General features: G+C 41.6%; 2 protein-coding genes across 2 annotated transcripts in view; one reads left to right on the top strand and one right to left on the bottom strand.

The window, feature by feature from the left end:
• Window positions 1–19367: 19367 nt before the first annotated feature.
• Window positions 19368–60711, bottom strand: RTKN2 (rhotekin 2). The gene is made up of 12 exons (XM_075257588.1): window positions 60601–60711; window positions 54084–54283; window positions 50959–51017; window positions 45895–45948; window positions 40023–40140; window positions 37174–37371; window positions 35802–35896; window positions 34554–34660; window positions 33489–33620; window positions 31882–32047; window positions 21781–21888; window positions 19368–19975 (listed from the first exon to the last, which is right to left on the bottom strand). The coding sequence occupies exons 1-12, from the start codon at window positions 60709–60711 to the stop codon at window positions 19449–19451; spliced, it is 1875 nt and encodes a 624-aa protein (XP_075113689.1). The 3' UTR covers window positions 19368–19448.
• Window positions 60712–67903: 7192 nt separating this feature from the next.
• The window catches only part of ZNF365 (zinc finger protein 365), a 13510-nt gene continuing 9324 nt past the window's right edge, over window positions 67904–72089 (top strand). Inside the window, exons 1-2 of the mRNA XM_075257547.1 lie at window positions 67904–68012; window positions 71928–72089. The exon at window positions 71928–72089 is cut by the window's right edge and continues 579 nt beyond it. Of these exons, the coding sequence (XP_075113648.1) occupies window positions 71941–72089 (149 nt within the window). The 5' untranslated portion in view covers window positions 67904–68012; window positions 71928–71940. The remainder of the gene's footprint in view (window positions 68013–71927) is intronic.

Below are 72089 nucleotides of genomic sequence, written 5' to 3'. Positions count from 1 at the left end.
ATGTAAGTTGAACACTTATTCAAAGGGAAGTGAGGAGAAAAGTGCTTTGAGCATCTGTTAGCTTTCCTGGGCTTTGGTCTCAGCACTAGATTATTATTATTATTGTTTATTTATATAGCACCATTAATTCCATGGTGCTTTACATTTGGGGGTTTAAATACAATACTTAAAATATACAGGTAGATATAATACTAACAGTGACCGACTGGCACAGTGGGGTAGAGGGCCCTGCCCGCAAGGGCTTACATATGATTCGCAAGCAACTTTATCTTCATTTCCATATGAATTAATGTCAATTTTAATGAAAACAGGGCTCCAAAGTTGAACAACAGAAGCATAGTTGGAAACCACTATAAAGAATATGGTTAAGTTCAAGGGGAAATCCATTTAACAATTTCTATGAATTCATTTTATGATAGAATGTATAAAATTCTGTCATTGCTGGAGAAAAGTAATATTTGTGGCTAGATTACCCTTACAAGCTATAGCAGCAGGACAGCTTTAAGCTAGCCATACAACTTCAATATTTGTCCACCTACATGTACATTTTATGGAGGCTTACCTTCCCTATTTTTGACAGCTTTCACTTTTTCCAAGCACAGTAATATTTTTAAAAGGTTAAAAGCATTTAAATCTAAAAATAATGGAGTGAAGAAGCAATTCACAAGGTTTCCCACTGCTTAGACTCCGAACTGATGGGTTGTAACCTATGAGCTTGTGGGTAAACATTGCAGCTACTGTTCAGTTCCCCTGCAGTGCCACCACTGGAAAAAAAGAAGTATTAATCAGTGCTTACTGAATCCAATGGCCTGTTAATGTAAACTCTGCTCCTCTGGAGTCTCTTTGGGGGTCCTAAAGGGGTTTTTCCAGCCTTAGGATAGGTCATCAATATTAAAGGGGTTATCCCATCTCAAGGATCCTATCTATACTGGTAGCTTAAGTAAATTGAAAACTTTTACTAAATACATTACTTTAGAAATTCTGCTTTGTTTGCCTGGTATGTGACCTTATTCCGCCCATAGTTCACACAGCGTTGCTACAACCATGGACCTATAGGACAAGTGACGTCACTCACTGCTCTGCCAGCAGAACAATACTTCAGCTAACTGCAGTTTGCTGATAAAGCATAGCCTGTTATCTCTCTATGTAAACACGCAGATAGCACTGAGTCCGTTCTGTACAAGCATCTGTATATTATCTGACCTGCAGAAGTGTTGTGAGACTTCTCCAGTTTGTTTAGCAAGAGGGAGGGGGATGGAGGAGAAAAACAGTAAGTGAGAAGAACAGACTTCTGAAACACTGAGATGGGAAAACCTCTTTCAGATTGTCGAGTCAAATACCCTACATCCGTAATGATCAGTTACTTAGAAGCTATCAATACTATAAAAAAAAAAAATTGTAAAAATAACATTTCAAAATCATTCTCATTTTACAAAAAAATTAAAACAATAAAGTTAAATATATTAGGTTTATCTGTATCAGAAAATGCTGGATGCTAGGTTCACACTAGCATCGCCTCTCTGTTGTTTGGGTCCATTGGGAGACATAAAGAACGAAGAAGCAGACCGCTAAAACTATGATATCACACAGAATCTGATAGACCCCATTGACTATAAGGGGTCCGACGGGTGTCCATCATTTTAAAAATGAAATTGTCGGAAGAAAAAAAGTCTCGTGTACAGGAGTTTTCTCCTCTGCTTAATTTCAGGTGTAGACTGCGATGGAGTCTGCAATGATACTCCAGCGCAGATGTAAACCTAGCCTTAATGAATATATAAGAGTATTTATCCTGTACAGTGAATGCATAGTGGGGAAAAAAACCGCTGGAATTGCCATATTCAATCACTTTCCCTTCTTCAAAATTGAACAAAAAGTGATCAAAAAGTCATTTATACCTCAAAACAGTAGTAATAAAAATGTTAGCCGTCCTACAAAAAAAAAAAAAAAAAGAGCCCCTACGCTCCGCAGCTGGAAATCTAAAAAAGTTGTTTGGGTTCGGCTGGCTTACACAGGTATCTCAGGTACACCCATACATTAGTAACAGACTAATCTTACTCCACGAAAGTGATTTTCAAAGACGGCAAAATCCCTTTAACTCAGAATTTCCAACCAGGATTTTTGAAAATTGGTTTTCTAAACCTGACGACTTCTTTAAACTCAATCTCCACAAGTGTCATAAGAGACCACAGATAAATAGAAACAGATTACTCCAGCTTATCATATACGGTATAGATAAAATACTGTAACAATACAATATATTCAAACTAAAAGCCATAATCAACTCCAAAACCAATCCAAAAAGGTGGAATCGGAAAGCACAAGATTCAATTGTTAAGAGACATTTTTAAAGCATCATCTCAAGCGCTCGAGACTGTCTTTCGGCGGCTGTGACAGCTTGAAGTATACATTTAACTGCAGTTTGCTGGGGGATACAGATGTTATTAATGATACAAAAACACATCTTTGTAGTCAGGCTTGGCAGCGATGTGCTGTGATGATGTAGCCCATTTGTAACCTTAGATGGTTTTCTCTGGGAACTGAACAATGTGGAAGCGCCATATTATTCTTACAGTTAGACAGAAATAACTCTTGTATAAATGCACACATTACACTGTATGCGGGTAATTATAAGACACTGAAGGATGTATGCATCAATTTAATGGATGTATCTCCAAGACTAATTGCATCTAAAGAAGAAAAATCTTTAATCTCGATATTTAACAGCTGCTGTTAAACAATGAAATAATAAAGAGATTGAGAGGCTGATTTATCATCACTTCTGACTATACAGAGCGGAGATGAGTAGTGCAAGTCAGACAGCGAGCTTTTGTGTAGCTTCAGATAGGAAATCTATGCATTTTTATGGAAGTAGGACACAGAAACAAAAGACCAATAACTGTAATACAGAGTTCTAAGCTACAGTCAGATCTACTGTATGATGAACTGTATGTATGTTTGGAAACATCATTTATTGTATTAAAGTAGTTTTAGGATAAGCCAGAAATATCTGATCGGTGGGGGGCCGACAGTCCGCTTCAGCATGGATCAGCTGTTTGGAACTGCATCTGATACCTGTACTATACCGTGTATACAGCCAGAAGAAGATGGCTCTGTACACTGTATAGTGGCAGGGCAGAATTACTCACACCTATTTATCGAACCTTATAGCTGTCCTAAAAAGCATGATATACGTTAAAATAAACCCAAATCTATTTTGATGTGGAGTTGCATTTTGATCCTTGTGACCTGATATAGCTGGCTGACAATGTGCATTTCAGATCTCTTGCACTTGATATGGGCCTTCCTTCCACATGACATGGGTGTGGCTGTCAGGGGTCGACTCACTCCATTCACTCAATCTTGCACTCAGACTCGCATCACAACAAAGTCCACGCATCCCAAATATACACTGCCACCACCACCGATTCATCGACTCAGAGGAAACCATGCAAACATAGAAGTGTCTCTCCAACAGTCAGACACAAACACACCTCAAAAAGATAATGGGTTCATAGAACACCACAAACTAACTTTAAATTTAACTATTTAATACCGAAAGGGTTCACTGCCAGGGGCGTAACTTAAGGGGGTGCAGAAGGTGCAGTTGCACCAGGTCCCAGAAGCCTTAGGGGGGACCCATTGGCACTAGCACCAGTACGGAGATTGCACCTTCCATCTGGCCCGTAAAACAAGGAGACCCACAGATTATTCTAACCATACAAAGGTGGATTAAACTCCTTAGCACCCGTGACCGTCACTATCAAGAATTCGCTGTAGGGATGAGGTAGGGGCTCGGGACAAAACATTGCACCGGGGCCCACAAGACTTTAGTTACGCACTGTTTAGTGCTATATATACACAAGAAACAAAGGATGCAAAATACAAAAACAAATGGGATAACAAGAATAATACTTAAAAGAGTCATAGAGACGTTACCCCACTAAGAGATACATAGTTTGGTACAGTCTAAATTATGAAAATAATAGCCAAATACTTACAAGGGTAAAGGATGTTTACTGAACATTATGGAACAAGCAAAAGAAATTAGTATTTAATCCGTCTTGGAAATGTAAATCATGGCAGTGAATATCTAGTGCACTTTTTAACTTGAACCGTAATTTTTCAGATTTATTTTAAAAGGAGGTAAATAGAGGTCATATATGTTGATTTTTCTACATGTCAACATATACATGACACGGCCTCAGTGATCTACTCTATGATGTTCAAAAATGTGAATAACGAACAGTACATTACTTAGAGACCTAGTAGATTGTTAATAGTTAAAGTTTTGGCTGATGGATGAGAGATTTTACATATTTTAGAAAAAAAAAAATATTCACACCATATTGTGCACCACGTCAGCCAGATATATAATTTAATACCCGCCCACAGGGCTTTTGCATATTCTAAAACATTTATATTAAAAGGCATCTACATGGTACAATTACTGGTTTTGTTGTCATTTTGGACCTGAAAAGCTTAATTTATCGCTAAGGAAGTCGATAGAGCATAGGAGTATAAGAAAAACTGATAAGACATCATGTATGTTGGCTTGTACAGTTATAGAACAGAATTGCCAGGAAGACCCTGTACATTTTTTCATGAAAACTCAGCTACAATTTAAGCAAAATTAGGTTGGCAGATATGTACAAATTTATAATACAAATGAATAATCACATACATAAATATTCCGATCCTTTGTTACACTCATAGCTGAGCTCAAGTGCATTTTGTTCCCAATGGTCATTCTTGACATGCTTGTTTGGAGACCAGCTGTGGTCAGCTCTATTGATCTGACATGATTTGGAAAAGGTGGACGTCAGAAGAAAAATAAAGACATGCAGTCAAAGGAAACATTTGTAGACCTCAGAGACAGGGCCGTGTTTTAACACTGATCTTGGATATGGTGCAAAATAAGATAACAAAGAACACATTGACCTTGATCACTGATTAATGGACATTAAGAACCACCATAAATCTGCCAAGATACAGCCGGCTGGCTAAACAGAGCATTTGGAAGACTGGAGACTCTTGGTGGGGACTAAAAACCTGATGGTCACTCTGCATCAGGCTTTTATGGTAGAATGGAGAGATGGAAGACACTCTTCACTAAAAAGGACAAGAGAGACTACAAGCCTGAAAGCAGCACTTTTCTCTCCACATGTTTCATGCAAAAACCGAGCAGAAACCACACAGACACCATTACAGTCTATGGAGTCTGTGTGGTTACTTAGCTAACCGCTTTTTAATGCATTTCGTATTCTGTTCAGTGGTCCCAAAGTGGACTCCCCGAACAGAATACCGAACGCAGATGTAAACCGGGCCTCATCTACTGATGTGACTAAAGTACCTTGCCTGTGATAGAAAAACTTCTATTCAGGTCCAACATCAGCCCAAGTCAGTATTTTCTTCTCTTAGCTTATAGCTAATAGAAAGAGGGATTTCTCTCCAATAAGATATATTACAAAGTTTCATAATCACCACTGAACCATTGAAATGTTCCCTTATGACAAACTACCCCCATCCAGGTCTGATATTTGCCTAGGTACGGATAGGCAAGCGTTAGTCTTGCCCAGATGTGTTTTCTGAACAGCATAGGCTTTGTATACTCTGCAGATTGCTCACAGTCCTTCAGTGAGAAATCCATCAGATGAACTGACGGCTCAGCTTGTAGCCCCTCTCTGCTCACCTTAGCAGAAAACTAACCGGACATCTTTACAACCAAACAAATAAAAAGGTTTGTCAGCTTTATCAGCATTCATGACAGCAGCCAGTGCTCATCTGATGGATTTCACACTGAATAGCCTGCAATGTACAGGGAAACATGCAGGTGGCAGAATACAAATGATCATGGCTTATCTCAGAAGGCTGGTCTCGATGGTTGGGCTATAAGAAAAGATCGTAGTTCTGAGCTACGCTGTTGATGCAACTCCCATAGAATTGAATGGAGTTAGAGGAAACCGTGTATCTCAGAACTACGCTCTTTTGAGGATAGACTTCTTAGCGAAGTTGCAGTCAAGTAACGCTTGGGTCACAAAGGCTGGAGGTGTTCATTTTAGAGATAGGTTGGATCCACATCCATCAGGCATGTATGGCATATCCTGTAGCTATTTCATGGAAAAACACCTTTAAATATTTTCAGCCTCTTGCATTTTGCTCTCAGACTGAACTTGCTGGCACAGTCTAGCCAAGTTGGCACTTGACAAGGATCTTTCAGACAGTGAAATGATTGATGTTCAGTCGTTTGGCAATCATTTGAAATCCTTTCCAGACTGTATAACCTTCTTCTTTGAAGGCCTTGCAGATTTCTTTGTGTTCAGGCATGGAGATACCACGCGGTTCAACAACAAAGCGTAAACCAAACTAATTGTCTGAGGTTTAACAAAGTTCCTCCAAGCTCTGGATCTCTGCAGGGGAACTACTCACGGATTAGCGTCACAACCTATGGGGTTAACTGGCCTGAGCCTGGCGTCATAAGTCCTGCAGCTGAATTAGTTGTGGAATCTGTGGCAAAATTGAGCGGGGAGGCAAATTCCGGATGGATGTGCAGCGGATTTTGAGGCAACATCCAGCTCTGCATTACGGTATTAAGTACTCCTTGAGAAACGAAGACATGAATCTTTTCTTAAGAACAAAAAATACTGAAATTTTGAAATTTGGCTAGTAACTAGAGATGAGCGAGTACTGTTCGGATCAGCCAATCCGAACAGCACGCACGCATTGAAATGAATGGACGTAGCCGGCACGCGGGGGGTTAAGCGGCCGGCTGGCGTCAAAGCGTAAGTACCAGGTGCTTCCATTCATTTCAGTGTGTGCGTGCTGTTCGGATCAGCTGATCCGAACAGTACTCGCTCATCTCTACTAGTAACATGTAATGGTTAGGGAACTAAAAAATAAATAAAAAGCTTTAAGTGTTTAACAGGCCACAAATAGAAGACCTCAAAAGAACATGTTTGTCTTGATGTGACAAAGCTTCTCACATGTCATGCCTCAGACTTCACATTGTCACTGTTTCAGCCTTGCTCACGTTTTCTATTTTAGTTCTGCTAGTCACATTAACAACCCGAGTGAGAGCTCAACCAAATTCTCCTAAATAAGTACAACAGGCAGCCTACTTCATATTATCCGCCTGGGTGGCGCTCACAAAACTAGTTCATTACCAGATGTTTACTTTTGTTTTGTGAAGGGAATGTATTTCCCACAGAGACTATAAAAACCTTTCCAACCTTACAGTTTACACTAGTCACTAAATATTTTGGCAAAAAAAAGGTATTGAGCACTTGAAAAGCATCTGGTAACAAAGCCTTGCACAAACACAGATTCATTGCATTGTTAATCTGGTCTCGACAAGGTTTGCCATTTTTATATTGATGGTATGACTGTTACAAAGATTTAATGTAAGATACTTCCTATCAACATTTATGCCTTAATATCCAGCACACTCCCTACTGCAGATCTACAGTTTTACCAATTACACATTATGGGTCATAGTCATGTCACATGAATGGGACTGAACAGCATATAAAGTAGAAGCAATGCTCATGGTCTGTGCATATACCACCTTACATCTACACTACTGATCAAAATAAATATTTTTTTTTTTTTATCAAGATACATAAAAATAAATTTGGTAAAAAGTCATCCGATGCAAACTGAAAAATTGCTGTAGGTAATAAAAGGCCTATTTAAGAGCCAGGGCTGGTATATACAGTTTCCTAAGTAAATGATGGATGATTGTTTGGAGGCAACTGTCATATGGTTAAACATAAAAACGGAGTCATTTGAGGAAATGTTGAAAGTATTAAAGTTCACAGACAAATTGCTAAAGAGCAGCGTCATTCTTCAATTTTACTACCTGAAAATTGTCCAAATTGTTCCATAGTTGGGAACAGAATGCATCTATTGTTCAGAGTAGTTTAATTGAAAGGTCAGTAATTTGTCAATGTCCACTTATTGGTCATTGCTATGTCCTAGAGTAAATGTTGCAGAATGAGAGTAGAGAAAAAGTGTAGAAAAAAAAAAATTGTAGTGACCATAATAGAAATCCAAACAAAAGAGTCACCTCAAGTGTTTAAAAGGAACTGAAATTAAATAAAGGCTTTATGGAGATGGTCTTAGAACAGATTTTAGAGATAGGAGCAGGACGCATTTCCTGCACAGTGTTAGGACTGTGCGGCAACTGCGGCCGAGGGGTCGGGTCGCAGCCCGTCTCTCTGCGGTAGCGTATTGCCGCCTGTCACTTCACCCTTGTGCCGGCAGTCAGGTTTATCAAGGGTTAAACCCTCTTGCAGCTGGAGGGTGTGGTCAGGCTGTGATTGACAGTTGTATCAACTAATCACCTCCGCCTTGGGCAGCTGGCTTGGCCGAAAGTGGACCGCCCTTTCCCTTTATAAGGAGGGAGGTTCCTCAGCCCGCTGCCTTAATGTCAATTCACAAATGCACTGCGTGTGCTCAGAATAGCTAGCTAGCTAGTTAGAAACTTTGTTAGGCAGTATTGCAGTTCAGGTAGAACTCTATTTCCTAAAAAAGGAAAAATACTTTAGTTGTTAGCTGCTTGATGTGCATCAGGAAGCCACTGTGTGCACACTAGCTAATTGTGGACAGTCTAGCACCAAAGTGCTGTCTAGACTGAGTCCTTGTGCGGCTGCTCGGACCTACACAGGCCGCTGTGATTGTACAGAGCGAACTGGGGTGTGTAGAGGGCTGGCAGTGACGTCTAACTGTCAGACCCAGTTCACACCAGGGCGCTTCTGTGGTCCAGAGCCCAGCGGGCTCCTTTGGGTTTCTTTTGTTAGTTTTTTTTAATAAACCCAGCAAACCATAACAGTACATTAAGGCCAGAGCCCCGCCGCATAATGGATTCCCATGCTCATTTGGCGAATCTGGTGAGCAGCCTGAATACTCGCCTAGCCACAGTTGAGCGTCTGCTGCAGCAGTCTCCACCAGCTGCCTCCACTAACATTTCCACACTGTCACAAACTTTTGTTCAGGCTATGGCTCAACTAGTGTGTAATCTGCCGACTCCTGCGGCATTACCGTGTCCTCTCTTACCGCCGGAACGGTATGCAGGTGATCCGAGCGGTTGTAGGGGATTTATTCACCAGTGCACCACATATATTGAGGCATGTCCCAGCCTCTTCCCTGAAGAGAAAGCTAAGGTGGCCTTTGTAGTTTCGCTGCTTACCGGAAGAGCTTTGACCTGGGTCACCCCCTTGAAGGAACGGGGCGCGGCAGAGTTGGCTACACTAACCTCTCTGCTTGAAGCACTTCGTTTGGTGTTTCATGGCCCTGTGCCCCAGTCCACCTATGCATCTCAGCTCTTGCGGTTGCGACAAGGGAAAAACTCGGTCGCTAATTTTGCCATCGAGTTTCGAACCTTAGCTTCCGAACTGGATTGGCCAGACAAAGTTTTATTGGCTATTTTTCGGGAAGGTTTGTCCTCACACATAAAGGACGAATTAGCAGGCAGGGAACCGTCTGCCTCTCTCGCCTCCCTTATCAACACGGCAACACGTGTTGATATACAATTATCTGATAGAAGAGTGGAACGGGAGGTTGAATATAACCTAGGGCCCAAGGGGGGGGGGGTCTCTAAGCCCGTTGTTACCCTGCCAGTTGAGGGGTTCACGGAACCCATGGACACCTCTCAAGTTTTCCCTTCTGGTGGCAGCAGAAGAAGGAAAGCTAAGGGAGTGGTCTGTTTCCGTTGTAACCAACCAGGGCACATTGCCCCTCAATGCTCTAAACCACCGGGAAACGAGTCTGTCCAGTACCCATCAAGGGGGGGTTACTGGGCACGCTAAAACCCCTTACTCGTATCCGGTTCCCAGTAGCCCTTAGGCTTGAGAATGGGTGGGTCAATACTAGGGCATTTGTTGATTCTGGGGCCATGGGGAACTTTATTTCAGAAAAATTCGCCCAGGAACATGCCATTCCTATGAGGGTACTTGAGACCCCCATTGACATAACGGTGGTCGACGGGTCACAAATCCACTCACGGATCCGTTTTGAGACTCCGCCTATTTTTCTACAAAGCGGAGCACTACATACCGAGCAGCTCTCCTTTCACGTTATAGAGGGTTTAGCTGATGCGGTATTGTTAGGTCTCCCCTGGCTTCGCTGGCATTCCCCAGTTATAGACTGGAGGCAGGGGGAGATCATTAGTTGGAGTCCGGAGTGCCAGGAGAGATGTATGATACCAGTACAGCCAGCCGTCTCTCCAGTGTTGCCTCCGGAACTGGAAGGCTTGCCCCCTCAATATGCAGGGTTTGCAGACGTTTTTTCCAAAAAAGCAGCTGAAACTCTGCCAGAACACAGATCTTACGACTGCGCCATAGATCTGTTGCCAGGGGCTATGCCACCTCGGGGCAGGGTTTACCCTCTCTCCCTTCCCGAGACTCAGGCGATGTCTGATTATATTAAGGAGAATCTTGAAAGGGGATTCATACGAAAATCCTCGTCTCCCGCAGGCGCGGGCTTCTTCTTTGTAGAGAAAAAAGATGGCTCCCTTCGCCCGTGCATAGATTACCGGGGTCTAAATGCCATCACAGTGAAAAATAGGTACCTCCTGCCCCTCATTGCTGAACTATTTGATCGGTTCAAGGGGGCCACCATTTTTACCAAATTAGACCTACGGGGGGCGTATAATTTGATACGTATACGCAAGGGAGATGAATGGAAGACTGCGTTCAACACCAGGGACGGTCATTACGAATACCTAGTCATGCCTTTCGGCCTGGCCAATGCCCCCGCAGTTTTCCAGTCATTTGTAAACGACATCTTCCGTGACCTCCTGCAGACCTCAGTGGTGGTATACTTGGATGATATTCTTATTTTTTCATCTAATATGACTGACCACCGGCGAACAGTGCGCATGGTCCTTTTGCGCCTGTGTGACAATCGGCTTTACGCAAAACTAGAAAAATGTCTGTTTGAGCAGGAGAGACTGCCATTTCTGGGGTATATTGTGTCAGGTGAAGGCCTCCAAATGGATCCTCAGAAGCATGAGGCAATCCTCAAATGGCCAAAGCCTCAAACTCTAAAGGCAGTTCAGAGGTTCTTGGGTTTTGCAAACTATTACAGACAGTTCATTCCACACTTCTCCACACTAGTAGCCCCTCTTTCGGCTCTCACCAAAAAGGGAGCTAACCCTAATAATTGGACTTCCGCAGTAGAACAGGCATTCTGCACGCTAAAGCAGCGATTTGTAGAAGCGCCCGTTTTACACCGACCAGACGTGTCTAGACCTTTCTGTCTGGAGGTGGATGCGTCTTCCGTGGGAGCGGGGGCTATGCTGTTCCAGAGGAACAGCGTTGGGAAAAAGGTCACATGTGCCTTCTTTTCCAAACTCTTTTCCTCAGCAGAGAGGAATTATTCAATTGGTGACCGTGAACTCCTAGCAATAAAATTGGCGTTAGAGGAGTGGCGCCATGTCCTGGAGGGGGCTGCACATCCTGTGCACATTTTCACGGATCACAAAAACCTTACCTATATTCAGTCTGCACAGAGACTGAATGCTCGCCAAGCGCGATGGGCACTTTTCTTTTCTCGCTTTAATTTTGTGTTACATTATGTACCTGGGGAGAAAAATTTGCGGGCAGATGCTCTGTCCCGCTCCTTTGTCAAACCTGATGAGGAGGAATCTGAGGCCAGACTAATCATTCCCTCTGAAAAACAACTGGTGGTCAACCCAGTGAATCTAACTCGGGTGCCACCTGGGAAGACTCTGGTTCCTCTCTCACAGCGACAAGAAGTGTTGTCGTGGGGACATGCGTCCCGTGTCAGAGGACACTTTGGTCTCTGGCGCACCAGGGAGTTGATCTCCCGGCACTACTATTGGCCCTCTCTTTCTAAAGATGTGCAGGCCTTTGTGTGAGCTTGTGACATTTGCGCTCGCAACAAGCCCTCACGCCAGCATCCAGCTGGCCTACTGCACCCTCTCCCTATACCAGAATCACCTTGGCAAATCGTGGGTATGGATTTTGTCACAGACCTGCCAACGTCATCGGGCAGGAAGGTAATTTGGGTGGTGACTGATCATTTTACCAAAATAACTATCTTAGTGGCGTTACCAGGGCTGCCTTCTGCCAAGGAGTTGGCACGTCTTTTTATTAGGCATGTCTTTCGGATTCACGGTATGCCAGAAAAGATAGTTTCTGATCGAGGGTCGCAGTTCACGGCACATTTTTGGAGGGCACTGTGCCAGTTGATGCGCGTGGAGTTATGCCTGTCGTCGTCCTACCATCCCCAGTCTAATGGTCTGGTGGAGAGGATGAACCAGACTATGGAGACCTACTTGCGTCACTTTGTCTCCTCCCGCCATGACGATTGGGTGGAGCTGTTGCCATGGGCAGAGTTTGCACTTAACAATGCGGTGGCTGACTCCACGGAGAAAACGCCATTCTTTATGCTGTATGGTCGTCATCCGCGCATCCCTCTGCCCATCCCAGTGATCTCTGACGTGCCGGCTGTGGCCGATTGGGCCGCGCGCGCCAGAGAGGTGTGGGATCAGGCGCAGGTCTCCATGAGTCGAGCCAAGGACAGAATGAGGGTGACAGCTAACGTTAGACGCAGGCCTGGGACGGAATTGTCCTCGGGGGATCGTGTCTGGCTCTCTTCCCGCCATCTCCGTCTCCGGGTTCCTTCACTGCGGTTTGCCCCGCGGTTTGTGGGTCCGTTTAAAGTCCTGTCCCAGGTAAATCAGGTGACATACAAACTGCAGCTACCCAGGTCTTGGCAAATCAACAACTCCTTCCATATCTCTCTCTTGAAACCTCTGGTCCTAACACAGTATTCTAGGCGCCTTCCGGAGGAGTCGGAATCGCCTCAGGATGATTTTGAGGTCAAAGAGATAATGGATGCCAAGACTATTCATGGTAGACTGTTTTACCTGATTGACTGGGCAGGTTATGGTCCAGAGGACCGCACTTGGGAACCTGCAGATCAGGTTCACGCTCCACGACTTGTGGCGCAATTTGAACGGAACCGGAGACGCATGGCGTCGATGCGCCGTGGAGGGGGGGGTAGTGTTAGGACTGTGCGGCAACTGCGGCCGAGGGGTCGGGTCGCAGCCCGTCTCTCTGCGGTAGCGTATTGCCGCCTGTCACTTCACCCTTGTGCCGGCAGTCAGGTTTATCAACTAATCACCTCCGCCTTGGGCAGCTGGCTTGGCCGAAAGTGGACCGCCCTTTCCCTTTATAAGGAGGGAGGTTCCTCAGCCCGCTGCCTTAATGTCAATTCACAAATGCACTGCGTGTGCTCAGGATAGCTAGCTAGTTAGAAACTTTGTTAGGCAGTATTGCAGTTCAGGTAGAACTCTATTTCCTAAAAAAGGAAAAATATTTTAGTTGTTAGCTGCTTGATGTGCATCAGGAAGCCACTGTGTGCACACTAGCTAATTGTGGACACTCTAGCACCAAAGTGCTGTCTAGACTGAGTCCTTGTGCGGCTGCTCGGACCTACACAGGCCGCTGTGATTGTACAGAGCGAACTAGGGTGTGTAGAGGGCTGGCAGTGACGTCTAACTGTCAGACTCAGTTCACACCAGGGCGCTTCTGTGGTCCAGAGCCCAGCGGGCTCCTTTGGGTTTCTTTTGTTAGTTTTTTTTAATAAACCCAGCAAACCATAACACACAGCCATGGCTGGAAGAGCCTTAAAGAAGACCTTTCATGTCCTCGGGCACCTGCGGTTTTATATACCGCTAGAAAGCAGACAGTGCGCTGAATTCCGGAATGACGCTGAGCGGTAAGGAATGCCCCTTTGACAGTACAACACTATGGACAGTACTGTCAGGAGGGGTGTTCCTCACAGCCCAGCTACACTGTCAGGAACGTCCTTCTGATGGTGAAGAGATATGAGTAAAGGCACCAATATCTCTTGCACCGGGGCACATAACAGTAAAGCTGACACCGCGCTAAATTCTGCACACTGTTGGCTTTCTAACAGTATATAAAACCGCAGGTGCCTGAGGACATGAAAGGTCCTCTTTAAGCAAGCAAATAGACCAGAATCTGCCTGGAGCCTGCTACAGTACAAAAGGAATATGGTTTTCTGACAATAATTCCCCAGTAGAACAGCCTAACGTCACACCAATAAATCCCTCAGGCGCACAAGGCAGAGACGAGCTCCCCAAATCTAGAGTCTGTATTGTTGAGTGCAGGGAAAAGGTCCAGACACTAAACTTATTACCCAAATGGGATTGGGGTGTCATCCTTGGCGTCTACACGATGGAGATCTTGCCCCATCATACCACTTGCCTGACACTATGATCATCTGGTGAGGAAATATGACTGTTCTTAGTTATTTGGTTTCAAGATAGAGGGCAGGAATTCCCCTCCTCAAGACATCACTCAGGGGAGGAGACCAAGGTAGTATATGGTCTCAACTGGGGGGAAAAAGCTCTCTTTGTTTCTGGCCAGCATGTAAACACATACCCTTTGAGCTCTTCTTCCTGGAAAGAAAGAAGGGTGATCACAGGCGTGCCAAGCAACTTTGGTAAGGCGATATCCTTCACAATACCTTTATTGGCTAACCAGAAAACTTACATTTGCAAGCCTTCAAAAGCACAGAGCCAAAAGTCCTGCACCCTTGGACTGGCAAAAACTGATGCTAACAGACACCAGAGAAAATCTCATTGAAATCAATAGGATTTTTAAATAGATTTTTGACAGATCAGTTTGCCTCTCAACATTTTCTAACAGATGCCAACAGATATTAAACATGGCAGTGTGAACTCCCACTAAGGTGTCACTTGCACATAACACCAAAATTTATGAAAATGGGCAATGCTAACCTAAACAAATGTTACAGCCTAAAATACAGCCCCCAGCCTAAAGCATATATAAAAACAAACAAAAAACTGAACTTTAAAAATAAAGTTTCAAACAAAATATGGCAAAATTTTGAATATTTGAGAAATACATAAAAACAGTAGGAACAAGAACAAAAGCAACTTATAAATTATATGATTTTATGTAATGTACATAATTTTATTTCCAATAAAACACACCCCTCCAAACCCAATAAATCACTCCACATTTTAGTGGGTCCCATGTTGATTCAGCACAAAAGTTCTGTAAATTTATTATACTGCTAGATTCAGTACATCGATAACTATCACGTCTATGGCAAAAAAAATGAAAAAAATAAATTCATTTTACAGTCAGTAGCACACAAATCACTGTATAACATACAAAATACAGTTACTAAATATGCACATTCCTTTACAATTGTATTGTATTCTCAAAATCATTCTTAGAAAATGTTAACTGACTGCATTACACAAGCAATAAGACTGAAGTTTTTGAAGCAGCCATATTTTTCTAATCCTGGACAACCCCCATTAATTATAAAGTAGGGGTTGTTACAGTTATGATCAGATTTATGTGTATTTTTTTAAAAAAAATTATTTTTAACAAAGCATTGTGACTTTGATTAATAAGGAGGAAGACAAGACATGAACAAAAAAGGTTATTCCCTCCGAGGGATCATTTGAAGCTATAGGAACAGGAGAATGGCAAATCATTCTCCTCTCCCTGTATAATGCTGAAGTGACAGAAGCAATAATATACAGCTCCCACTTTAACCAGTTCTTGAGTTAGAGCTTTAGGGTAAGTTCAGACAGAGTTTTTTGGTCCAGAACCTAAGGCGGAGGCCGCCTCAGGTTCCGGACCAAAAACTGGGTAGCCGCGACTGAAATCCGGTGCACTGCACCGTCATCCAGCCGCGCACTCCGCTCCGGATTAGGCCCAATGAATGGGCCTAGTCGGGAGAAAGGAGTGTCTTCAGGCCGAATCATGACGCGAAATGGCTTGAAGAATGAGCACCTTGCTTCTTTTTCCAGAAGCCGGAACAAGCCAGCTCCCAGAAAAAACAATGGGAGACGTCTTTTTGGTCAGGATTTTGAGGCGAATGCGGCCTCAAAATCCTGACCAAAAAACTCTGTGTGAACTTACCCTTAGAATAGCTTCATGTGCAGTTATTGTGATCAGGGTTAAAGGGGCATTCCAACTAAAAACAGTATAGTAATATCCAGTTCTTAATGTTAATCCTAAATTGCCATTTGTGCTGTATTAGCACTGAAAATACTACAAGTTTCATATTTACATTGCAGTAAAATAAAGTTCCTAATCTGAGATGTGAAAAGAAGCACCATATGAAGGTGAGTGCACACATATGAGCCCATAAAGTAGTGCTTTATGAACAAGTAAACAAACATTTACCACCATATGGTACAGGTTTGAGATATCTGATCTTGCAGCACTGCTAAGGAAGGTTAATTACAATGTTTCAGCACTGTCGAAATTGTAATGCGTTGCTATGCTAGAAAATATTTTAAAAAGGTACCTGGTGCTAAAAAAAAAAAAAACAGCTCACAGAAAAATAAGACACAAATCATTAGTTACAGAGCAAACTACAAAGAGAATATTGAAAATACATTCTCACGAGATATGGAAGAAACTCATTTCTTCACTAAAGTAAAACATACACAAAATGGAAAATTGTGGGAAAAAATACACCGTATTTCAAAATAGTATTTTCCATTATGACAGGAATGTGACTGAAAATTACGTTAGGTAAATCAAGTTTTTAAGTGAATCCCAGTTTTCACACAGTCTATTGGAACATCCATCATAGGTTGATATTTGCCATTTCCTGCAGCTAAAGTTGCCTTAAGCCGAGTTCACACGAGACTTTTTGATCCGGAACCTGAGACAGAAGCCTCCTCAGGTTTCGGTCCAAAATATGGGTAGCTGTGACTGATTTCAATGACAGCGTTTTTTTTGGTCAGGATTTTGAGGCGGATCCTGACCAAAATACCCTGTGTGATCTCAGCCTTAGCTTTGCCGTATAGTGTAGGACAGAGTCATCTCACCATCTTAAGACTGCAGAGGATTTATTAGATGAACACCCTATTGCTAGAAGCCTAGACAAAGCTACTATACACATAAAGGCTCTGTTATAGAGCTCTCCTTCTACTCCCTAGTTTTTTGGGAGGGGCTATACAAAATCTTTTCCTGAAGACTGTATTGGATTATAGAATCTTTACTATCAATCAACTCCCATTAATTGCAGCTGCCAATAAAAGGGCGTCTGTCACCCGGGTGAAGCATATTAAACCAGCAACACAAATAGGTCAGGCTCACCTGAATGAAACATTTTCCTCCATGAAAATGTGTGCCTCCATTGCAGATATATTTATTTCACAATATTTAAAGAAGCGGTCAAGAGAGCCAAAAGCTGCTTCATTGCTCCATACTAATACAGCCTCCTTCTCCCCCACCCTTTTTTGAGTGACTAAAAAGTTATGCTGAAATCTCACCTGGCCTTGTGTTCTCGCCAGCATAGTAGAGCAGAATGGGACACAGCTAGGGTTGAGCGATTGTGTTCGGAAAAAAAATCGGATTCCGATCGGCGATCGAGAAAATTTCACGATCGCGATCGGAATTCCGAACACGATCTGTTTATGTGGGATCGAGATCGGTGATCTTTTCCTACAATGCCTTCACACTGAGTATATAGTGTATACTCAGTGTGAAGGCTCGGCTGCGGTTCCATAGGAATGAATGGAAGCAGCCGGCACACAGCCTTAACCCCCTGCGCGCCGGCTGCCTCCATTCATTCTAATGGGAGACTAAAGCTACTTACCTCCAGAGATGGCTGGTTCGCTGCTCTTCGCTTCGCTGCCAGTCCAGCAGCCGTCTTCTGCTACTGGCTGCCCCCTCCCTGCCAGATTAGGAGAGTGTGGGCGGGTACAGGGCAGGGAGACTAACAGTGTTCCTGGTTTAAAATGCTTCACCCTGGTGCCAGACTCCTTATAAGTATATAGACAATACAGGAAGGAACCATGTGCCTTTAACATGGCAGCAACCAGAGATTTTTTTCTTTACCAACAAATAAATAACTACATTAAAATAAAAATACATTTACTTTTACATACTTTACACTCACAAAACTAAAATAAAATTTGATACTTTCCTTTACTTTTTTATCTCTTGAAAATCAGTGCCATGTATGTCAAGGGGCTGTGCCAACCAAATCCTCTTCAAATGAATGGGGCTTTTGCTGGCACAGTCCATTGACAAACATGGCATCGTTTCTGGGAAAAGACAGACTTTTTTTTCCTAATGCTGGACAATCCCTTTCAACATGTGGTTTTTGAAATATTTACAAAACAAGTATAAAAATTTTTTTTTCTGTTTATGAATTATTACAGGTATTCCATCATGTTACATTTAATAGCCCCTTCCAAAGAAAAATCTAAAAATCAATATTGTACAAGGAGATCATTCAGAATTATCAAAATAATTTGTAAGATTTCATAGCCAAGTTCTTGCGTTAATAATAATAAAAAATAATAATTAAAAAATCACCATCATCATCATGGAAAGCACAATGTGGATGTGGGGGAATAGTCCTGACTGATAAAATGGATATCCCTTTCATACTCAGGGACTCCATAGACCAAGGGATAACGCCCTGAGGTGCAATTACAGATGAATCAAGAGCCTGGTGCCAGGCAATCTAGTTGAATAGATTTCAATCCTGATACATGTGTAACGGCACCTAAAGGAATTTGCATCCAGTCCACGGAGACCCTTTTGTGGCAAAGGTGTATCCAGTTTATCCGTCAGTACCATTCACTATATATCCTTCACCTGCCAGGAATCAATTCTACTCTGTTCCTCCAAGCAGATCCTCCAATGTCCGCTATTGATAGAGTTCAACCTTTATAAAGCACAACCCCATAATGTCTCTTACTGTACATCATCAGATGTACCACATGGTCGGTGCATTACAAGCGCTTTTTTTTTTTTTTTTCATTTTGCCAATGTCAGAAAAAAAAACAATTAAAATCAATTTTCACAGTTGAAATATGCTTAAAAAAACAAGTATAAAAAAACTATTAAAATCAGTGATTTACATGGTAAGCAGTGCCTCATTATATGAATTGTATTCCGTATTTTTATATTACTGTCTTATATTTAATGACTATGAACTGTAATAGGCCCGATTAGTAAGACTAATCTTAGCAAAGCCTCGGCTCAGGACAGTAACCGGCATAGAAAGAAATAAATGTGTACAATTCAACTTAAACTGACATTTTACTTTTGTGTCCTGCGTGTAATTACGAGGCAGAACAGGCTGCGAGCCAGCGGATAATGATAAAAAAGAAAACTTTCTTTGAAGATTAAAAGCCCGGTTTTTCTTTCAGGGTATTCAAAAATTCTTATACATAATCTGAGCACATAACAAATAACACGAGGATAGGATTGTGATTAAAATAATAAGCCAATTATGCTGTGCAACAAATTGCTCAGAGGGAGAAAGAGAAAGTCTTCCCTTTCATTGAGTTCTTAGTGGCAAATTATAGTTAATTTGCATGGGAATTATTTACTTCCAGTTTACAATACTCTTTTACACATACACACAGTATGGCAAAATAAAAGTCATTCTTGAGACTGGAGCCATGACTTTGGGACCAGTCTATCTTTTATGGACTTCTGCCTCGGAGCTGGGATCGGTTTTGATAGAACCTCCTCCGTTTCCTGCTCATTCTGGTCACTGACTTCAGAGAGTATGGGTTTTCTAGGAGGAACAATTGGCCTTTGAAACTGCTGCATAATAGAAGACAACTTGGCATCAAGAGATTTGCGAGAAAAGCTTGATCGTGGCCAGATATTCTCTTTTTCTGTGGGCTCTGCAGCCTTTGGATCTGTACTATATGGAGCTTGGTTGGGAGGTGGAGGAGGAGCTCTTCTCTTTTTTCCTTTCTCTGTAAGGTTTGATTCGTTATTCTTTGTTGATGGGGAGAGGGTGTTCTTTTCGACATGGAGCTGATGATTGCCATCAAATAAGGCGGACCATGGCGGTGTGACAGAGTCTTCCTGACCAATGAGAAATTGGCCATCTGTCTCTTCAATTTTCCTGTGCAGAATATCTGTTAGACCTTCAAATTTCACAGGAGAACCAATGCCTAAAAAATAAATGTATAAAATGCTAAATGGAATCGTAAAACAGAATATTGCGGCATAAGTAGCTGATAGTTTGGGGTATTTTTTCTGTTTTGTTTTTTTTTTTTTTCTTTCTAGCTTCCCGAAATGAATAAACTGATTAGAATTTCAAAGTTACGAATTTGGTTATTTTTCTTTAAGTTTAATAAAGCAATTCTGTAGAACTACATTTAATGGTTTATCCTTAGTATAAATTGGTTCATCAATGTATGTTCATAAGGGGTCCAACCCCTACCAAATCAACATAATGTAGTTATATTAAGCACAGTGATATACAACAAACACATGTATAGACAGATGGTGCCTGGTACAGCAGGTCACCCTATGGAAATGAACACCAGGCATAGCCACATCTATGTGTATGACTAAGTGCATGAAAAAAAAACACACTCTAATGATTGGTTGGTGTACGGTCCAAGGTTAGGTCAATAATACTGTAATCCCTGAAAAGCACCTTAATCCAACAGGATCTGTACCAATAAAATCTTACTGGTGAATGGACCATTAACATTCACTCTTCTATAAAACCTTGATCTGTCAGTGTATGATTTTTTTGGATAGGGTTATGATGGAAGATCCCCTTAAAGATTACTCAGTAGGGTGATCACTACCTATAAAAATAAAAAAATAACAATGACACATGGTGATAAAAGACCACATCAATAAAACTAATCAACCTACCGTTTTAAGGTATTGCAAAAATACCATCTCATACACATGGTGTAGTGATATAATAAAGAAGAGGCGTGACTGAAAGGTCCTGAGCCACGATGCATAGATCTGTAATTGGGTCCCCACTTACTATGTGCTGTGTATAATACCTATGGCTTTTGCTGTAATGAGTCCTTTGGGCTCCCTCAACCTACAGGACCCAAAGGCCGCATTACAGGCGACTGGCACGTGGGGGGTTAAGCGACCGGCCGCCGGCAAAGTGTACGTGCCAGGTGCTTCCATTCATTTCTATGGGAGCGTGCTGTTCGGATCGGCTGATCCGAACAGTGTTCGCTCATCTCTAGTAGGGACTGATAATACTCCCTACAGCTACATCCCTGTATACATTGGAATAATTATTCTGCTTTAAAAAATAAAATAAAAAAATAATCTTAATAAGAAAATCATACTCCTTTGCACCAGCAGTCCAAATGTTCCAGTTCATTGTCTACAAGCAATAACATGTGTTACTTTAGTGGCATCACTGCTCAGCGCTGCACCATGATGCCTGCAGTACTGCACGTAAACAAAGACAGGAAGAACCACTTGAGCTTTAGGGCGTGATCCCCATGGGGAAAGAAACAGTGTGAACCATTCATTTTTTTTGGTTTTATAATATTTGCAGATGTTTTTTTTTCATTACTTTAGAAGACTGATTAAAACAAAAAGTGTAATCACCTCTACTCGCTTGAGAGCAAGGATGCAAATCAACTAAGTTTTAAAAAAATTAAATTAAATTAAACTTTAATCCATCATTACACATACATGAGATAGAAGTAGATAGATAGATAGATAGATAGATAGATAGATAGATAGATAGATAGATAGATAGTACATGAGATAGAAGTAATGGCACCTGTAATGTAAGGTAAAGTTTATACAAAAACTAAAACAATGTCTCTATAGAAATAAGAGGAGTGCAGTGCTGACCGTATACGGGGTGCATAGACATTTAAACAAACAATATTACATAAAAAGGACAGAATAAAATAGAGTTTTCTATTCATTTTTTTTTTTTTTTTTTTTTTTACCTTTTACATGCACAAATTACACTTACTCATATCATGGTACACTGATGTTGCCTCTTTTGTTAGAAACAATGGTGGTTTCCGTGGTGACATAATCTCTATTTTCATGAGTTCTTCCGCACAATGCTTCCACTGACCTGAGATGAGGAACAACTGTGTTAGCAGGGCAACAGAGAGCAATCTTCATTTACGCATGAAATACATTTTCCCTTTGATGGAGCTTCCAGATCAGGCAACATAACCATCTTACATATATTTATAGGAGATAAGAGGAGATAAACAACATTATACAATAAGCGGGATTACTGGTTTTGCATATGCACACGCATCAGATTTGCATATAGAAACTCCAACACAAATATTGCTAGAACATCCAAAGCAGAACTTACAAGTTTACACTACAATTTCTACCACAGATGTAACGTATGCATATCACCTTAGAAAACCCTAAGGAATCCTATTATTGATCTTATATTGACGTACAGCCTGTAGTACATTAGTATAGTAAATTCCACAATTGTAAAGACGTCAGGAGATACAATCTCCCGGCATTCCTTGCCCACTCAATAGAGAATTTATGTACGCACTTTCCTGGTGATGGAGTATATTGTATATGGTACATGCTGCTATTGCAAAAGAACAGAAAAATTTTTTTTTACAAAAAGTGTGCAGAGCGGCGGCGGCGGCCTTCACTGCCTAACAGTTATTAAAATATTTGCCAGAAAAAAAGCAAATTACAATTGTAACATATGTCAGCCAGGTAGCTGGGGTAGGTTTCAGCTTGTGCTACAGGGGACTGCAGGACTACTATTAGAGATGAGTGAGTACTGTTCGGATCAGCCGATCCGAACAGCACGCTCGCATAGAAATGAATGGACGTAGCCGGCACGCGGGGGGGGTTAAGCAGCCGGCCGCCGTCAAAGCGGAAGTACCAGGTGCAGCCATTCATTTCTATGGAGCGTGCTGTTCAGATCGGCTGATCCGAACAGTACTCGCTCATCTCTAATTACTATTATTAGCAGCCGTATAGCTTACTGTTGTAAGATATTTTGGATTATTAAGAACAGTATCAAAACACTAAAATAGATGCTCCAGAAACACAACCAATTTTAATCTTGTAAACTATTAATAATTAAGCATTTTTTAAAAAATTTGTATTAGAATTTTTACAGTTTTAGAGCGCTTTTCTCTCTGGATTTTTATGTCCTTTTCGGGAGGAAACCACGCAGACCCCACTAGGACCCTATGAGGACCAAAAATGCCCTTAGCAGAGACGTTGTTCAATAAGTCTGGGTTCACAACAGCGCCGAATCTCTATTCGGGGATTCCGTTACCTTCTCCGCTTGAAACAGGCAGAAACAGAGGAAACCACGCAGACTCCAGTTTATGGGGTTCTCTGGTTTCTGCAGGGTACTTGTTTTTTTTAAGCGGATTAGGTTCTGTTCGGGGGTTCCCCAAGCAGACCCTCCTGAACGGAAAACCAAATGCAGATGTGAGCCTACCTTAAGTAGTGACAGTCTTTTGTGTTGATCAGATGCCAATGGATACATCCATGAATGCAGGAGCATTGTATGGCTTGGGGCCCAGCAATGATTTGTTATTGTGGACAGATCATAAGACACACTACACGTAAGAGAAGATAACCTGGCCACAATAAGGAAATCATGCCCCAACTGGTGCAGGAATTGACCGGCATATGAAGAGACTCTGGCCTCTAGAAATAGACACGTATCCATGAGCCAGAATGGATGTCGTATTAGAGAAGTGTGGGGCGTAGCAGATTATTGCCCTCAGTGCTTCAGACTGCCCATTTCCTAATACAATGAAATAACTTGAAATCTTGGCAACAGAGGCAAAAATTATGATGAGGAAGACAGCATTACATTAAGAGGCCTGACCTATATGTGTGGTTGGTTTAACATCCGTCACACTGGTGACCGACGTCCTGTAATATCTTACCATCGGGATGCTCAAGCACATAAGTACCAATCACCTTGCCACCTGCAGAGTTTGCCCTCATCTCCATCAGGTGTAATATGTACTCCTATTATCTCAGTACACAGCATCATTAAACCCAAAGTGTTAAATCATTATAGGATTGTGAATAAATATTTGTTTGGTGAATGATCCGATCTGAGAGCAGCTGTCATGGAATGTCAGGAACGTGTTCAACATCTGTTCCAGCCCGGTTCATACAGTGCTGTCAGCTGCTGATAACAGGGCAACACCGCGGCTCATTAACACAGCACCATTATTTTCCTAACCTGAACTATCATTAGACTATAGCACTAAAAAAATACCAAGTGAGTCAATAGATACTTCCTTTAAAGGGGAAAAAAATAAAGGAAAGAAAGAGGGTTACAGTTTCTCCTTTGCATTTGGATGGATGGCTTACAGAAAGATACATAAAGTTATTAAAGGGTACAATTAACCTTGAATATAGCTGCACGTCTGGACAAGGCTCTATATACTATCAATCCCCCTGCATTTCAGTGTATTAGTAATTACCATTATGTAGCAGAACACATGAACAGAATCCTAATCACATGAACAAGATACTAAAGTTCTCAGTGACCTTGGAGGCAATTTTAGTGCTGACAAATAGGCCCGGAATATACTTGATATTCCTATCGACTCCTCTCACAATCAGTTTAGAAATTCACAAACCACATGAGAGGCAAAAGGTCTTCTGAAGCTCATGTCTCAATGATGACAATTAAAGAGGACCTGTCAGCTATTTTGGCATGTCTGTTTTAGTAAATACAGGTACCCTCCATAATAGAGATACATTTCTATGAGATATGGCACATTGCAGAGGAATGGTATCTAAATTGAGAGCTGGGGGAGGGGGGTGTCATTCTCATACAGTCCAATCAGTGCTGAGCAAAGGGTGCACTCAGTTTATGTTAATCACAAATTTGGTGCAACCTCCTGGCGTTCTTTGCTGGTATAGAGTTATGATGACTACGCCTTGGGCCTTGACCCTACCCACTTTTGGAAAAATGGCAAGGCCAGTGCAGAAGAGACTTATCCACTCTAATGGCCACATCCAGTCCCCAAGGCTGGCAATGCTTTTTTGGTGGGTATCATTACTAGTTGCACTGTTGTGCGGTTATTGGCTTTAGTCAAATCCTGTCCCCGGCCACTGGTGTTTCACTTTATGTAATATGCAGGTGGGAGAACCACAAAACCACACGAATATGTAATTCTATTCCATGTCACCATCCATATAGAGAAATGGAAGCAACAGCGGCCCAGGGACTGAATGTGGCCACCGCCAGGAGACACCAACCTAATATATACATCAGTTATCTATATCTCCTTATAAGCAGGAGAGGCATGGAATATGAACTTTTATTATAGGTTATGCCTATTTGGAAACGGTGAAGATACATTTTTCTGGGGACCACAAAGATCCTCAAGTATTTTGTGGTCCTAACAGAGGTGATTAAAGGGAGTCTAACACCCCCTAACTAGCTTCTAAGCCACTTATATGGTGTTATAGAGGTGCAATATTTCTGCAAACAAAAAAAGGATTCACAGACAGTGGAAGGGATTATCACAATATCAACTAACTCACACTTTCTGTGAGTTAGTTGCAAACAAAAAAACTTTTAATCCATATGCAAATAAGCCATTTGGTTCTCCCTCTGCATGACTAGAGCAGAAGTTTCACCACCTGGCACCACCTCAACATAAAAATTGATAAGCAGAGAAAATCTGATAAGCAGAGACCACAGGCAAAAACCAGTTGTTCCAGCAGTTGAGGCTTCACCCTGGGTGCACCAAACAGCTCTTTTATATATACATTAAAGGTACATTAAAGGTACAAAGCCATTTTGGTGATGGAAAACTCCTTTTAATGTTACAAAGATATATGACTGGAGGTATTAGTTAGAAAAACACATTATGTAAAGGGGTTTCCCCATGTTATAAAGTAATGGCATATAGCGAGGTTTGAATCTATGTTTTAGCACTGCTTTACCTTCTAGGTTTTCCTACAGAACGATCAATTGGGATCCTGGTTGCAGTGAACTGGTTGGAAGGGCACAGCTTTACAAGAATAAACACATAAAAAATACCATCTAAGGGTGCATGCACACTGAGTAACGCCGGGCGTGTATGAGAGCCGTACACGCCGGCATTACAGCAGACTGCCGAACACTTCCCATTCACTTCAATGGGAGCGCTCGTAACAGCGATGTCCCCCTAAAAAGGGACACCCTTCTAAACCAGAACTGCATCCCTTTTATCCTCAGGATTGGTGTGGGCCCCAACAGTTAGACCACCAGATTACATAGCCTAGTAATATGCCATATGTCACTTTATTGGATGAGAACACAGATAAAATCAAAGAATAAAACTAAACAATAAGAGGGAGTCACCTAAAGATTGAAGGAGCATTTGTGTGCATGTACGTATTTTCTTTCTATTAAAACACAAAACCCATTTAAGGCTGCTACACCTAGACTTTTTGTTGCCCACATTGAAAAAGAAATTGCTGTGACATCTCTGTCCATAGAAATACACTGAATAGCTTATTTCTTACAAAACTGCTCCAGGGAGACAATAGCTATTTTTCTTTTAAATCACTACATGCTAGGACTTCATCAATGCAAATCCACAAGAAGGGCTGCGGCACCGACTTAGGATTCAGAACGTATACATTAAAAATTGTCACAGTATGGAGAGTAACATGGCAATCACCATTTTGTGTGTTCTTGCGCTTCATAAAGGCCCTGACAAAACAAGAACATTTGCTAAACTCTGCATGTTCATCTACAGCCTATGATCAAAGCTTTAGGACAGAAATCCTGATGTGGTGTATCCTTGGTAAACCTCAGTATATTATCCTGGGAAGGGTGTGATAGATGGTTCTCCCACTTTCACTCTGTACATTGATGTTACGCATACTTTATGTCAGTGTATATTTGATGTACTATATGACCTTCCCTATTTTATATATATTTATTTCCTGACCTATTACATAAAGGCCAGGCTATGACATTTATCTCTTATGATGCATCACTCAACTAGTCTCTTTCTATAGCCAACCATATCCTTTACATACTGTAGTGGTCAGCCAAAAGAGGATTCAGCCAACAATCGTCCTGTCCAGCTGCTCCATACACACTCCGCTTAACCAGTCATTGCATGTGGGGAAGAATCCTGCCAGACATTTCTGGCCACATCTCATCTCTCAGAGACTAAAACGATTAGCAGATGAAATCAGAAGGCACCAAACATACAGGTCTATGGAACCTATTGAAATCAGATTATGCACATCTAATGTACACTCACTGATATTAGATTACTGCAAAACATGGTAAACAGTTATGTCTCAGATAAGTAAATAATATGCAAGATAGGTAAATAATCCCAGATGTGACACGCTGCCAAAAGACAGCATAAAGGTACTTCCCCACTGCCCTATAAAAAGGCTCTTGTAGGCTACTTTTGGGTAGTGCACCTCTTGGTGAGAGACTGCTGACTGCCAGACATGCCAACACACTCAGAGAAATTTTGCCCAGTTGACTGGCTGAGAGGAGGCACATCATTGAACAGAGAAGTTTCAATTAATTGGCCACCAATTACGCTGTTTTGACCAAGCTGAAGATGTTAGAAGGCCTAGACAGACCACCAGTACAGAGGATCATTTGATCTACCAACAAGAATGAGCAGCTTCTACAGATTCCTTGACAAGCTCCCAGTTGCTTTCTCCACCATCCTAAGTTGGTACTTTCATTAGATAAGACAACCATTATGTGTCCTGTCACTAGCAGCCAGCCAGTGTGGTCATGAACGGGAAACCTGGACTGCTTTGAACTGAAACTGTCATCTTTAGCAACAAACCCAGGTTCTGTTTGGGATCACACAATGGTCCTGTGGAGCGACATATTGCCCAAACTGAGATGGTCTGAGGGTCAATCACATATGACAGTCAGTCACCCCAAATCGTAATACAAGGGACACCAACAGCTGGGCAATATGTGCAGGACACATCTGTTGCTTTCACACACACACCAAGGTTTTGCCAGCAAAGCCTCCACCAGATTCCAAAACTTCCATGGCCTTCCCGGGTCAACAGATTTATTGACAATCAGGCATTTATGGGACCAGCTACAATGCCAGCTTATGCAACCTACAAGTGGGCAGCATTTACAGGTCCAGCTGCAACATCTATGGGCAAATGTGCAGCAAGATACCAGACAGAACCTGTATGCCTCAATGTCCAACCATATCTCATCTTATATCCAGGCTACAGTTAGCCCATCAGGGTACTAGAGTCTTCTCTCAATTGTACAGTTTGGTCCGCCCCCAGTGCTGCAAGAGAACTCATTTAAATACCAACGAAAACGGGATTTCTACCAAACGGCGGCCCGAACAAGATATCTAAAGGTAGGAGAATAGCCTTTCTTAAGGCTATTCCCACGTGTCAGCGAGAAAACAATGTGTTTTAATGGAATCCCTTTAACTGAGCATGGCCACCCTGGTTTCTTGATTTACTGATGGAAATGATGACAGTTGTATTAAATACACAAATCAACACCAAGTATATTTGCTATACCTAATAATATAGCACAATAACAGATCCTTCCTGAGTATGAATGAGTTACATTTCTTAAGGAGACAATAAAAGTATGCAATGTTCTTCTTGTTCTTCTACCTTCGCAAAAATTAATGTTGCAAGAAAATGTCAATTTTTAAAACAGCAAAAACATAGTAATTAAATATAAAAGAAAACAGACAATATTTCATTGTCTATTCCAGAAGAAAATGTTTAATTAGATGAATGCTTTAGGGAAATGGAATCTGAATGTGGCTTGTGCTAATAGCACTCACAGGAGACATTAGCACGAGGAAGAGGAGGAGGAGGAAGGATTTCATGGACGTTCAGTTTTCCTAAATTACAAATCACAAGACTGATATTCCTACACAGTCCACACAATAATAATCTGCCACATTGGCACAGATTTAGTATTGTGCTAGCTACTGAACTTAGTCATAAAATGTGTCACAATCTATTTCGGAGCATCTAGTTTTAGAACAATTTTTCCAATGTGATCAAAAAATGGGTGTGACTATATGTGACGTGTCAAGGCCTACGTGTATGAAACAGTGCCACAATTTTGAAGTAAAATTCTGGGCCAAAGCAAGCCAACTAGTAGGTAAAGTCAGTCTATAAAGTATAACTGTGTATCAAGTTTATCATCAAGCATTAGGAAATCATTGGGAATGAATGCTCGTACAAGTGCTTGTTCCTGATAGTCAGTTTGTCCAATAGCGTAGCTAGTCAGACACCCAACAAACAAACATTTGCTTATTCGTAGGGTTATTACTTTCAGAAAGACAAACATCATTGTCTGTTGGTAGTGCATCGCTCTGTGTAATAAAAGCTTTCCGACCGGGAACCGGTGACGGTCTCTTTAGTCAATCTTGACATAGTCAGCAGTGATTAAAGAGGTTTTCCAGTTTCAAATTGGATTTCTCATATGGATATATCCACAGGATAGGTCATCAGAATATGATCTGAGGGGGTCCAACACCAAGACCCCTCACAGATCAGCCTCTGGGTACTGGACGCTGCTAGAGGACAAGCAGATGCACTGCTATTTAACAACAGTAGAAATTCCGCAGAACCATTGCTATAGGATAGACGTGGCTATGTCACTCCCAGTTCTTGAATAGCAAAACCTGCAACTGCTGCCCATCCAATTGCAGCTTCTGGAAACCGGAGGCTGTTTCAAAAGCTGATCTGTGCATGGTCTGGGTGTCTGACCCCAACAGATCACATACACATTTGTAAAGAAAAAAAACAGTGTCTTGGTGACCCCTTTAAAGACAGTGCCATGGTGTGTAAAGATACATCCCCAACAGTCAACACTCACTAGACAATTGATTCCTATATTTCTAGGGGAAATAATAGAAAAACAAAGAAAACATTCAATGAAGAGATGGCACAAAATTATTATTACATGAAGAGTACATGTATTTATTACAATACTCACGTAAAGAAAGTAGACGGACGCTTTTGAAAAGGCAATGACCAGAACCAGCAGACACAGACAAAAAAAAAAAATTCTAATCCTGATAACTCCTTAAATATTAACAGGGAAAAACACAGAATCTGACCACTTAAAACTTGTTGCATTCTGCAAATTCCAAGGCGACAAGTACCTAGTAGGTGGCTCATATGAATAAATATAAGGGGTTTTATTTTGAACTGCATTGAAAGAAGTTCTTATTTCCCACTTTGTTTGGAAATAAAACAGTAAATGTTTCCCTCTGTAACTAAAGCCTCCCAGGCCTGAGCTGTAGGTACAGCACTGCTGTTACAGAATTAATGGTATCTCATTTTTCCTTGGCAGAGGTGCTATGCACAGTGTACACTAGCACTGAAGCGCCCACTCATGTTTATCAATTAAAGAGAATGTTTTTAGTGGAGAATGTATTGAAAAATGAAATAAAAATAAACTTGTCGCGCTAAGTATATTTATCCTATTGATGTTACACTTCATAGCAGTATAAATAACAGGTAATAAATACTACAGCACAAGTGTGCACAATGCTGTCCATTCAAGCCTACAACAAACCAACGTTTATGCAATGGCTTGAAGGTAGACTTTAGTCTTTGAGCCAACAGCCACCCAAATCTGTACACATGGCAAGATGCCCTTTTATATGGTACAAAATAATAAATGTTTTTACATGCAGCACACAACAAGACCACACGCAAGAGACCAATGAATGATCTGGGTATCAACAACAAGAAAAAACACCAATACCACCACCCACCATTTGTAATGTGCTCTCTCTACTGTTCAACCTAGGGGTTCTAGAGCTGCTCTAAAGTGATGCCCCAATTACCTGAAGGGGAATTTGGTAATTACAAGTTATCCCATATCCCAAGGCCATCCCCCATCAATCATGAAAATGGAGGCTGACTGTTCCCATATGTATTAAGCAGGAAGAACCTGAGCACATTTGCTCTATTCAGGAACTGCCACAGATAGAGTGCTGTACGTGGCTTCTTTTCGGCAGCCACCTAGAGAGCAGACACCAGAGTATACTGCCACTGTACTCCGGGTGTGATTCAGTCATGTTCACACATATTCTTATATAGATGGTGCAAAGTGAAGCTATCACCTAAATATTTGAAATGAAAAACAGAAGAAATTTTCAATTTTTTTTCTCACTATACAGGTTTTGTGTTTTTTATTTTATTTTTTTATTTGTTTGCACTGCAGTTCAGTTTATAACCTATTTCCTGCTGACAGACTCCATATAATGTTCTGAATAAAGTACTGGGAAGATAAAAGAAAAAAAAAATTGTGATAGAGTGAAATTAGTCAGGGCTCATTCACATCTGCGCCCGGTCTCCGTTCTGCAGGTTTCCGTTTCCTGCACAAAACAGAGGCAGGAGACGGAAACCTGCAGGAGTCTTTCTCACCCATTCATTTGAATGGGTTTGAAAGATGTGCGGCGGTGAGCGTTTTATGCTCTCCGCCGCGAAACTGGTTTTTTAAAATCGGACACAGAGTCGAACATGCAGAAGAAGGAAAACTGAGAACGGAGACCCAAACGCTATTGTGAACCTAGCATCAGTGTGTTCATGGTGATACCAAATTAATGTAGTCTTGTTATGTTTTGATATCTTTACACAAATCAAAATCTTTAAAAAAAAAAATTTTATTTGCTACATTTTTTTTTAATACTCATGGATGGAGGAGTTGTGTAAGGCAGGGCAAGCTGTAGTTTTTATTTATACCATTTGGGGAATTCTGACATGTTGATCACTTATTCAATTCTTTTTCAGACAAGAAACAGCATCTTGCTGCTTCAGGCATTTTTGGCTCTGGGTACGGCTAAAGCACTTACCGGTATGTGCATTTTTTTTTTTTTGTAATGAATTGTATTAATTGACAGTCCTATGAGCCTTCAATTACACATTAGAGATGTGGTTGATTCTAGTGAAAATACTACTGATATTAAAAGTAGCAGAAAACACTTAAAATGATAAATATTTTACGGTAATATATAAAAGTCATTTTTTTCCTTCATCAGAATGCTTACTGTGCCCGTGCAACTAGTAAACTTATTATTGAGTACTAGTAGATGTGTACACTCACTGAGGTTGTAAAAATGCTGCCAGAAGGCTTCCATCCATTTCTGAAGCTCCTCTTTGCTGTCAGCCGAAAATATTTTTGTTACAGCTTCTCCAGACACCAGGTTGATAATAGTAAAGCTGTTTGTTCTTTTCTTGGAGTCTTTCTCCACAGCACGGATTCTTGTTTCCTTAAACAAAAAAAATAAAATAAGAAGTTCTGAACAGTACAGTGAAACGGACAATAATCATGCCAGTTTATATTACATATAAGCAGGAACAGGGCAGGTTTATACAATGTGGATTGTTTTCCACTCGCTAAACCCAAAACATTCCTACTGTCTTACAATAATTATGTAAAAACCACTAATCTTTGGACAGAACAGGCCATTTATTTTACTATCTGTAGCTTGTAGCTAGTTATTATTTAGTCATTATTAACACCAGGCATTGATGATAAATCTGCTGGAGCCAATGATCCTGTCCACACCAAGCCCATTTTTCCATTACGTAACTGGAGTTGAAGTAGTCGCTTCCTATAACAAAAAAATTTAACAAAGAGACTAATAGTTCTATAACTATCAACTCGTGGACTACGTACAGACATTAAATAGGGAGCGAGAATCAGATGAATCACGTCTGAAATAGGGGTTAAATATTAAAAAAGGGAAATGTTTTATTGTGAACTGTGGGGTCACATAGAAGAGTATTTCCACCGTTAAAACCAAGGCTACTCTATGAAGTTGTTAATAACGCTACACACTCACACAGCACTAGATGCCCATTTTTGAACAAAAACATTTGTATATTACAAAAATAACAGGATTACAGTGTTAGCTTTTGAGCAACAGATCTGTTTCTTGAAGTCTGTGCTAACAAGGAGATTGACAAACTCATCCTGCACAGTTAGGCCCTATGCATGTGGGGCAATACGATCTGGAAATTGAACATCAACTGAATCTCCTGGACTATTTAGCGGCATATTTAGCGGACATCACCATGTTACAGAGCATGCTACAGTAATAAACAATATACCTTCAAAGTCTTATGTAGATGAGGCAATTAGTGCACTAAGGGTATGATGACAGTGAGTTTTTTGCAGGTGGATTTTGATGCGGAATCCGCCTGCAAAAATGGCTCCCATTGACTTCAATGGGAGCTGCTTGCTTTTTTTCCCCCGCTAGCTAGTAGCGGAAAAAAGCGGAATGCCCCATCTTGCCGCGACTGAGTCAGCCACGGCATCCGCGGCTCGAGACACCCTCCTGTTTAGGCTCATTCATTCCGCCGTGTGAACATACCCTAAGGGTTGATGAGCACTGCTCTTGCCACTCAGAACCCTACAGTCTTCTGCCTACACCACCTTGTGCAGTGGAAGGAGTTCTGTGATCTCACACATCCTACTTTAGCAGCAACAGCAGTGCTCCCAGAGTTCAAGGCCCACCACAGGGCACCGAATGCCTCATTTGTATAAAACTTCAAAGTTGTTTTTCTTCAACTCTACAAAAGTGACATATACAACATAACTTTGTTATATATCAGTGTAATGTCCTCTGCAATGTGGTGGCAGCTGTTAAATATTCTTGGGGGAGATGGAAGACTCCCTTTAAATATTTATATAAGGACACAATTTACCTTGTTAATAGGAATTGTCATAGTTGGTTCGATTTTAGCCTCTATTTCTTCTGGGGTATAATAACAATGAAGGTTTCCACCTTTCAGCACACAGTATAGTCTGATCCAACTACGAACACCACCAACCATTTCCTAGATTAAAACAGGAGATAAAAATTAGAAAATTACTTCTCATAAAACAAAACACAACATATGCACCACTGCTTGGTTGTGGAAAACCTCATAGTAATAATGACAGACAATCAGTGAAATCAACTGGCAACAGAAGACTAAGTCATGCCTGATTAACTATAGTGGACATATGGGAAACAAGATGGATTATGGATGTTCCCATTTCGATACTTAAACGGCAGGCAGGAATAATGAGCATTCAATTATTTCATAAAGAATAGAAATAAAACTTCACAAAAAAAAAAAATCACATAGTTTAAGCAGCTCAAGAAAAGAGTAAAATCAAAAGCCTAGGTAAGTTGGGTTGTAAGTCACATTTTATACCTGTAGCATTTGCAGCAGGTTTTACCCATGGATTTCAACCTTTGCAATGCAAAGAACCCTGAAGAAACTTGTAAGCGATTCGCAGAAAAATCTACCCAATTCTAGGGCTTTGTCACAGTGGGTTGCAGGAAAACACTGCAAAATTTCCCAGCAGATATTCTCGAACATATGTAAAAGGCCCTCTTTATACATGTCTGATCTGACACTGTTTTTTGGACAAACCAAATCACATCCCAATGCGTACACGTAAGGGTTTACACAACTCCCTTCATTTGCAATGGAAAATTTCATAGTGGATTTTTCACATTTGTAGAGGGGTGAAAAAAAAAATCAAAAAAAAATCTGAAATGGGTAGTATAGAAACGCCAAGGATTAATACTAAAAAATTTGATGGTACTAATACTCCTGTGGATCTGCTGCACAACCGGGAACACATCCGCAGCAAATGCTCTGATATTTGCCATGAAAATACAGGTCAGCTTTTATGTCCATAAACAAACATGCCTGATTTGCTTTTGCCCACATTTTACAATAAAAAGATAAATTATCCATTGAAGTTAAAGCTTATACCTGCTGGTTAAGAAACCCAGTGATAACTTCATCCGTCATACATGTGGGTTGTGCAATCAGATGGCAGCATAAATTCCCATACAATGGGAGCCAAAAGGAGGAATCCTCTGAAAATGACAGGAAAAAAAAACATAATTAGGACATTACTACATATCAAAAATATCACTTATTCCAAACCATACAACCATACTAATACCCAGCTTCAGAGGGAATTAGCCCTGATATTGTAGTAGTCACAATCAGAGCTGTGTTAGACGTGGTAAGACCCATCATTTACTCTGTACATGTACGTAACGCAGCACAACCAGAGATCATATAATACGATTGATACAATGGTCTAATGTGAGCATATCATGCCAAGTCTTTTAGTAGAAAGTCCTGTGGATGCTTTCAAATGGTCACTAACTTTCCAGACAACTCAAGGCTCGTTCACATCTGCGCTCTGGTCTCCGTTATGCAGATTTCCGTTTTCTGCACGAAACTGGGCAGGAAACGGAAACCTGCTGGCATTTTTCAAACCCATTCAAATGAATGGGTTTGAAAAGTGTCTGGCCGTGAGCGCCGGTGAGTGTTTTGTCCTCTCCACTGCGAAACCGTTTTTTTTTTTTGTTTGTTTTTTTTTAACCGGACACAAAGTCGGACATGCAGGACTTTGTGTCCGGTTTAAAAAAACCTATTTCTGCATGCAGAACATAAAACGCTCACGGGCGCTCACGGCCGGACACAGTCTGACAGATTTCTGTCTTCTGCATGCAGAAGACGGAAAGCTCAAAACAGATACCAAACGCTGGTGTGAACCCTGCGTCAGGTCTCCATTCAGAGCCTGCCATTTAGCAGCTATGTTTAGTGGCCATATGTTCACATAGACATCAGATTAATAGTTAATAGAGCCTGTGATTGTGGACCAGAATGTAACACGCTATTTAAAAGTGATGCTGATTTGTTCCTGAAAACATCTCTAAAATTCCTGCCTCTAGGCGTCTCCTTCTAGCTAATTTGTTCTCTGTTTACTGTATATCACACACTAAGCTTCTTACACTTGGATAGTTGCTATGGATCAGATAGCATGTAGTGCAATACAAAAGATGTCACAACATTAGCAAAGGACCATATTCCCTAATTCACTAATTTGTGAGAGAAAGATGATCTATAGTTGTTATATTGTGGGGAATACAAGAATTTACTAAAATGGTCAGGAGAGGAGACAGGTCCTCTTTCAAGTTTGTGGGCAAATGCAAAACCACTTACCATGTCCAGTGATTGTAAGGGTATGAGTTCTGAAGGTATCTTCCACACTATCCAGAGTGAAGGTGATATTAGCCAGAAGGTTATATTTTGTCCCCCTAAGAGGTAAAACAAAACAGATGAAATATTACTTATATTAATAAGTCTTCCTTCACTGCTGATTCAGCAAGACTTGATATCTAGCACTGTCTGATGTCTTGAGAAGTGGTTAAATTTAATTAAGGAAACTAAAGTACAAGTGTAGATGAAAATGTATAGCATTTTTTTTAAATTTAGATAATGTATTTCTTTTTAAGAATGGTTATTATTTGCTGTTGTTCCTGCATTGGTTGTATAGAGCAGGGTTTCCCAACCTTTTCAAGCAACCGCCTATCGAAAAAAAAACATACCTAAGTAGTTGAGGATGTTACATCAAGACCAGCCTATAACCCTACAGTGTTGACCCAGAGGAAAATTTAAAAAAAAAACAAAAACCACCACACCCCACGAGACTAATGCCAATAGCATGATGCCAATTACTGAGTACCCCCAAAGTAGCAATCACTTATAAATGTTAATAAAAATAAGCCTTTTTTACCAGTTATATAATGACCCCCCCACCTTAGTGCCCACATATGTAATAGAATGGGCCCCTCTGTGCCTCACTTGTAATAAAATGGTACCAACACTAAGCTTTCTATTGCTGAAAACTCATGAGCTTTTATCAACCTATGCAAATTTACCTTTACTAGTCATGGGGAGGGGGGTGAGGACTGATGTAACAAGCCCAATACCCAATATAATTTAGCTATTTCAGACCTCCAAGACACCACATGAAAGGTCATTACTTGATACTGTCACATGCTAAGGCCAGTGAAGTGTGGAAAACACAGCTGACAGGTCCCCTTTAAATGGGTTGTATGGTATTATTGCAGTGTTTCCCAACCTTTTCAGACTTTGGCTACTCATACCAAATAATTTTTAGCAAAAGACAAAATAAGCAGCTAATTTGGCATGAAGGCATGCAGTTGTCTTCCCGCCGTAGTGTCAGAGTACCCTTGCGGGTTTCAAGCCATCACTGGATGCTGATACCCCTGTTGGGAATTGCTACATTAGAGGAATATGGTCGCTTTCTTTCCCTTTGTTTTAAGGTTTGCAACTAAGTAATAGTAAAATTAATACATTTTAGTAAAAGTTATGTGACTGGAAAGTATGCCTTAAGATGCAATAAAAAGTTACTATAATCCTCTAAAAGCTTTCACATGAAAACTAATTAAATCATCAATTGGTAACATTTTTTTCTGAGATTCCATACATTGTTCATAAGATAGCTACAAAGACACAATGGCCACATATATGTATATTAACAGTAATGAATGTTAAAAGCACAACTCACGGCATGTGAGGATTTGAGAACAAAAAAGCTTCTGGCTCAGATTCTTCAAGTTCTGAATTAAATTTCTTCCCTGCAGATTTCCCAATTGAGTTTCTAAGCTTGCGAGCGAGTTTCTTGGGAGTGTTTGCTATAGACGATTCCTCCATGCTGCAGCTATATACTTCCAGCTTTAATTGAAAGTCTGGCCTTGCTTCAGTGCTGCAAAAGCAAGTAAACATCTGTTGTGCTGTAAATTAATAACTCACAATAAAAAGATGTGTACTTTACATTAAAGCACAAGAACAGAGGAGATTGATTATAGCGGATGAATCAAACTAAGAGCATATAAATGAAGGCAAACACAAAGAAACATAAAAGGTGAATTCATGAACAATAAAGGGATAAAAAGAAAGGGAACTTACAAAAATCCATATTTACAGATCTTTCCAGACAAACTTGCTTCATCCCCCATCTCCCCACATCTTTAATTAACATAATGTGCTTATAAAGTAGTACTCTAGCCAAATTATTATTCCTTTGCCTGTACTTATAGGGACTCTATCATTGGCAAAAGTCTTTTTTAACTAATCACATCTTTGCACAGCCTTTAGAAATGCTATTCCACACTTACCTTTAGTATGTAGATTGCCTCAGTGGTTTCTGAATAAGTCCGTTTTTATTCATATACTAATTAGACTGGTGCACGATACATAGTGCACCCCCTTTGCTATTGTTTCCTATGGGAGGCTGCTGTTGATGATGATGATGACTCAGCTTCCTGTTTGCACACAGGAGATAATAGCAGAGATAATAGCAGGGACGAGTGCTGCTGGGAACTTCCTGTGCTGGCTGGAAGCTCATTAGCATATGAATATAAATGGACTTATTCAGAAACCACTGAGGCAATCTACATACTAAAGGTAGGTGTGAAATAGCATTTCTATAGGCTATGCAAGCATGTGATTAGTTAAAAATTACTTTTCCCGGTGATAGAGCCCCTTTATAAACTGCAATAAAGAGAGTTGGCTGAATGGACACTTCTTCTTTAAGGTCCAGGCCCCATTTCAGATTCCAATTTAGTCATGTGATTCGATTACGGATACGAAAACAGCATAGAACAGTGAGCAAATCCGGTCTATTGTTTGGATCCTATGACGGATCAGAACAATAAACTTGAATGACAGCAGTGTGAAAGTATCCTAATACAAAACTCATGCTTTGTTTTGTTTTTTTAAAGCATGTTTCACTCATAAAGGTGAAAAAAAATACACTTGACAATAAACAATGTGACACAATTACATTCTTAGATACATTACACTTTTCAGCACAAATCAGTAATAGTAAATCAGCACTTCGGAGAGAGAAAGAAAGAAAAGATGACACACAAATACATGCGCATTGCTTTCATATTGTAAAGCTCTGGGGTCCTTGTCCATGAGATTACACTGAATAAACATTAGAAATTTATTAGAAGGGAAGGATGAAAAATGAATGAAAACCTTTCCCAGGGTGCTGCGCTCTTCATCTACTTAGCGCTGTTATGGCTTGTGTACGGTGTATACACCATTGTGCTGTGAATAAAGTCAAGGACTGATCTCTAATGATTTAGCGATTTTTCATTCTTTTCTTAAAAAAACACTGGGAAATTGAATGAAATATTGCAACGTGAAAAAGTACGCTTGTCTAGTTACTGCTATGTGGTAGTTCAATTGTGCCATTCCCGCTGCATCATATATAATGAAGCAACATTATAAAAAGAATATATCGGTATAGGCGCCATCTTTATAGGGAAGGGAAGAAAAGTATCATTCATGCTGCCCGGCACCAATAGCAAACATCTCTTCAGCTATCGATTTCACAGAAATCAAATTATCTATTACATTGGTTTCTAAACTGTGAGTTTGACCCCCTGGGGGTCATGTAAAGGCCTCTAGGATCTGGGGAAAGGAGTGATTGAGAGCAGACAGGCAAGAGTAGAGAACTGCCTAGGGTGCCATCTTACTGTCACTCGAGGTACACTGAGTGACAGATCACCCATCACCACTGATGGAAGCGCCTACGATTACCAGGGAGTGAGCTGCGAGTACGGCTCTTCACAGTACTCACCACTCTTAGGTCCCCAGCCCCACTCACTGCTCCAGCTTCACTATGAGAGTGTTCTCCAGCACACACAACAATTCACTGTCGAACGTGGAGAGCGGGATCAGAGACTTTAGAGAAGAGAGTACTTTGAAGAGCCATACTCACAGCTTACTCTCCAGGGTACCAAAGCCAGAGACATTATAATGTGCAATTGCTGGAACTGGGAACTGTACTGTGTGTGTAACCCTGCAGGGGAATTATACTGTGAGTGGGCACTTATGGGACAACGTACTGGGTTGGGAAACTAAGGGGATACTTACACTTTGTTTTTGGTTTTCTGTTCTGTCAAAAGGATCAGAAAAAAAATGGAAGGGAAGTATTTTTTTTAAATGTGCCGACTACAGTAGTGGAGTGTGTGCGTGCGTGTGTATGGGGGGGGGGGGGGTGTTAAACAAAAGTCTCACCTAAAAGTGGTCCACACAGAAAATTTGGAACCTAATGTGCCTTGTAAATTGTATAGCACAAACGACAGATGACTTTTTCCCAACTGCAACAATTTGCTCCCGCCAGCTTTTTGGTAACGCATGTGCTACAAACTATAGTCTATTGAACTCTGAGACAACTAGATTCTGGAACTACCATCTGGCAGGGATCCTGCCCCAATATCTCCATCCTATCCCTGTATCTGTGGCTATGCCACAGCACAGTGTACAGACTTTTGCTACTAGCTCCCTAGACTGTGCTATTAAATAAAATAAAAATAAAATAAAAAGTAATCCAATACTTACAATACAATAGTGTTTTCAAAGCAAATATCAGTCATTGTTTTGTCCACAATAACCATATCCGTATCAAAAATTTCATGGCCAAGTCTCAACATGCAGAATACTGCAAAGCGATCTGATTCTGTAAAGGAAGAAAAGGATTCAATTATTGTTCACTGAATTGTAGAATATTTAATCAAAACTCCTAAAAAAACAAATTTCAGCAACTCCTTTCAATTGCCTCCTATAATTTACTCTATATTATTGTAAAACTGATAAATATAGTAGGTATACATAAAAATTGTAGGATATCAACCAAGTCCCCTCTTCCATCTCCTCACATACATCCCCCCCCCCCTTACCTTTGTAACAAAGTACAGAGAAGACAGAAAACCATTCAGAGAAGTTTTAATACATTTTGGACGCCTATAATGCAAGTTGGCCATTCAGGACCTTCACAGTCTACCATATATGTTCAACGCCAGATAATCACAAGGATCTGGTCATAAGCCAATTAGGCAATGACAAAAATGCAGATCTAAATATAAAGGAAATTCTTATACTTCTCCTTTCTGCTCAACCACTCCTGGCTTTGGCTCAAAAAAAAAAAAAAAAAAAAACTGCAGCAAAATCTGCAACAAAAAAGCTGCATTTCCGCAATGTGGGGCCTCAGCCTTAAAGGGGTATTCCCATCACGCTTGTTCACCACCATGCAGGCTGTGTGCTCTCTTCACTTCCTGGTTTCTCGGCACATTGGTGCTATGTTTGCAGTAGTAATGAGGGATTGGTTGTAAATGAATTACCACAGTATGAAGCTGATGTAGAGGCTGTTGTAGCAGATCTGGATTTCAGTCAGTCTGTAATACATACAGAGACTCCCTATCTCAGCCCTTATCAGCCAAATTCAATTAAACCGACTAATAAGTGGAAGAGCAGGAGATAAGAGCTCAGAAATCCTGGAGCTTTCACCTCCCCCCTCTGCTATCTGAGGAGCTCTGTTGCTTGTCTGTGGCAGAGACATACACAGCTCAGAACTCAGCCCCTTCCTCCCCCCTGAGAGCAGTCAGCTAGTCACTGAGGGACTGAGCAGATAAGCCCGTGGTCTGGGGCCCATGGTCATAGAAACGCATGTAAACAATGAAGTGAATAAATTAAGATAGCGGCCAAACAAAGCAGTTTTGCTAAAGCAATGTATTTAGAAAAAGTCTTATATCCACATAAACTAGCAGTATAGATAGGATCCTTGTTCTGGGACAACCCCTCTAAGAGCTCACTATATATTTCCCATTAGTTTTGCAGCTATGATTGGCTTTAGCTTAACAAAAAAAAAAAAAAAAACATGCAGTAAATTCTGCAACAAAAATGCTGCATTTCCGCAACATGGAGCATCAACCTGTCTTTGCCAGGAGCTATGGTTCTAAAGCCTGTTTCAAATCTGTGCATGGGTTTCTGTTCGGGTAGTCCGCTTGAGGACCCTCCAAATAAAAACCTAATCCGCATAAAAAAGCAGTTACTTAAGGAAACCAGCGAGCCCCATAGACTATAATGGGGTTCATGTGGTTTCTGCATGAAAACAGCGAAGAGAAAGGTGCTGCTTGCAGGACTTTTCTCTCCGTATTTTTCATGCAGAGAGGGGAATGGAATGGCCCAAATGCAAATGTGAACTGGGCCTAAGGGAATGTAACTATGTAATAAAGGCATCCTAAGAAGAATCCCATTTTCAAATAGGAATAAACTCATTATGCTTCCATATGACATCATAGAGGTACAACAGCAAAGTCCATGAGTAATGTCCATGAGTGCACTTATGATGTAAGTATGACTGCCATCTGGAACTATAATATATTTTTGTGCATGGGGCCTAAGGACTATACCGAACAGGAATAAGCAAAAGGTAGCATGGTAAATAAAAGAGGTGAATAATGTATAATAAAAGACCAGAAAACAATTAGGCTAATAACTGACATAGATTATAATAATGTGACAATAGAGCTAAGATATCTGTTGGCAGATCCAACAATGTAATTTTGATGGGGGACTGCCAAACCCCAATCCAATGTCTGATCAATAAGTTCATCCCTCATTTGATGAAGTAACTATATCAAGAGATGAGTTTCAAAAGCATTCCTATGTGTTAATGGAAATATTTTCTTACCAGTATTAAGGGATTAAGTCTGCTGGCAGTGTATGAAAGCCTATTACAAGCAAAAGCAGCTTATATGGCTATGAAAGGCTGTAAATTAAAAACTTTAAAATGAGGATATTAAAACGTACAAAAATAAAGTTTATGGATAGATTATTTATGGAAATGTATTTTGCATTTCTAAGCCACATTAAAAGTAAAAAAAAAAAAACACAGATACAAAGCAATATTACAGATAAATACAATAATTATGTGAACACAGTTAAAACAGCTGTCCATTTACCTGCAGAAGAATTGTAATTTCACATTATCTTTCATTCTCACTGGGAACGCTACCAAACACAATAATGTTCCCTGTGGCCGTCAATAGAATCCTTGCCATTATTTTTTCTATTTTAGATTTGTTACCCATGGCAACATTTTTTCCCTTTGCACTGCAAATAGACAACCCCCAACGCGCAGAATTCTGCAATACTATATTAGATATTAAATGGTCACAATACTTTCAGTAAACACTGCATGAATGAATGGTATAGATGAATATAAGAAACATTGTATCAGATCACTTGAAAATGTTCCTCTCTCCTCTGTCTCCATCTGTCTTCTTCCCCTTCACCTTTGGTCTCCTAAACGGTTCACTCACTTATTTTTTGCTAAATTGATTTTGAGAGATCAGATGGATTGAAAGAACATTGAGGGAATAGATAACATCAAGAGAAGTGGGAATAGCTGAGTGAGAGAGAAGCAGAGATACAAAGAGATATGCTGCTGCAGTTAATAGTGAGTTTTCTATCTAACCCCAGAACTTTATTCATAACAGTACCACTGTATGAATGGCCTCCATGAGTACCACTGTATGAATGTCCTCCATGAGTACCACTGTATGAATGTCCTCCATGAGTACCACTGTATGAATGTCCTCCATGCTGCTACCGAGGAAGACAGAATTAAAGAAAAATGATACTCTATTTTCTCTATTTTCTTTGGGAGACCTCACAGCACCCACTAGCTCAGGGAAAATTGAAAATTAGAGATGTAGCCTACAGAGGGAAAAACTGATATTACCTATAATCACTTACATATTACCTGAGTTTTTCTATTTAAAGTTTTTTTTTTTCTTTTAAATTTTCCATGTCCTATTTAAAACAAAACTGTAGTAAGCCCTGCAACATTCACACTGGCCACTAAGCCTAATAATACATTGACATTTACCAATTCTGTAGGGGGTTTCTTTGCAGCAGTCTCCTCACACAAAACAGATAATATTTCATTGGAGGATAACAGTACCTCTAAAACATCCCTGACCCAACATCGCAATCACTACTGACAATAGGTGATGTCATAACTTGTGTACCCTCCCCCCTAAATCAGGCATAGATGGCAGTCCATCATGTACAGGAAATAGTATTCTAAATATATATATAAAAATGATAATACAAATCAGCAAACTAAATAAGAAAAAAAAAGTGATATATTCTGTTAAATCCATTTCTAGTTTAGACTCAAAGAAAATCTATAATAAAGAATACTGCATCTTCATATTGCGATAGAGAATTTACATTGTGAGCATCACTAAGGATAGTGTTGACTATATCTGTAATGCGCTGTGGCACATAAAACAAATTTGTAGCCTAAGTCTAAAGGAGATTTTCAGATGATATCACTGCGGATCAGCTTTCATTTGCTTGAATGGGAGCTAAGAAGCAGGGACTCAGTACATCCACTTTACAGAGCTGACTGCTTCCTGCTCCATTCTCTGTCTGTGAGCTGCTGAGAACAGCTGACTGATGGAGGGGCTAGGTGTCAGAATCCACCGATTTGATATTGATGTTCTACCCTAAGGATAGGTTATCAATATTTTTATTTATTTTGCAATAATCAAAGACCTAGCAAAAGTTCTTCAAAAACAGTTGCCCCCACTAGTGCCACGCTGCCTGAACTACTTATTTGCTAGAAACGCTCAGGGATTTGTTTGAGTGCTGAAAGCTGGTTTTGATCAATATGCTGTGTGTAACAAGAGTAAATGTTAATGCTGCCAGTGTTTTTCATCATGCTGTGTAAAGCTTTGCATGTTTGACACTTGATACAGAAGAAAAATACATGGAGAAAATGACTAAAGATTCTAAATAATTCCACCTTTCTATTTTAACAAAGAGGAGCTTAAGCGTGTTTCGGCAATTCCTGTATGTGAAGAAGCTGGAATGTATTTGCAATAAGTGCAAAACGCCGCAGAGCTGTCAAAGCGCTCTCGTGCTCATTCATTATACATGCAAAAGGTTTGGGGTTTTTTTTGTGTTCATAGGACAGCTATTGTCATTAGTATAGCACACCCTGCAGAAGGTATAAATAATAGAATTATAAATATGATATAAATCTGATTTCACTGTCGTGGATAATTATTTAAGCTGCAAAACAAAGCTGAGAAATAAGTGTGGAAGTATACACGAGAAGCCGGGGGTAAGACGCCTAATGCTGTGATATTACTGCACCTAACAGGTCATGTTTAGAGAGATTTGCAAAACTTGTGAATAAAACCATGATGGAGGAACATTATGTCACCAGTCATCAGACAGCATTAATCCTATGTGCACCACATGGGCAGAGGTCAGTAACTTAATGAATGCAACAACCTAGCCAAATACATTAGCTCATTATATTCTCATCCTGCTATTGAGATGGAATCTGCTAACAATCGATTGTGAACGGCACAGGTTGGATTTTAAAGGAAATTAGTTGTGAGCTTGTTAGTGCTTATACTAACCGCATGATGCTATACAGCTTGAAAACAGCATCTGTGCCAATGTGAAAAAGTTTTAGTGTCACAGCCTGCAAGGAAAATAAAGTTTAAAGCAAAGACTGACCTACTGCTGTTTCCACCATCCATCAACAGACCTAACCCTGATACTTCTATTTCAGTCTGTGTTCTTACCGTAACCCTGAGGCAGCATGCCCACTAACTCGCGGTTATGTTTGACTCAGATCTTTCCTTTAACCCCCATATCCAGTCACTTGCATGCTCATGTCATCTCCACCTCAAAAACATCTCCAGAATCAGCCCCTTTCTTACTATGGAAACATTAAAGACACTTCTTGTCGCCCTGATTCACTCTTGACTTGATTCCTGTAACTCCATACTATTCAGTTTTCCCCTCACTAAACTCTCCCCTCTACAATCTATTCTGAATGCAGCGGCCAGGCTCATCTATCAGGCTATAAGCTGCACCAATGCCAATCACTACATTGGTTTGGTATTTATTATAGAATACAAATATAAACTTATCACCCTCCTCCACAAGGCTCTCTATAAATGTTGAGCCTCCCTAAATTTCCTCCCTCATCTCGGTATCAACAATCCCATACTCTCCATTTGTCTAAAATCCCCTATTATGAGAACCTTCCATTCCTGTCTCCAAGACTTCTCCCAAATTGCACCACTTCTCGGTGCAACCACGGTGGAATCACATTACATTTTTTTCTAAAGCATTTGTCGCAGAAAGTCCGCAGAGTTTTCCCCTGCAGACTTTTTGCTTCCATTATATCTATACAGCAACCACTAGCATTTCCATAGGCACAATTGACATGCTGCAATTTACACAAATGCAACTTTTTTTTAAAAAATTGCAGCAAGTCTGCTGTGAATTGTTTTCTGCAGTGTGTGAATGGGATTAGCCAGAATTCCATCCTCTTTTCAGGTAATGTAAAGCCAAAATTTGTTTAGGACCAGCGCTAGAAACAAATGACTATTATACCTACTTTCTTTGCTGCCAAAATGTTCAGTGTCCTTCCACATCAGAGGAATTCTTATACCTGTGTGAAGAAAGATATAGAATTATCAATAACTGTTCTCCTTTGTAAATATTATAGTGGAAAAATCCAGAATACATAGAAATATAAAAATAATAGGACCACAGTATCTGGGATCCAAACTGTACAAAAAGTCACAGACAGCCCATAGGAATAGAAGACATTTCTCCAATGATATTTGGAAGCTAGAGAAATTTCTGTAGTTTTTTGTATTGCAATTCTATTACATTTCACAGCATGTGTTCAAATAGACACTTAATCTTTAGAGTTTATTTTGGTATTTGAATATGTTCATAAAACACGTTGACAGCCTATGATTTTAGCACAAAGTTGACCAGAAAATAACAACCCTATCTAATGTTGTATTGTTAGAAGCATGCTCCAGGTGCTTTCAGAGAATGGCACATAACGCTGAGGACAACTGAGGGAGCTTTCACCCTTGCGCTGTTTGATCCGTTCTGCTTTTTCATCATAGGAACAGAAGAAAGCAATAAACAACAAAGATTGTCCCTTTCTATAGCGGACAAGATATCCAAAGGGGTACTATTGCCTACAATGGGATCCATCAGGGATCGGTTTTCTCCCCTGATTTTAGATGGACTCTGCATCAAAGGCTCTGAATGGAGATGCCACCTCAGATGTGAACGTAGACTTTAAGTGAACCCTCTGCAGGTTGGTGGTGGGAGACCAGCTGCTGAAATGCCTTCCATAAACTGTACACAGAAAGTAGAGGAGGATCTGAAGAGTCACATGGGACATTATAGACACATACTGATCTGGATTTATATGAATAAGGCCATTGGGGCGAGATAGAAACTTCTTATTCAGCTGCAATAACCTTGTCAACTTCTAATAAACAGGCTGCACCATAATAAACCAGGTCTAAACATGGAGTATATATGGTGTAGATGCCACCCCACAAATCCATACCAATTTACAGTTCAAGCAGATGGGACTTTCAAAACTCCATCCGCTTAGTCTAGAGAATTTTTGGAAGAAACCAGAAAACAGTTTATAAGCTGATGGACTATTCTAACCATAGAATTAGCAAATTTACAACATGCTTCTTCTGGTGCACAAAATCTGCCAATTTGACCTTAAAATTTACTTTTTTAAAATAAAAGGGAGTCCTATAGAAACTGTACCAGTCTTGCCTATAGGCTGTTTCTGGTATTGCACTCAGCTCCATTTAAATGAATGTGGATAAACTGCATGTGCCTGGTTAAGGGTGATATGTAGTCAAAGTATCCTTTAAAAAAAATCACTGGCTCGAGTGAAAATAATACATTGCCTGCAAGAAATATGCTATTACTGTTAATATAACCATATAACACTTTACTTTGTAGGCTTTTTGCAAACCTTAGTCATAAATTACACAAGGACCTAATACAGCGCATAGCCAGGTGCCAGTGACTAAAAGATTACAGACAGCCCTATGAATGCTGGCACTGGTAAGATACAAAAGCTCTGAATGCTGCGGCCGGGGTTCCCCTGAGATATCAGTGAACAAGTGCACTATGAAAAAATATATTCAATTTAAAAACCCATAAAGCATTTTCACTACCTGTTGACTGCAGGAAACTAAATTACATCTGAGAGATTAAACTAGGATTGCAACGCAGGCCTTGCTTGGCATTTAGCAAAAGGTGTGAATTCATTCCGATATGTTTTTTTTATGACCATTAAGACAGGGCTGGTACTTCTACTGCAGATAAATCACAGGTGTGAAAAACCTGCCCGCTTGTATCGACTGCTAGGAAATTTCTTGGCAGAATTATGAATGATCTAATCCGACGTTGCTAACGCAACAGTAACGGGTTTGAGCTTTTTTTTTTTCATCCTTAGCCAGTTCTTTAATATTTCAGGCACGAGAAGGTGTAATTATGTATTGAGTCTCACAGGACACGTGTTGATATATCGCTAACAAAAACAGCGTAACCATCTCAGCCGGCTCTCGGCTATTTTTATACAATCTTGCTCTTCAACCCTTGACCTATTTGAGCCTACTAAAAAGGTACCGCTTGTATCCCTGGAGACCAAAACCTACGTCATTGCTATAACAACATATATTCGGAATTTATCTGCTTTCCCCAAAACAAAGAAACAGCTGTTTGTAACCACAAAATCCATGAAAGAGAAAAAGAAATAACATGCACATAGGCTGGATCATATACAACTGGTCTGAAGCCAGCCCACGAATGTATTATGCAGAAGTCGGACACAAGTGATGATGTTTTGTGAAGTGGTCCAGCATCCATAGCCAAACAATAACATGCACCATGTACATTTTTCTGTTCAGTGCAGGAAAATGTATGAAGTTATAGATTATGTCATTCGCGGTGGAAACCCTGGCATCATTTCTGGTACTGCACCGCATCAGAAGAAAATCAAGGGGGGGATTACTACACAGAGGGATTGGACAAAAAATAAATAAAAACAACACAAACATTTTTACATAGTCACGTTTAAGTCTTCCTGATACGTCTGCCATCACCTGTAATGCTCTTTTTTTACCTTAGTCTCAAAGCTTAAAATGTCATTGATACATTTTATCCCTTGCGCTATTCTAAAAATCTGTATTTGTTTTAGGGACCTGACAGACTCCCAAAAGGGGACTGTGTGTTAGTGCGCACTGGTAGGAGCATCTGTGTCTCAAGTCACTGAGTTGCTGAGTGTCAATGTTCCCAAAGATCCACAAGAAAGCTTTCTGAGTTGAAAAGATACCTCTATATGACTTTGTTCCACCTCCTGGCCAGTGGGAAATGATTGTCCCCACTGCCATGACATCATCATCATCTCTGCAAAATGTCACTCATGTGCAATATGCGCCACGAAAAAATAGAGAGTAATTTCCAGCTGGTGTTTTGTCTGCATCAATATAACTAAATATGGCCCAAATGGGAATCTAGCCGGCATGATTAGGAAAGTAGCTAGTAATAAAAGTGTGCACTCGCTCCCTGAAAGCCTAGGTAACAGATCCATAAAGTATTACACTTTTAATATATTGCTCTATGTAAATGATTATTACAGCTACAGCTACCGACACCTACAACAACAATTGTCTTGCTTGGCTAATATTAGCAATACAGTTATGAATCAACAATGTGTCCACCATTCCTGGCAGCCAGCTGATATTTATGGACGGTGCTGGTTTGGCTACTAGTAGTGCAGGCTTTTAGTTTTAAGGGGAAAAAAAAGCTGATATCCTAAAAACCATCAAATCACATCTAGAAATTTATAATAATGTGGAAAGGTACAGGTCAAGGTAAAGAAAAAAAATTCACAGCACATAAAAAAACTCACTGCTCTAAGTTATCTGAAGAGTGCAAGTGAAACAATCCTATGCAAAAAAAAAAAAGTTTCAAATTCCAACAAAAGTAAAAGCTTACAGTAAAACTGCCTGAATACTTTTCACACTGATGACCTATTCACAGAAGAGATCATCAGTATCAGATCGGTCAGGACCTGACACCCAAGCCAATCACCTGATGCAGCCCCCAGAAGTACATGGCTGAAAGCAACACTACTCCTTGTCAAGTGAACACAGATGCCACCACTAAGCTGTACAGACCGGAAGCGCCATACACTGTAGTGGGTGCACCTGCAACCGCCATCCCATTCACTTGAAGTGACTAGTCCGACCGCATACCAAGTATATAAATTCCAGTTGCTTCATTTTCTGCTCACTTTGGGGTTCAGGTGTCAAACCTAGACCAATGTTCAAAAATTTTTCAGATCCTGGACAAACCCTATAGGCAAGCCCAGTCGAAGCTGCTTCCTCCACAGATTACATTAAGAAAATTCTCAATCTTTAGGCTGGGGCCTCACATGGCAAAAACGTGGCATTTTTAGTCACATAAAGTAGATTAGATTTGCTAGAATCCCATCCCCACTTTGCAGTAAAATACATGCAGCGAACATGCAGTCACGATTTTGGAAATTGCAGCATGTCAGCAAGTCACTTATACCTATAGGTATAAATGAAGCAGAAAGTCTGGAGAAACCTCTTCTTACTTTCTGTGCAAAGCGCTGCAGGAAGAACCGCGATGCGTTGCCGCCACAATTTTTCCAGATGCGCCTTTTTGTCGCGGGACGCTACACGGGGCCTTAGCCTTGGGCTGGAAGCTCTGCAAGAACCAGCCAAACAGCTGAAAACACAAGACAGCTTTATGTAGTTGGTGGATGTAGAAACCTTTGCTTCACCACAACCTTGTTATTGGCCAAACATTTACTGAAAAAATGATTGGCAAGACACTTATATACTGAGGTCTCTAATGCAGAAATCATATGGAAGTCGTAATATCTTCTGATATTCGGGCGGTTGCTTTGTGCTTTTGTACACATAACTGCTTCACTAGCACTTTCCAATTATGCTATTGGATCATATAAGCAGCTGCTATATTGTTAATAATAGCCGTTATACACCTTTGTACAAATCTTATCAAGGAAAATAAAGTTCATTGAAGTCTCATTCCCTGAGCTAATGGTTAACTTTGAACTTGAGCAGCAGAAGAGATAACAATGTGCAAACAGTGCACTAAAGTGTGGAGGAAATATGCAGATATATTCAATATATTCACACTGAACACCATGAATACTGCAGTTCTAAGTAGAAATATTTAACACAATGAAAAACACACAAAGCTCTAAAGCTTGTGACTCACAAAAAGAAAATTACTTACATACAAGGATACAAGTAATAACTATACAAATGCAATGTTCTTGACAATAACTCCTACAAAATGGGGGCACTGGAGTGAAGTGTAGCATTTGGCTATCTACCGCACTCCCATTAAAGTGTATGGGAACAGGGAATGATGGCGTCCAGCAGGTGTTCAGCAACCTTCACACGGGGTAAAACACAACATCTCACAGTATATGGTCCTATAATAACTGGCATCTTCATAATGAAGGAACAAATTTGCACAAAAATAATTTTTAAAAACCCCACAGATCACACATTTATTACTGTGCCTCCCTAGGTGTGTAACCAATTTTCTAATGTCCTTGTACCTGTTATAGAGAGTTTTCCAGGACAGGCCAGGCGTTCATTCAGTCCTGCATCGGAAGACCTGTAAAAAGAAAAATAAAACCGTAAGGAAGGAAAACTAGTAATAAATATGAACAATGACTACACTAAAGCAACTAAAATCACGCTGTATACTAGCAAACAGGGATTATCTGGGACTAAGTGAATAATAGCCTAAGAATGCGTTACCAATATCATATCTTTGGGGGTCCAACACCATAGTCGCTTCCCTGTGCCGAATACCAAACAAGCCCCTATACAGTGCCATGTGCTTGGAATTCAGTGAAGAGGCTGTGGCACCCACCCAGATGCTGAGGTTTCAGCTGATCAGTAGGGGTCCTGTGTGTCAGACGCCCACCAATCAGGGATAAGCTACCAGTAGCTAACTCTCAAGAAACACCATTAAATTCACAAATACATTTCTGTTCACACTTTTGCTGAGGGACACATTTGCATTTCAATATAGTAGGATCTTACAGGAAGTTATATCATGTTGTATATTTTTAATACATTTATTTTACATGACCTCTTGTATACAATGTGTAGTCTACTATTCTTTTAAAATAAATCCAAAATTACAGATGATGTGAGCACAGCCTGAAATCAATAAAAATACAAAATTAAAAAAACAACTAAAGAAAAATACTACTCATGCGGCCATATTAAAACCACATTATACTGAGCATATTACGGCTGTAAATTATATTCCCAACACAAGTCTAATGACTCAAACTATCTGAATCATAGGGATCTATGATGTTGTATGTTCAGGATGAGATTTATTAAAGGTAATACTCTCTGTATAATACAGATGTTATAAAGAGAATAAATCCAGTCTTAGAGCAACTTTTTGTAACTGCAAAGACCAAAAATTATGATAATCTAAAAAAATGTAGTTACAAGAAATGACCAGCAGATGGCACTAAGAAACCATGTTATGAGATTATATCACTTCTTAGGTTCAGTAATTGAGGATGGAGAGAAAAATAACCATTATAAGAAGGTAACAAGGCTAAAGATACACAGCTAGTTTTGGCTATGACACCTGTTGTGCAGTCGAAGACCCATCACCCTGCAATATCACTAGTAATTTAAGTGCAGCATGGGCAAAATTGCCGTGCAGCCTTAGGGCTTATTCACACAACAGTGAAAATCATCTGGTTTTAAAACAATGACAGGGAATGTATAAGGGTTCAAATGATTAAAAACAAAAATCCTGTCACCATCTATATTTAAAAGTAAGTAATAGATGCTGCAAATTTTCACTCTGGCCACTAAGCCTAATAATAGACTGACACCTTCCAATCTTATAGGGGTTTTCCCTGCAGAAATCGCCTCAATTACATCAAAGACATTATTACAATAGAAGGCAACACCTCTGTTTGTTACACCACTGAGATCTCATTGATAATTGTGACTAAAATACCCCTTTAATGGAATAAAAGTGCTGATAGGTTAATACAGTCTTCAGGAAGGAATAGGAAACAACTACCTAGCCAAGGACAAGAGAGACTGCATAGGCAGCATTATTTGTGTGTACAGTTTCGCAATCCTAATAGGCTTGGCCTTCAGCAGTAGTATAGCGCTGTCATGTGTCAGCCTATTCAGTATGTTCTAGTAGCCAGTGTGACAACCACATAGTGCACAACCTAAATGATTGACATGTGTATGAAACATAAGTTGTTTTTATTATTTTGCTGGTTTCAATAGTTTCTTGTAACATTTGTTTCCATGGTAGGAAAATCTTACTGAGTATTAATATACAGCTAAGACAACTGATGGGACACCAAACTAATACAGGGAACTCTATTTACTTTATGCCAGAAAACTACCCTACAAGCTATGAAAAAAAAGTTGTTACATTTTTTTGGCACAACTTAAAAACTTTTTAAGGATTACACCCCTTACACCACTTTTGATAGATTTATGACATTCTTTTATGACAGTTTTCTGTTGTAAATGATGTCAGAAATCTACACCAGCAAGGAACTAGCAAAGTTTTCTGTTTAGGCAAACGGGCCTTGGAGGTGTAGGTCTAATTTATGATGAGGTGAGCACCTAGTCATAAATAAGGGGCAAACTCCAGCAGGGCAGGGACTATCAAGACTAGAGTGGAACATACAGTCTTGTTCAATCAGCTCCCATGGGTCTAAACATAGGCAAGATGTACAATTGTTGGATTTACATTTATTGTGCTGCTCTGTCTGTTGTTCTGGACCAGGGGTAGGGAACCTTTGGCTCTCCAGCTGCTGTGAAACTACAACTCCCATCATGCTGCATTCACTTCCATGGGAGTTCCAACAACAGCAGAGCCAGTATGCATGCTGGGAGTTGTAGTTTTGCAACAGCTGGAGAGCCATACGTTCCCTACCCCTGTTCTGGACCATGAAAGGACTTAAAGGAGTTGGTCACTTTAGACCAATACTGGGAGACATATTATTATTGTTATTGTTCGTATAATAAACTGTTGTACAATTCTTCAATAAACTTTAAGTTTGAATACCTCACGGTTTTCTAGATCTCTGCTTGCCGTCATTCATTTTGCTTACCTGTAATGGATGAAATTTGGTCCATGGTCATATGATATACGGTCCATGGTCATGTAATAAACACTAGAGATGAGCGAACACTGTTCGGATCAGCCATTCCGAACAGCACGCACCCATAGAAATGAATGGAAGCAGCTGACACGGCGACCCGCCGCCGGCAAAGTGTACGTGCCAGGTGCTTCCATTCATTTCTATGGGAGTGTGCTGTTCGGAACGGCTGATCCGAACAGTGTTCGCTCATCTCTAATAAACACACAGGTACACAGCACAGTAATCCGACACCTCTCTGGCAGCGAGCTGTGTACCTGTGTATCCATCACATGCCCATAGACTCACACTGTGATGCAGTCTGCCAGAAATTCCAATACAGATGTGAACGTATCCTTAGGGGCATTACACATACAATACAATAAACTAATGACTTCACTAAGGGGCTCTCTTACAACTTAATCATGTTCTATGGCAAAGGACAACTAAATAAATGGAAATTATCTACAGCATATATGGTTATTCTTAGGGAAGTAGCCTCTGTGTGCAGCAGCTGTTTTTCAAGGACCTACCTTCGGCCAGAGTTTATAGCATACGTTGCTTCATGTGGAGAATGAAGCTGTGTTGTATAAACCTGGATCCGGGCACTGCAGGTCATAAGGTTTTTCACTGCATTTAGTATCTGATCCTTCTGGGTGCTGACTGACAGAAGCTTGCATATACCCTCACGCATGCGAACTTCAAAGCCAAGTTTCTCCTGGATACAGCTCTCCTAAAAGTAAAAACACATTAACAGCAAATTACAAAGAAAAAAAGTAAAGAAAATAAAACCAAGAGGAAATCATTATAGTCTTTACGTCAGAAAACTGGTGGACATACTGTATTTGTGCAAACTGTATTTATTTATGGAGGGGCCCGTGACCATGGTAAGGAATATGGCTAAAGTTCAGGTGCTGAGCCCGCTATACACAGCAGGTGCCTGCTCTATAAAACAACAATACTGCCGCTAAGGGTGCCTGCAGCAATCAATGCCAGGCAGCAACTTCACTTTGGACAGGTTATCCATATCAGAGAATAGAGCAGGTCTGAACAGGTCTGTTCTCAGAGTAGTGCTGTACTGAGTCAGTGCAGTTTAGCTCCCATTTAAGTGTATGGGAGCCAGACTGCAGTAACCTGGTCTGGCCACTATACAGAGAACAGCGCTGTCTGCTTCCTGCTCGATTTTCTAGATTAGCTGCTGAGAACAGCTATGGATGCTTGGTATTGGATCCCCACCAATCTGATATCTGTGACCTATCGTTAGGATGGGATACCAATAGTTTTGACCTAGAAAATGCCTTTAGCCCATCACCCACTTTACATCTGAGCACCCTTTTAACCCGGTCAAGGCAAATAGGCTAAAACAAGATGTGGCTGAAATGCACCTATTTTATGTTGGAATTCAGGGAAAACATATACAGGTAAGAGAGTATAGTTTCTTAATTTAATAATAGAAGTTTTGAGTTTGATAAAAAGTGTGAAGAGAGTGCTGGCAGAGAAATCTTATCAGAAATAAGTAGGAGTAAACATGAAAAATACAGTGCTGGGTGAATTCACAGCATCTGTCAGTTCCCACCAAACATGTACAGTGCCAACACAGTGTAACTCCAGCACCAAAAAGACGGGTGATGAAAGCAAAACACAAGCGTCTTCATAAACCGAAGAGGATTTTTGTTCATCACATCTACACCTCAGGTTTTATAAGGAGCCTCCGCTTAATGTCCTGCCCGCAGGACTTTTTTGTTTTGCAAAATGACTGATAATATTACTACTTTTGTGTAGAGTTGCCTTGCTTGCTTTTCTGCAAGGCCTGTTTAGATGAATAAGACAGATATAATAAGACACGTTCATGTCACCTCCACCTCAAAAACATCTCCAGAATACGCCCTTTCCTTACCAGAGATGCACTAAAGACACTTATTGTCTCTCTGATTCATTCTCGCCTTGACTACTGTAACTCCTTACTAATCGGTCTTCCCCTCACTAAACTCTCTCCTCTACAATCTATTCTGAATGCAGCGGCCAGGCTCATCTATCAGGCTAGACGCTACAGCGATGCCTCCGGTCTGTGCCAGTCGCTACATTGGCTGCCTATTCATTATAGAATAAAATATAAAGTTATCACTCTCATCCACAAGGCTCTCCATAATGCCGCACCTCCCTACATTTCCTCCCTCATCTCTGTCTACCGTCCAACCCATGCTCTCCGCTCACTCAATGACCTAACACTTACATCCTCTATTATCAGAACCTCCCACGTTTGTATACAAGACTTCTCCCGAGCTGCACCACTTCTCTGGAATGCTCTACCCCGGATAATCAGATTAACTCCCAAGTTCTACAGCTTCAAACGCAAACTAAAGACGCATCTTTTCAGACAAGCCTATCACAATGCCTAACGTAAACCCTTCCGTACTATAATTAGAATCCCCCAAATTTAACCCTCCTCTGTCCCCGCTCCCACATTTCCCCACATGATATGATGTCATCTCAGGATAACTTTATCTGTCCAAGCTCCATCCACATGTTAAAGGACACGACTGTCGACAGCTCATAAAGTTTTATGTTTGTGTAATGACAGTCACCTCTATTACAAAAGTGTCTGACCTCTGTATAAGCAATACCGCCCCTGCTACCTCTTGTGTCACCCCCTCTACCTCATAGATTGCAAGCTCTTGCGAGCAGGGCCCTCAGTCCCATTGTGTGAAATGACTTTCTTTGTATCTGTATCTGTCTGTATTTGAACCCTACAGGCCGGGTTCACACGATGTAATTTGGCACGTAGACGCCGCGGGAGCTTTTGCGGGCCATATACGCTCCCATTGTTTTCCATGGGAGCCGGTACCGTGTACGCGGCGCTATTTTGCAACCACCGCAAAATAGCGCTGCGTATACAGTACCGGCTCCCATTGAAAACAATGGAAGCGTATACGGCCCGCAAAAGCTCCCGCGGCATCTACGTACCACATTACATCGTGTGAACCCGGCCTAAACAACACCTTCATCCGGACATGACAATAGTCTTTATGCTAAACACAGTGGTAGATTCTAAGAGTAATCTAGTAATCTGTGGTAATTCCATTAGCTTTGATATCTCTGTCTCCATACCCTGCTGCCCCCCTCCCCCTCCTAAACTCACTGAAGTCATTACTCCGGCCATAATTCATCTCTTCAACCTATCCCTAGCCAATGGATCCTTCCCCTCTGCCTTCAAACACGCCACAGTCACACCTATACTTAAGAAACCGTCCCTCGACCCGTCCTCTCCTGTCAACTATCGTCCCATCTCACTACTCCCGTACGCCTCAAAACTGCTTGAGCTACACGTCCACTCCGAAGTCTCCTCCTATCTCTCGTCCAACCTGCTCTTTGACAGACTTCAGTCAGGCTTCAGACCCCGGTACTCCACTGAAACTCCCCTAACAAAAGTCACCAATGACCTTCTAACCACCAAAGCCAAGCGCCATTACTCTGTCCTCCTCCTCCTTGACCTCTCCTCTGCCTTTGACACAGTTGACCACCCCCTCCTGTTAGAAATTCTCTCATCCCTCGGTATCTCAGACCTGGCCCATTCCTGGATCTCCTCATACCTCACCGACCGCACATTCAGCGTCTCCCACTCACACACCACCTCCTCACCTCGCCCTCTCTCTGTAGGTGTCCCCCAAGGCTCCGTCCTAGGACCCCTCCTGTTCTCCATCTACACCCTTGGCCTGGGCCAACTCATAGAATCTCATGGTTTCCAGTACCACTGCTATGCCAATGACATTGAAATCTACATCTCTGGACCAGACATTACCTCCCTACTGGCCAGAGTTCCAGATTGTTTAATGGCTGTAGCCTCCTTCCTCTCCTCCCGCTTTCTCAAACTCAATATGGAGAAAACGGAGTTCATCATCTTCGCCCCACCCCTTATAGCGCCTCCACCTAACCCATCTATCAAATTTAACAGAACCACAGGCCCGATGCCTTCGGGTTACCCTGGACTCCGACCTATCCTTCAAGTCACACATTCAAACCCTCAACACTTCCTGCCGCTTCCAACTCAAGAACATCCACCGAATCCGCTTCTTCCTCACCCCTGAAACTACCAAGATGCTTGTCCAAGCCCTCATAATCTCCCGCTTAGATTACTGCAACACCCTTCTCCATGGACTCTCAGCAAACACCCTCGCCCCCCTCCAGTCCACCTTAAACTGCGCTGCTTGCTTAAGTCACCTCTCCCTCCGATCTTCATCAGCTGCTCCACTCCACTGGCTACCCATACCCAGCGAATTGAGTTCAAGCTACTAACGTTAACATACTGTCATGACCTGGTTGTTTGTATATGTTGGTGTGTGTGTCAGCTGGGGATTTGATCCGGGTTCCTGTGTTCTGCTGGTGGTTGCTTTGCCACTGGACCATCTGGTTTGGTATTGGTGTCAGTCCTTTTAGCATACTTGAGGTTTCAGGAATCGAACCTCAGGTGTTTAATATTGCCATCATCCTATGGGAGGATTCTGGGGCCTTTTTAATGTTGCCCATGTTGCCGATTTTCGTGGTTTACACCTTAGGATTCTTGGTTCTAGGAGGAGGATTGTTTTGGTGAAAGTTCCAGCAGATTAGGAAGTGGTGTGAAAGTTGCCTGTTGTGTAAATCTGGTTTGTTTCCTCACACTTCATCTCCACCCTATCCTTCTGCTCTGTTTGCCTGGCACTTTCTTGTGGTTTGAGAGGTTTTGGGTTCCAGTGTTTTCCCCAGTCCTGTGTTTACCCTTTCCTCACCTCTCCACTGTCCCTCTCCTCATTCTCTTGTTTGTTTTGTGTTGTGCTGCGTGTCCGTGGTCCAGCACCTCCCAGCCCGTTTGTCTGTCTGCAGCTGCACCTGGATTTCTGTAGGGGTCACCACTTTAGAAACCCCAGTCCCTAGCTCTCCTATAGCTCTTGCCCTATCTGTCTGCTAGGTCTTCGTGCTAGAGAGCCAGGAGTTGTCGGGGCCAAGACTAGCTTGGGGACAGCTGACCAGCACCCGTAGGCAGGGCCTAGCTAGCCACCATAGTGCCAGGGATAGTCTCCCTCCCCTGTTTCCTTAGCAGTGCAACCTGCAATCCGGAATCTGGGTCTGAACTCAGACACGATCGTAACACATACAAAGCCATCCACAACCTGTCCCCTCCATATATCTCTGAACTAAACTCCCACTACCTGCCCACACGTAACCTCAGATCCTCCAATGACCTCCTACTCCGCTCTGCTCTCATCCGCTCCTCACACAACCGCCTCCAAGATTTCTCCTGTGCATCCCCCATACTCTGGAACTCCTTACCACGACACATAAGACTGACCCCCACAATCACAGGCTTCAAGAAGGCCCTGAAGACTCACCTATTCAGGAAGGCCTACAACCTCCAATAACACTATCACCGCACCCCCATCTGTACAATCTCCCTCTCTCCTTCTGTCTCTATCCCTCTCCCTCATAGATTGTAAGCCCTCGTGGGCAGGGCCCTCTACCCCACTGTGCCAGTCGGTCATTGTCAGTATTATATCTACCTGTATATTCTGTGTATTGTATGTAACCCCCAAATGTAAAGCACCATAGAATTAATGGTGCTATATAAATAAACAATAATAATAATAATTAATAATAATAATCTGGCAGCCTGTGCACCGATAAAGATAAATAAATCTACATAAATATATACTGTACATAATATAATAATAAATAAATCTAGATCTCCTCATAGCCGGCATATATTGCCAGAAAAATGAGCCAAACCACAAACACAACCTTTATCAGAAAGTGTTATGGCAGTGTAAAAAATACCACTTGCAACAATGTTTTCCAGCTTTGCAACACTTTTGCGATACACAATGGGGAAGGGGTAAATACATCTGCCCTATGGTGTATTTAGGAAAAATGAGAATTATAAAGCGCAGGGTTTGTTTGTTTTTTATTGTTATTTGTGAATTTGTTTTTATTACATTTGGTAAATTTTTTGGTCCCTAAGGCTAGGTTCACACCTGCTCACCAGTCTCCGCCTGGGAAATCCGTTCCCCATTCCGCTTTAAAAATTCAGAGAGAAAAGTCCAGCAGGCAGCGCTTCTCTCTCTGCATTTTTTGCCCTTATTGGGTGGAAACTCGGGGAACCCCACTATAGTCTATGGGGTCCATGGGTAATTGCTTCTTTAAGCGGATTAGGCTTCTGAACGGAAACCTGAACGCAGGTGTGACCCTAGTGTAAGGCATTGCTCTTCTAAACACACCCCATAGAGGGCCTGTTTTTTTTAAAAAAAAAAAAATTACATTTTTGTGGTATAATTCACTACAGACAGAATCTGTACAACAATCTGGAATTATGAAGTGCACTGGTTTGGTTTCTTGTGGCATTTTTTTTCACTTTTATTATATTTTTTTGCCCCTAAGGCATTGTTTATCAAAACAAAGGGTATAGTGCAGTATTTCCATAGTCTACTGTATAGAAAGTAAATGCCTGAGGGGGAAAGAGAACTGTCAAAAATGAATGAGCTGAAAGATTTGCAAAAAAACATTTTATGTAGGTTTCACAAGCTCTGAAAACCTCATGTGTGTGAATGGGGACTAAAATGTACAAAAGTGCTCCAGAGCATTTTTAGGAAAAATGATACATTTTTGGGGTAAAATTCACCACAAAACAGAATCCATACAGCAAATAATGTCACTAGTTTGGTTATTTGTAGCATTTTTTCCTCACTTTGGGGCATTGTTTGGCTCTGAGGCATTACTCACAATGTGCTCTATAGCTTTTACCTCAGGAGAATTTCTATAGTCTGCTGTATAGAAAAAAAGAAACAAGGAGACCAAAAAACACTTAAAGCATAAAAATCCACCTGTGTGTGAAGGAGGGCTAACCAAAGATACAACACATTGCACCGAAACCCTGGAGTCAGTCCTGCAGTGGAGCTGTCCAAATAAACAAAGGCACGCCATTGCCTATTAACCCTTTCATGCCCAGAGTCAGTCACAGGACACTGGACGACAGATTTCAATCACGACAGATTTCAATCACAACAGATTTCAATCACAACTCACTTCCTGGGAGGGGAAGACGGCGCTCTCCCGGATCTTCTTCCGTTTGATCTCCATGCCCAGCGCCGAGCACTTGGACACGGTGGCCCGGTACCTATCCCCACGGCGAAGCATTTTGAATTTGGCGCTGTGTTGGGCAGTCAGTCTTCAGGGTTGGAGCCGGTAACGTCACAGCCCGAGTTTTCCACCTCTTCCTGGAGACAGCTGACCCACACTGGAGCCACCGCCTCCGATAGGCTGGACTGTACCATTCAGCAGCTCCCGACCCGAGGCACTGTAGGAAAATAACGAAGTGTTCCGTCGGAAATAAGATTTTACAGAACGGATTCAAATATTGTACAATGATTTGTACAATGATGATGTTCCAGTGAGAATAATGATGTATTTTGTGGCACTTGGTGGATGTGGCACCCCTCCTGCCTCCTTGTGTATGGTATCTCCCTGTGTTATAGATAAAGGAGGCGGCATGGAGCAGGAGACTGCTTATTCCAGTCGTGTAACACAGAGGTTTATAGGCAGCAGCCTGCTCCGGGACTACTCCATCTTGGACAGCCTGAGAGGCGAAGAGGAGGAAGAAGAAGACTAAGGACTTTTTCTTCTGATTGTTTCCTCCATTTAGTGCTTTTGATTTTGCAGGATGTGTATTTGGTGTGGTTGCCCTGACAGAGCCCTAAGCCAGTCTTCCCTCTCCCTCCCCCATGCTGGCTCGGGTGCTCTCATTGTTTCAGTTAGAATAGGAATTGTTTGCCTCTCTCATGTTTGTGTGTTCTTCAATAAAGCTTCGGCCTGTGTACACTCCCTCCCCCCTCCTCCACATGTCCTTCATTGCATTCATGCTGTGGGGCTGGTATGAGGTGGAGCACTGAGGGGGATTTCTTCCTGGAGCTCTGCCTTGCCCTGCTCCATGAGGTATGGGAAATGTATCTATTATTTATTCTGTGAGTATTGTATGATATGCGCTGCGTCGCAGTACTCTGTAAAAACTTTGTTTGACAACTGATTGTGAATAAAGCCATTTTCAATCAAAAGAGGTTTATAGGCAGCAGGTTGTTATTATTGTTATGTTTATTGTTAATAAATAAAGTTGTTTTTTATATGTTTTTCTCCACGAAAATAAATATTGTTCTGAAAAATTCACGCGTTATGTAAACAGCCTATGTGTTAAAAAAAAAACTGACGATATGCAGCTGATCAGTATATAGCTGCTTAAAGGGGTTGTCCCATCACAAGGATCCTATCTATATTGCTTGTTAATGTGGATGTAAGACTTTTCCTAAATACATTGCTTCAGCAAAACTGCTTTGTTTGTTCACTATATCACTTTATTCATTTATTTGGGACACAGCCCTGACTTATCTGGTCATAAGTCAAGTGATGTATCTGCTGCGGGGAGGGGGGAGGGGCTAAGTGCACAGGAGCGAGCCTGGAGGGGGGGGGGGGGGTAGTTTACCCTTTGGGGGAAGGGGCCACCAATGCAGACCTGGCATCCGCTTTAATAAAGAGGCGGATGCCGGGGAGGGTTAGACGCCAGCAACATCGCTATGCTCCTGCCCTGCATGAAGCCAGCAGCGGCAGGAGCGATGCTGCTATTCGGGGGGGGCATCTGTGCTGGCGTCTGTGCATCTGTGCTGGCGTCTGTTCATCTGTGCTGGCGTCTACACTCCCCGGCATCTGCAACTCTATAACAGCGGATGCCAGGTCTGCATTCACATATGCAAACCCAAGCGGCGAGATGCCGCTGGCCCTGCGTGCACACTCACAGACGGTGAGACCAGTCTAGCCTTCACAATGGGAATGCAGACCCGGCATCCGCTGTAATAAAGAGAGGTGGATGTCGGGTCTGTATTCGCATTGTGAAGGCTAGACTGGTCTATGAGCGCGCACACAGGGCCAGCAGCATCTCGCCGCTTGGCTTTGCATATGTGACCCCGCCCACCAATGACACAACAAAGCCGGAAGACAGAAGATTTCACAGCAACGAAGACTGGTGAGTATGCGACGTGGGAATACCCCTTTAAGGCTGGGGCCCCACAGGCTGGAAAAATCGCAGCGTTATTCAGTACTTGCAAAGCGGATGGGATTCATGCAAGTCCCATCCCTACTTTGCAGGAAAAAATTGCAGCACAGACACGCTGCGATTGCCAAAACCGTTGCAGTTTTGAAAATCGCAGCATGTCAATTATGTCTACGGAAACACTCGCAGCTTTCCCATAGGGATAATGGTAAGAGAAAGTCTGCGAAGGAAAACTCCGTGAACTTTTTCTTCAAAGCTCTGCGGGAAAAACCACAATGCGTTCACACCGCGGTTCTTCCCGCAGCGCTGCGTTTCCAGCCCGTGGGGCCTAAGCCTAAGGCCCTACATTGCAGTAACACAGCTTTTTTTGTTGCAGATTTTGTTGCGTTTTTTGAGCCAAAGCCAAGAATGGCTTCAACAGGAATGAGCAATATATAGGAAGTTCTTATACTTCTATCTTCTGCTCAATCCACTCCTGCAAAATCTGCAACAAAAAAAAAGCTACATTTCCACAACGTGGGGTCTCAGCCATAGAGATGACCTTTCATATCCTCTTATATCAGCTCACTCTCATCTTTTTAGTAGTATATAATACCACCCATCTTTGTAGATATAAAAGGATCTCTTTAAGGGTATGTTCATACAGAGTTTTTTTGCAGATGGATTTTGAAGCGGAATCCGCCTCAAAATCCGTCTTCAAAAATGGTTTCCATTGGCTTGAATGGGAGCCACTAGCTTTTTTTCCCCGCTAGCTAGTTGTGGAAAAAAGAAGCGATATGACCTATCTTGTCATGGATTCTGCAGCTGAGTCAGCCGCGGCATCGCATCCATGGCTTGAGACACGTTCCTATTTAGGCCCATTCATTCGGGCCTAATCAGGAGCAGGATGCCGTGACACTGCATTGGCATCCCGTCGTGGCTAGCCACGCCAAATAAACACACAGCGGAAAAATTTTCCACTGTGTAAATGTGCTCTAAAGGGGTTGTCCAAGAAATGGGCACATTACGGAGGGGCCAGTGCAGATATAACCAAAATGAAATAGGAAAAGAACACTAGGTTCACACCTATGTCTTTCTATTTTAAAGGGGTTGTCCCATAACAAGGATCCTATCTATACTGCTAGTTTATGTGGATATAAGACTTTTCCTAAATACTTTGCTTTATCAAAACTGCTTTGTTTGGTTGCTATCTTAATTTATTCACTTCATTGTTGACACTGTCCCTTGGGATTATCTGCTCCTTTGTCAAGTAATATAGCTGCCTGCTCTCAAGGGGGAAGAGAGGGGCTGACAAGCAATGGAGCTCCTCATATAGGGGAGGGGGAGGTGAGCGCTCCGAGATTACTGTGCTGTCTATCTTCAGCTTTTCCACTTATCAGCCAGTTTAATTGAATTTGGCTGATAAGGGCTGAGATAGGGAGTCCGTTAACTCTGTATGTAATGCAAGCTGACTCAAATCCAGCTCTGCTACATCAGTTTCCACATCAGCGTCATACTGTGGATCATAGCAGATAGCAGAGCAAGTGAAACCCCGCCAACCAATGTGCGAGAAATCCTGGAAGTGAAGAGAGTACAGAGCATTCAGGCTGCAGAACAAGAGTTATGGGAATACCCCTTTAATATGTAGGAGGACTAGAAAACAGGCACAGTACCTGGTAAGGCGGCTTCTACACTTTCCAAAGATGCCTTTCTTATTCTGCATTGCAGTTCCATTTTCTTTCAAATTATCTCATCCTGGGGCTTCACCTTCTCTCTAGATAATCGAGCTGCAATGCAGGATAAGACAGGCATCTTTGGAAAGTGTAGAAGCTGCCTTAGGAGGTACTGTCATTAGTTTGTTCAAATAGCTGTCTTCTCAGTATTTTGCATTGGTATTTTTTTGCCAAAAAAAGGAACAGAAACTACTAAGAAATCATAGAAAGTCTGTTCTTCTCTGTTTTGGCGTAAAACTACTGATGCAAAATAACTGACCATGTGAAAGTGACCTAAAGGCTGGGTTCACATGGTGCAGTTCCGTTGCTATCAAAGTATCTTAGGCTGAGGCTGGGGTTCCACATTCAGGTTTTGTTCAAGTTAGGCAGGGTTTGTAGTATCACAGCTTAATTTTTGCTTCACAAATTGTACGTCGAACTTTGGGTAGTCCATGTAATGCACTGGGAACCTGGCAAAAAAATCTGAATAGAGTGACATTTTTTGTTTGTTTTTGCTGCATTTTTCAGTATGCTTTTTCTTTCCTTATTAAATCTATATAAAAACATGAGTGTTTCCGCAATATAATTGACTTGCTGTGTTTTCTTAAAAACAAAAACAAAAAAAACCCTGCATTTTTGAAAATGCAGCTTTTCCACAGCATTTTTTTTTTACACAATGTCTAGATGGGATTTGCCTGAAGTTCATTCACTTTGTTGGTACTGTAAAATTCATAATTTTTGCTGCGACATTTCCGCAACGTGGGGTCTTAGACTTATGCTTGGTTTACATCTGCATTGGTATTCCGTCCGGGGGAGTCTGCATGGGGATACCCCGAATGGAATACCAAACGCAATTGCAAGCGCTCTGCAGTAAAAGCACACAGACCCCATAGACTATAATGGGGTCCTTGTGCTTGCCATGCGCTGCCCGCACAAATCATGCAGACAGGAAAGTAGATTGTGAACTACTTTCCTGTCCACATGTTCTGTGCGGAGATCTGGTGGCAAGCACACGGACCCCATTATAGTCTATGGGGATCCGTGTACTTTTACTGCACAGCACTTGCAATTGCGTTTGGTATTCCATTTGGGGGGGTCCCCATGCGGACTCCCCCGGACGGAATCCAAACTCAGATGTGAACTAACCCTTAGTCTGTAAATTAACCTCTCAGAGCAACAGGACGGGCAGGTGCGGCCATACTCTAGTGCGCTGAAAGGTTCATTTGTATACAAATGTAAGCAAGATTGCACATTGACATAAATATATGTTCACTAAGTCACTACAAGAGCATATATGTGGTTCATAAGCCATTTTTTTGTGGTGGTATACTTGCCTAAATAGGGGTTTACAGTATTTGACAAACATGGCCACTTTCTAACGGAAATACATGGCCATCTGTTTACATAGACATCAATGTAAACAAGAAAAACCTCTTTTAGGGAGCATTCACACGGCGTAACGTCCCGCGAGATTTGGCACGTGTACGCCGCGTGACCCTTTGCGTGCCGTACACGCTCCCATTCATTTCAATGGGAGCGTGGAGCGTATGCGCCGCGCTAGTTTGCGGCCGTGAATAAATGCACGGCCGCAAACTAGCGCGGCGCATACGCTCCCCGCTCCCATTGAAATGAATGGGAGCGTGTACGGCACGCAAAGGGTCACGCGGCGTACACGTGCCAAATCTCGCGGCACGTTACGCCGTGTGAATGCTCCCTTAGGCCGGAGCCCCACTTAGAATAAATGCCATTGTTTGGCTGCAATGTTTTACATTACTTGCAAAGTGAATGGGATTCTGGTTAATCCCATCCACACATTGCAGAGAAAAATCTGCAGCGGACATGCTGCAATTTCAAAAACCATTGCGTTTTTGTAAATCACAGCTTGTCAATTATACTTACAGAAATGTTGGTGGTTTCTATATAGGTATAATGGAAGCAGAAAGTCCGTAGAGGAAAACGTGATATGATTCCACCGCAGTCTTCTCCGCAACGTTTATTGGCTGCGGCCCCACTACGTGGAGCCTTAGCTTCAGGCTTTATGCACATGAACGTATGCATTGTCAGTGTGCAAGCAGTTTTTTCCACAGCTAGTATACTGAGCCATTATATTCTAATGGCCTTGTACACACACACACACACCACGCCGTGTATTATCATAGGACCTTCTCTGAGCCCAAGGCAAAACTCCTGTCTGTTCAGGCAGACTAAAGTAAATGAATGAGTCCGTGTATTGCACAGGTGGTACACGGATATTACCTGTGTGCCAGTGACGTAACCACCGCCATAGCAGCAGAGGCAGCTGCCACAGGGCCCGGGACATTAGGGGCCTGGTGACAGCCGCGACCGCTGTTATCATTATACTCGGAGGTCTTTTCGGACCCCTGAGTATAATGATCGGCGGACCAGGAGAGGTAAGAAACATAAAAAACACTGTTACTTACCTCTGCACGATCCTGCCAGGTCTCCTTCCTAGTTGACTGACGTCTCTGACGTCACATGAACCCGGCCTGCATCCCGGGTCATGTGACGTCCAACGTCATTGAAGAAGGACGCCAGTGGAGAAGACAGCGTAGGAGCCGGGGGACAGGTAAGAAACAGTAGTTTCTTTTATGTTTTTATTCCCCCGGGTCTCCGATTATTATACTCTGGGGTCTGAAAAGACCCCAGAGTATAATAATTGTTTAAGGGTGTCCACAGTGGAGCATACTACTGAGTGCAGGGGCCACTGTTGGGGATAATACTGTGTGCAGGGGCCACTATTGAGGATAATACTGTTTGCAGGGGCCACTATGGGGGATAATACTGTGTGCAGGGGCCACTATGGGGGATAATACTGTGTGAAGGGACCACTATGGGGGATAATACTGTGCAGGGGCCACTATGGGGGATAATACTGTGTGAAGGGACCACTATGGGGGATAATACTGTGCAGGGGCCACTATGAGGGATAATACTGTGTGAAGGGACCACTATGGGGCATAATAGAACGCGCAGGAATGCGTAGGAGGAGGTCGGTCGAGGCCTTCGGCGTCGGTGGGGGCCATGTCAAAAGTTTGCCACGGGGCCCCGCCATTCCTAGTTACGCCACTGCTGTGTGCTGTTCAACTATGGACCGAGCACATGGATACATGTTTACTCGTATTTATCCACAATTTGTATGATTTCATCTTTAAACAACTATACATTATCATCATATTTGATGCATGATGCCTCTATTTAAGGATCTGAATTCTACTAAGATATAAAGGGTTAACTAGACAGAAAGCCCAATGGGCAAGTCCACAGCACAGATGCTACCAGATGGGAATGAAATACATCTTTAGTTGATAACACCTAGACTGTGGAAACCTCTAGACGGAGCTGTATCCACCAAAGATCTATGGGCTGCGTAATTTGCTGCAGGAGGCTAAAATAGCTTGTCAAGTGGCAAAATAAAAACAGCAGAACATATCCCCTAAAGCTTTGTTACAAGGTGACATAATCTTCCATAAGGAGCCAGCAAACAGGCTGGAGAATCGCCTTGCCCAATCAGATAGAATTGCTCAGTGACCAATTAGGGCACAGCTTACATGGCAACTTTAGAAACTGAATAGTATGATGCTGGATGCCCAGCATTCCTCCAGCTCTGCCATGTACCAGTGTCAGCCATGCTCTGACTTACGGCTCTGCTGAAAAAGAAGGCATTTTCTACAGCATCAGCAACAAGTCAGGTAAGTGTGCATTGCTCTGCTGTCATTGCAGATACAGGCAGGGTAAGGATGATGAGATTTACCGTCCATTAACCCCTGCCGGTCTGCCAGCATCCAGCACAGATGCAAAGCATCGCATAGAAGGAGGCTGCCTTCCTGTAGATTAACCCCTGAAGAGGACAGCCATGACAGCTCAATGCAAAATAGTCTGCCTTCATCATGCTATAGTGTATTATTCCGTACGTTTAATGCTTTAGACGTTCTGTACCTTACGTGATTTCATGGGTTAATCCATCTTGTGTTGGAGACTAAGAAGGACGCATTACCTACTGATGTGGTTGCATGGTTACAAATCTCCAAGTGGGAATGTTCTGCAATGTGTATTCTTGTGTGTATATGTCGAATATAATGGCGCTGCCTAAATAAAGGTTAATAATACACAGGCATTTACAAAGTTAGCCATACTGGGTATATTCAGTGTTACACTACCAGCCCTGCACAACACGTTATGTTATTTTGTAATAAATATTGTGTAACATTTTGGTTAATAACTAGCTATACGTAAACAAGATTTACTGTTTTTGTTTGTTTGTTTCTTTACAAATAAATATCCTTTGTCCATTGCAGAGTTATACAATTTTACAATATATTTTCTGCATTTTGTTACAGTATTCAAGATCTTCGCCTGCAGACATTTAATAGAAAGCTCCAGAGGATTACAATCTGTCCTAGTCGTGTGATGATCAAGCAGGTGCAGGATTTATTACAGTCACAGGACTATCTCATAATACCGTAAAACCTATGGCCATCACATGACCAGGGCAGAGTTTTGTTTCCTGCTAAAACAATGAGAATATTTATGAATGACAGCAAGCAGAGATTTTGAAAACCCTTAAAAATTGATAGAAACTAACAATATTTAAAAAAAAAAAAATTCTATGCGTTCTATGTCGTTTTCCAAGGACTAATATTTATATACTGAATCCAGAATACCCCTTTAAATGTCAGTACCCCAGCTTAGACCTATTGTTCAGTCAGAGCAGGAAAATCCATCCTGGCCATGTGATGGCGTATTCTAGTATATCCTCTACGTTAGTAATAAGTCATGCAACTCTGAGAATCACATGACCAGGACAGATACTAATCCTATGGAAATATACAATGAATGTTCCATTTAATGACTTTATACTGAGATATAGTGAAATACAGTACCATGAATGAGCTTAAAGAGGACCTTTCATGTCCTCAGTCACGCGCACCGTCGGCTTTCCCGTTATGTTTCATGGGGCTGGAGATATTGGTGCCGTTAGTTTCGACACCGATTTCTGCCCACTGTCAGAAAGGCGTTCCTTACAGTATAGCTGGGCTGTGAGGAATGTCCCCCCTGACAATACTCGTCCATAGCCCTGTACTGTCAGAGGGGGTGTTCCTTACCGCCCAGTGATGACGCTAAGCTGTAAAGAACGCTCCCAGTACTAGTCTATGGATGAGTACTGTCAGGGAGGCATTGTTCACAGGCCAGCTAGACTGTCAGGAATGCCCTTCTGACAGTGGGCAGAGATCAGTGACGTTATATCACCAGACCCGGGGCACATAACGGGAAAGTCGACAATGCGCTGCATTCAGAGTACGATCGGCTTTCTAGTGGTGTATAAAACCACATGTGCCTGAGGACATGAAAGGCCCTCTTCAAGGCAAAGTTCCCACATTGTGGAAATGCAGCGGAAAAACGCGCCAGTAACGTAATTTTGGTTATTCTCATCTACATGTTGCAGGTAAAAAAAAAAAAAAAAGGCTGCAGAAAAGCTGCATTTTCAAATAATGAAGCTGTGTTTGCTACAAGAGGCTCTACCCTAAGGTTAAGGCCCCACATTGCGGAAACGCAGATTTTTTTGTTGAAGATTTTGCTGCATTTTTTTTTTTTTTGAGCCAAAGGCAGGAGTGACCCCAAAAGGAAAGGGAAATATATAGCAAGTACTTATACGGCCTTTCTGCTCAATCCTTAACCCTAACTTTGGCTCAAAAAAACCTCATCAAAATCTGCAACAAAAACAGCTGCGTTTCTACAATGTGGGGCCTCAGCATAAAGGGGATTCTCTTTAATCAGCACTTCTTTCCTGTCCATATTTTAAGGCATGTGTTAGATTACTATGGGTTTTCAAGTCCTCTGTGTGAATGTTGAGGTATTGAACAAGCATCAACAACGCTTCGTTTACTTCTTTGGGATCCTTTAAATGAAATAAGAGAGAATGGAGCAGTCATCACGTATGCTCAGTAATATTGTGTTCACAGAGATCCGGGGGACCCTCATCCTTATGATTGCTGGAGACCCCAGTGGTTAGACCCCCAAATAATCAGGCTCTTCTCCATACTACACAAGTAGTGAACTGATATTCAGTCCCATAGCCTGCAAAGACATAAAGAGATAAAAAGAAATAAAATAAATACAAAAAATTAATTTTGGGAACTGGTGACAGCCTAAGTCTCACAGATATCAACAGACAAAATCGTAGGAGGCATGAATGAAACCAATCAGACATCTGGTTTTAGTTTTAGATCTTACTACTATCTTCAGTACACTATAGTTTAGTGAGTCATCTCAGCATAAGGTAGGAGAATATAAATTTCACTGGCTGCAAAATTCTATTTTCACAATTAATGCCTATTACACAATGGAATTTCTTGTTCATTTTTAGGCGGATTCCTCCTTAATTCGCTAAATTCTGCCTCCATTGAGATTGAAGCAGGAAGGTGAAAAAATAAACATTCTGTTCAGGTTTGCCACAAATAACACAGCTGATTTAGCCACAGAGTCTGTGGTATGAGCCACTCTGGTTATCTCGGGCTAATCGTTGAGTGGAAGCCACAGAGCGGAATTGGAGGTGGAAGTCACCCTTGAATTCCTCTTCCATTTGTGCAGTATGATCATAGCCTTAAACTACTTTGAGATCACTGTAATTTTAATCTACTCCTATGGACACCCAATTTTGGCTACCCTCTGAATGGGCCATCTAATCAGTGTTTTATTATTGGCCTTAAATGAGGATCTTTCACCAACTCCAACTCATTGCATCCTTAAATAGGGGCTGCTCTACTGATTCTGGCACAGTTGGAATTTTTTTTTCTCTAGCCCCCACTGTTCCCAAGCAATCCTTTCTGTTAATTTCAGCACAATCATGTTTCCTACTGTCAAGTGGGCGGTCCATGGCTGGAGCAGACCATCTGGGACCGCCCATGTGAGAGCAGAAAGCATAATTATTCTTAAATTAACTCAGGAATGGTGTGGGCTAAAGAAAAAGTTCCAATTGTGTCACAATCGGTGGAGGAGCAGCTATTGAAGGATGCAAAGAGTTGGTGGAGGTGGTGAAAAGTCCTCTTTAAGGCCGGGTTCACACGGAGTATTTTGGCTCGTGATTTGGTACGTAGATGCCGCGGGAGCTTTTGCGGGCCGTATACACTCCCATTGTTTTCAATGGGAGCCGGTACCATATAGACGGCGCTATTTTGCGGCCACCGCAAAATCACGGCCGCAAAATAGCGCCGCGTATACAGTACCGGCTCCCATTGAAAACAATGGGAGTGTATACGGCCCGCAAAAGATCCCGTGGCGTCTACGTACCAAATCACGAACCAAATTACTCCGTGTGAACCCGGCCTAAGACTGGGGCCCCATGGGACGGAAACGCCACAATTTGCCCAGCGCGGTTTTGGATACTGCAGCATGTCAATTATATCAACAGAAATGCCGGCAGTTTCCCCATAGGTATTTGTTCTGTCTATAACGCTGCGGGAAGAATCGCGATGCGTTGCCACCGCGGTTTTTCCCACAGTGCTTTTTGCTGCGGGATGTCCTGTGGGGCCTTAGCCTAAGGGATTATTTTTTTTTAGCAGACCATGTTTTAAATATTTTAACATATCATATTTTATATATTACAGTTTGTTTGGTGTAATGCAACAGAAAACCTCTGAAGCTGGCAGGTCCCCATGGCAGGACTCGGTGAGAAACGGTAACTTGTATAAGCCTTTTCGCTGCCCACAATGTGGTGAGAACGCACGTTTCAGAAGCTTATCCTCTTTGAGGGCACACCTGGACTATAT

The sequence above is a fragment of the Leptodactylus fuscus genome, chromosome 10 (assembly GCF_031893055.1).
Source record: "Leptodactylus fuscus isolate aLepFus1 chromosome 10, aLepFus1.hap2, whole genome shotgun sequence".
NCBI classification, from domain to species: Eukaryota; Metazoa; Chordata; class Amphibia; order Anura; family Leptodactylidae; genus Leptodactylus; species Leptodactylus fuscus.
The sequence above is the reverse complement of the archived record's forward strand: the minus strand, read 5'-3'. Positions and strand labels throughout refer to the sequence as shown.

What these genes read in the sequence shown, in the direction of transcription:
- RTKN2 (XM_075257588.1), bottom strand. Translation starts at nt 60,711, where the DNA reads ATGCTTCGCCGTGGGGATAGGTACCGGGCCACCGTGTCCAAGTGCTCG. An exon ending in ACATTTTGGCAGCAAAGAAA is followed by an intron (nt 40,141 to 45,894) that starts GTAGGTATAATA and finishes CTTCCTTTACAG; the next exon opens with AATCAGATCGCTTTGCAGTA. An exon ending in GCAGCATTTTTACAACCTCA is followed by an intron (nt 21,889 to 31,881) that starts GTGAGTGTACAC and finishes TCCTCATCTCAG; the next exon opens with GTCAGTGGAAGCATTGTGCG.